We start from the raw sequence: 72,089 nt of genomic DNA, 5'->3' as shown, positions 1-72,089 counted from the left end.
TCACCACCCTCACAAGTTTCATTATAATCCATGCACAACAGCTCAATGGATTCCAAAGGCCCTTCTCAAAGTAGAGGAATATTATGGTGGCTATTGTGGCATGTTCTGGTTGCCAAAAGTTTCCATGATTGCATCACATCCATACACCACTACAACAACCATAACAAAAATAACCCATAAATCAAATCAACTAGCCACTAATACTATGCCTACTAACTAGGCCCCCATTGAACCTTCATGTAGCATTCCCACCTAGGAAAAAGATTCATCAACATCTCCCATCCCATTGGCCATTCCTTCTCTACCTATTGATACCCTAGTCAACACACCCTCTTGATCCTCTAAATTAGACATCACTATTGTTGGCACAACCTCGTTTGTCACCAACTTACCACCACAATAGGATATCCTTTCCGAGTACAAAGTGTCCCCCTATTAAGTGAGCAAGTATTGACCTTCTCCAAGCCAAATTGAAGAAACCCCATCAATGTTGGTCACTCTATAGAATGGATGAAGATTTATCCACTCAAGTAGGAAAGTCCCAATCTCAATGTTTTTTTGCAGCTTGACTCCACATTTGGCACCTTTTCCAAATTATTCACTATGATCTCAACCTTGGGCTAGCGGACATAGATATGACTCTTTGGCCTTTTGACCTCTCATAATTACTCATAAATTAGAAGCATCAGTGGCATTTACATGCACTTCTTCAATCAAACTACTCGCTTCCTAGTGCCGCTCCACTTGGTAGGAGCAAGAATATCTCTTTTGCAAAATTCTTCCCATATAGGATCACCTGGCTGAGGAGTTTCCCGAACAACAATTGTAAGCTTGGTGAATACTCCCTTATTTACTAAGGCAACACTTCTTAAGGACGTTTCCATCCACCATCTTTGCAATACGACCACTCATTTCCTCAAAAGATGGTATGCTATTTATTATGAAGTTGCTATTGCATGAAACAAGGTTGTCAACACGACCGAACAACACAAAATTGATAGTCTCCTCAAATGCAACCCAATGTACTACAAGACAACCCACATATTGCCATCACCCAAATAGCTACTTCATCATCCATTGATAGAAAAAACTAAAGAAGAGCTACATGTTGTGAGTTAATTCAACAGCCCATCACTCCTTGATGACATCATGTCTTATCTTTGTGATTTGATGATTCCACCCAACACCCTAGACAATGTAGTGGAGCTTGAGTACAACCCAAATTTCTATGATTAATGGATTTAAAACCCTTCACATCATGTACATAAATAAAGTAACTGATTATCTCTGCATATTATAGTAAAACTACTAATATATAAAAAATTTACTAGCATACATTACGACCTATTCTCCCAAATTGGGAAGCTTGATACCATTTTGCAAGAGGGGAGGAAGGCAAGTCTGAATTGCCAAGGGTAACCAAGACTAGACCAAGAGAGCAACTCCAAAAGGACTTGAAAGTCAAGCCCTTAAAATACCTTCAAATACTACAACCAAGTAACTATTAATTGTGAAATAAAGGTAAAAGGTGGGTAAGGCTCAAAGTTTTCTGGTTGTAGGGAGTAGCCCATCTTAGGTTTCGAGTTCTCCCCGACATAGAGAATCTAGTTGAAAAATACTAAATGGCCAGGGAACTCATAGCCAACTATGGTCTTGAAGGCTACATTAGAGCTACTTCCACTCATATCCACTTTTTAGCTTGTGCTGGATTGATCAAGAATTATGACCTAGCTCCTAGATCAATAGGTTTAGATACAACATAAAAACTAATGAAAACTATGATGAGTGGGTCGTCAACTTTGAGTTCTCCCTAAAACTAGTGGAAGAGACATTGGGTATTAGAATAAGATCAAGAAAGCACATAAAAACATAGAAGACCCCTCAAGTCTCTCAAAGGTGGGATGAGAATTCACTAGTTAGAATTGATGGAATTGCAATGAAAGTAGTGATCAAACAAGAAGTCCTCTTAAAATCTATATCAAAAGAAGAGTTGAGCATGATATCATCGCTTTTTCACCTCCTTACCTATAACAAACCTTGACCATCCCAACCAGGATACCTAAGTACCTCCTAGGAGACATGCTGATAGGGAACCTGGTTAAGCAAGGTTTGAATGCTTTGTGGCTAGAGCATGTCACAAAATCCTTGGCCAAGGTGCAAATGATAACTCCAAAGAATTCAAAGTTGAAGTTTAACCACATGGAGGCTAGGAATAACATCATTAACTATGGTAGTTCACTCAACCGCATCATTGCTATTGTAGTGGGAGTGTCCCTCCAAGAGATCTTACCACCATGTGTAGTATAGAGCTACCCATACTATCCAAGGATTCATTTGAGGACACTACTAAAAGAGAAAAGAGGTGAAGAGAAGAAGAAGGAAACCCTAGCCATAGTAATGACATAAGCAAAAAGAAGAAGAAGCATAGATAAGAGAAAGAAGGGAGCTCGTCTTTGGAAGACTTTGTCAAAGGGGACATTGAAGAAGAGCAATAGATCATTCGTGTTGCCAAAAGGAGATCAAGAAAGGAATGGAGAAAATTGGAAGCTAAAATGAGGCAATCACAATAAGAAGAATATGAAAATGCTATTCAAGCATCAATAGAAGAGTATATGTGTAGCAAGGACCAATCCATCGCACAACAAATAGAAAACCTTATAGCCTTAAAGGAGAAAGTAGTTCTCATAAATGGAAAGGAGAATGTGACAAAGGAACCAACTTGCTAATGTTGTGACTTTGCAACCATGAGCTGATGGCTCAACTTGGTACTATGCAAGCATAGATTAATGAGTTGGAAAAGGCATTACCCATGCTTGAAGTCATCACAACCAACCAAAAGAGAGCTCTTGCTTAGTAGATACCATGAAGAACATGCAAGACACTTCGAGGAGGTAGAATTCTTCAGGAATGATAGGAGCCCTTGAGTGGATAATCGAAGAACTCACGTTTTCTCTCTCCTCTTCCTATATTTCTCTCTCTTTCTCTCTCTTGTAATTTTTCTTTTTATTAATTTCTCCTCTTTCTTCTCTCTCACTTCTCTTCTTGAAAAGTGGTATCAGAGATTCAATCTTTGATCCATTTTCCTATTTTTCTCTTAGAAAATTGATGGTAATATAGGTGTAAGAGGTACAAACCAAGAAGTAGTGACCAACAATCCATCTATAGATAGTAGATTGGCATTCTTGAAGGGTTACATAGGAGTTTTGGGCAAATTTGGAGGAAAAATGATCAAAATGGTAGCTCGTCATCAAAATTTAGCCATTTTGAAGGGCATCTTAGACAAAATGAAGGCTACATGTCTTGGATACAATTAAAACTTTTTCTACTTTTAAGCCATAATTTCTTTTTTTCTTCTTTAATTTTTTCTCCAAGTTTTCATCAAAATATCCATTCTTGTCTCTTTTATCCTTCTACCAAAGCTTAAAGAGCTTATTGAAGAGAATTCATAGCATCATTCTCACTTAATAGAATACTTATGAGCTAGGGTTTGAAAGAATGAATCAACAACATGGTAGGTTTCTCTTCATCTTTTTTAAACTTTCTTGCAAGAGTTAATGTGTTCAACTATGGAGAGACTCCAATGGCACTCTTTAAGCATTTGGATAGCACAATAAATCATTCTTGAGCCCTATTCTTTTAGATCTTGACATTTCATCACTCTCAAAACCCTATGGAAGGCAAGACATTAGGCTTACAAGCTAATACCAACCTTAATAGACAAATGACAATTCTATATCTACCATAGTGCAATTATCTTAGCATAAGGAGAGATCAACGTCATCATCATCTTCACGACTAGCCTTTGTGGCTATATCATGAGTACCAAGTGCAGGTGTTGGTGTTCCTTTAGACAGCTCCCTTGTGTGCATGACAAGTAGACATGTGATGCTAATGCCAATATGAGATCAAATCCAAGGGCTCCAAAAAAAGCACAGTATGCTATAACATCATCCTTCGAGGATTGATACCTAGAGATGTAGCTTTGGTGATGAGGTCCTCATGGAGATGCTTGAGATTGGCAGATGAGGTCACATCAGGAGGCTCCACTATCACTCTTACTACCTAGGGGATTAGTGGATCTAGGTTTCTTGTCTAGCATTGAGCTAATATAGATCATTTAAGTATATTGAAAGATGTTTGTCTTGTAGATCTATGCAACATTTTTGAGACTTTATCCATCTTTGCAAGTACTACAATAGATTGTCTAGCTAGCATGCCCTTGCCTAAAATTTTCTTCTTGGCATAAAGACTCTATAATCTTTATGTGACAAGTCTAAAGGGTTAACCTAAGACTTCATGAGTTCATGTGTTGACTACAAAAGTGCATTCAACCTTTGCAATTATGAATGTTTGTGTAGGACTTGCCATAGAACTACTAGTTTGTTTCCTATCATAGATCTATGAGGTAATGAGAGGAGGATAGCAATGTAATTTTGACTTCTCAACTAGGGCCTCTTAACAACAAGGTTCATGATCAAAGGAGAGTTTTTACATTTGGCTTTCTACCCCCTTTCTTGATCCTATCAGCAGCTCCTAAAATGGATATTTGACTCATTGCCTTGAGAACATTTGGATGTTGTATGTGTGTAATTCATCATGATATCCAAAAGGAGATAGACTTCACACACAATTGCAAAGATATAAGAGTTACCCTCTGATGAGATTGGATCAAGTGGATGTCACATACAGAGCTAGTTTCTCCTCAATCCAGAAATTCAACAACTTGGTCAAATAAACAAGAATGAAATTCTCTTTAGACTCATGATGTAGCACTGATTGATGTTGTTATTACATTAGAAAAACATCTTTCTAGGTCTACTATTAGCAAGCTAACTAGTAGCCGAAAGCCCCAAATCCTATAAATTGAGAATACCTGGATATAAAGAACCATACTACCCAACATCATCTCCTTGCAAGTAGCTATTGAATTCAATATTTTCTTCACTAAATGAAGTTAACGACAATGTTTTTTGAAGCTGGATGATGTTAATAACCATATTTTGAGTTCAGCCCCCTTTATTTGAAGCCATAATACATCCCAATTGGATCAATCCATGAAAAGTTATGGCACATTTGGTGCAAAAAGGTTGTAGTGGATAGCATAGTCATTATCAATTAGTAGAGGTCTTAATAAATAAATTGTGACCAAGATTTTATCATTAGGGTTCAATATGGATGTATATGCATGGCATTTGATCCTTACTCTTCAATTTCTTTAGATATTCTTGAAGATGAGGATATTTTAATAAAAATTCTATCTAAACAGAGCATTTTGCCCCTTTCCACCACTTGGGCAATCATATTGATATTCTCATCTTTTATTTTTTAGGACAAAAAAATTGAGCGGGGATGGATTGAAGGAAGTAAAGTTTGGTTGGGCATTCTTGAAGATGAAGACATTTTCAAAAATTTCTATCTAAATAGAGTACTTTGCCCCTTTCTACCACTTGGGCAATCGTATTGTAATGTCTTATCTTTTATTTTTCAGGGAAAAAAATGAGTGGGAATGGATTGTAATGAAGTAAAGTTTGGCGTATACATTCAAAAATATTTTAATAATACTTATTTTCACATTGACACAAGTATAAAAGGTGTAAGAAACTATTGTACGTTCGTTCAAACATTACCAATTGGTAATAATACAAGTCTCTTCATCTTCAACTCCTTGCATATTTCCCATGGCTTCCACGGTTGTTTTCTCACTCCTCTTCTTGTCTTTCTCTCTCTTTCTCTAGTCTTTTCCTCTCTTATTCTCTTTCTTCTACAATCTTCTTTCTCCTCTTGCTTCTCTCTCAATTTCCTTATTGATAAGAGAATTCAATCAAATAGCTTTCACTTTTTACAATAATCGATTTTCTCATCTTTGTTTCTTTTTTTGTTCTTGTAGCAAGAGAGCATTTATCTTTGTTATGGATGAGGTCTACCCCCTTATTCCATCTCTGTTTGAGTGATCATTTTACTGCCATGAACCATATCCACCACCTCTACCATGGGTTGATCGCCCCCTGCCTCTAAAGCCATTAGATCCACACTGGCCCTGTGTATTTGTGCCATGCCAAGCATTCTGCTGATGCTGTTTATAAGTGTTTCGAGTGTCTCCTTGACTTGGAAAAGAGCCACGGCCTCTACCGCCTCTACCACGTTGACTAGAGTAAAGAACAGTGTCTCTGCTTTGAGACATACTAGAACCTGTATTCAGCCCAAGCTTAACGTCCTCATGCAGCAACAAAGCAATCAACTCATGCCAATCAGGGGATTCAGCTCTCACAGAAATAGATGTATCAAATGCTTTATACTCTTTGCCAAGTACATTCAATGTCATTGCAATCATATCATCCTCAAACACTGAAGATCCAATGGTGGCAAGTTGATCCACTATGTTCTTGATCTCTATAGTGTAGGCCTGAATGCTTCTACCATTCCTAGACATGTTATTGAACTGTTGCTTTAGCAGAATCTTTCTTGCATATGTTACATTTCCATAATTCTTCATGAGTATGTCCCATGCATCCTTTGGGAAACTGCATCCAGTAATCTGTATAACCATAGCATTTGATATACATAAGGAAAACCAATGTAACACCTTGCATGCTCTCTCAGTCCATAGCTTATGAGCCCTTTTCTGATCATTTGTTGGATTCCTTTCATGTATTTCAGGTTCAGCCTCATCATCTGTACATAAGTCCCAATAACCTCTGCCAACCAAAAAATTCTTCATACGAAACTTCCATAAAGAAATTTTTTTGTTGTCCATCTTTTCTCCCACAATTTGAGTGATATTGTCAGTGCCTTGAGCATTTGCCATAGTTGCAGTTGAGGTATTCAGTGATGTATACAACCTGTAAGTATCTGACTCATTTTCCTATAGTTCAGGACCAGTTTCTTGCTATTCAGGATAGTTTCCTGCAATTCAGGATAGTTTTTCTAACAATGTGCTTGCTATAAACTATATTCCAACAATGAAAAAACACAATCAACTAAGCATAAACCAAGCTCAAATCAGTTCAAAACATTCTATGGTAGTGGCAAAACATCCCAGCAACAAACTATGTCCATACAAGTGTTTGTACTGTATGCAAGTAGTAGTACCAAATACAGTCATCCCACTGTTATAACCAATAGTATTTTCTCTGTTAAACCAAGAGTATTCAGACCTCAAAACAGCCCCAAAACATCTCATTCAGTTGCCACTTTATGCAGGAGTTGATACATGTCCAACTGGTCAGAATATATTGCATGCATGTCAAGTAAAGATGATAGGTATCCTTCCTGCAGACAATAACCAGTCAATACCTTGGTATAACCAGCAACAAATTAGTCCAAACTTTGGACTTCACCACTCACAATATCCCAAAAAGCATCTACCACTCAAGTGGTATGATCCAAGCATTTGTCACTAGCAAATAAGCAATGTTTTCGTGCCTTGTTTTAATGCTTCTTTTGGTGTCATCAATTTTCTCCCACATTGAAACGTGAAGTGTCCTCACGAACCTTGTTAAAAAAGAACCACTATCTAACACAAAACACTTCCAAAATTGTTAGTAAAACAACTACGATCACAAGGCCTAGCCATGGTAGGTTATGGGGACTCCAAATCCATGACCACCAAAGTAAGGGAACTCTTGCCTCAATCATACTCCCACACTGAAAAACTTGCATGCTTGTTGAAGGATAGGGTTCTGTCTTGAATAAGAGATTACAAGCACAATGCCTCCATCCCAAGAGAGGAAGAAATAAGACTCTAGCTCCAAAGGCACTTGAAGGGATAAAACTTGGTTGCTGACACATCTTTGTGTATCTTTTGATGTAAGGGTGCATTAGCATGAATGGCTATGAGAATAAAACACTAAGAGAGGTATACCCTCATAAGGGGTTTTCATTGTAAATGTAGTGACATGATATTAGTGGTTATGAAGCTTTAGGTTATGTGTTTAGATTTTTGTTTTTTTTGGTTTATTTTTTATTTGTATTTTCTTTTAAGGACTTATCTATTGTTTGATGTTGGTGGCCACCATATAGAGGACGAAGAAGGAAGGTAGGGTAGTATAAAAGAGTATATGGTGGAAGGAGAGATTGATGGTGGTGGCATATAGAAGGTGTTGCAAGTGAAAGAACAAGGTGGCAATGCTCTCAAAGGGTTATGGAGGTGTTATCGAAGTGTTGCAGAGAGAAGGGAAAATGTTATGGTTAAGGGGATCCATTAGAAGGCAAACAAGGTTCAAGGGGAATTGAAAAAAGCTTTTATAGGAAGGGTGGTTCATTAAGTTTAGATCTTTATGTTAATATTTTTTTCTTAAATTGTTAAGCATAGGAAAAGAATGCCATATATGGAGGTCATTGGAGAACACGGTGGTGTGTGCAAGGGTGGGAGGCATAAAAAGTGGTGCATTTGTAGAGGAGAAAAGGTCCTCAAGGAGAGGTATAAGACACATGGAGAAGGGAAAAGATAGGATGCCATGGAAGCAAATGTGAGAGGATGCAATGATGGGAGGGATGGAAGAAGGGAAAGGTTCTATTGGAGTGGGTGTAGGTTTTTGTATTTGTTGCGCGACCTTGCTCCTTCATCATCCTCCACCTCTTCATACTCGTACTCCTCTTCCTCTTGTCCTTCCTCTTTAGGCGGACAGGGCAGTGATGATGGCACATGCTTGTGGTGCACAAGGCTAAAATGGCTTATTATGTGCATCGGTGCCTCCCCCTCTCCCTATGTCCATCAAAGTGTGATGTCAGATGAAGTGTGCGTCTATTTGCCTGCTTTCCGATTCTGGATGCTGCTTCTTCTTCTTCTTCTTCTTCTTCTTTTGCTTTTGCTCTTTGCCTGAGAGGGGTCACAATTGAGGATGAAGAAATGTTGTGATTGTAATAGAGAGAGGGGCAAACAAAGGACATGCACGTGCAAGGCCAGAATGGGGCACATTCCTTTCTTCTTCTTTCTTCTTTCTGCAGCAATTGGGTGAGTCAGGCATGTGGCATAGGGGCTAGCTATTGCAGGTGTAGGTATTTGGTTGGAGTTTGAAGAGGACAGATAGAAACATGTATAAGTGCAGAAAACAATCTTCTTCTTCTTGCCTGTTAATGGCCTAAATGATGGCTACCTACAACTTTGTTCCGAGATTGTTGCTTGATAATGATGATGCAATTGCTGTGTTTCTAGTTTGTTGCTTGCTCCTATGGCTCATCACAATAACTGCTTCAGGCTGGCCAATGGCATTTACTATGGGGACTCCAAGGCACATGTCTTCTTTTTTTTGTTCTTCTTCTTCTGTAATATTTCCACGCAATTAAAAGTTAGTTGGTTAGTTCAAAAGCTAGTTAGTCAATTAATAAGTTAGTAAGATTACTAACTAAAGTAAAAACTAACTAACATTAATAACTAATATTTTTAAATAAATAAATACATAAATAAATAAATATATAAAATCGAGAGTTATAACCTGACATTTTTCTCGGATTGACAAGGATTGTAGCCACCCTTCACAGAAGTTACAATGTGAACGAGAGTTATGAGCCATATTAATCACTAGTGTTAATGTGCATAGTATGGATGGGCTAAAAATATTAGATTTTGGGGTAAAATCTAGCATAGTTTAGATATTTTAGATATTAATTATTGTAACTATCCTAAAAAGATATGGAAATATCAAGAACTAGATATCATGTAAAAAATCAAGTGATTTTTTAGCTAGTTTTGGAGATTTAATACAAAAAAGAGAGATTTTGCGAAATTGCGCGTGCCGCGATCGCAGTTTACAGGCATTAAACAACACTTAGAACATGGAAAAAAAGAAGGAGCGATCTGAAAGATTTCTAAGCAAGTGTCTTGGATTTTTACCCCCCTTTCGGAGCCAATGGAACCATCAAATTTATGATTTGAGCATCAGATCACTGATTTTTCCAAGATCCCCTCCACAAAGATCTCTTCTTCTCAGCCACCACAACTCCTCTTATCTTGTTTAGCTATAAATATGAGGCATGGGGAGTAGTTAGAGAGGCACAAGGAGACCCCGAGAGAGAGAGAGAGAGAGAAAGAGAGAGAGAGAGAGAGAGAGAGAGAGAGAGAGAGAGAGAGAGAGAGAGAGAGAGAGAGAGAGAGAGAGAGAGAGAGAGAGAGAGAGAGAGAGAGAGAGAGAGAGAGAGAGAGAGAGAGAGAGAGAGAGAGAGAGAGAGAGAGAGAGAGGAGTTACCTTGAGAGGCTGCAAGGGGGAGAGAGTTAGCTCAATTCCCCCCTATCTCGGTCTTTGATTAAGCCATCTTCTCTTACGCTCTTCCATCTCAAATTCATTCCCCCTTCTTTATCTCTCAAATCCACTTGCAGATGATGGCCCCCAAGCAAAGAATGTTGCATGCGGATGGCAATCCCACAGCCAGCAACAAAGTTTCGGGTGAGGGTACCACCGCCAATACAACTACAGAACCAGATATAAATAATACATTTCTAAGTTGTTAAGCTGCTTGTTTTAGTTTCGCATGAGACACATTAGGCTCATGATATGCCGCACGAGAATGGGTTATTGAAAAGGATAAATTCATCGCAAATATTCGAAAGATGGAGTTTGCGAAGTGCATGTATCAAGGGAAGTTAATTGTACCTAGTTGCATATGGCTTATTCCTTGATAGATTAATTACAAGGAAGAATCAGTCAGGGGTTATGAATGGCATAATCGTAAAAAGAATGACATTAAGAATTGTGCATACAAGTGTTAAGTAAAATTTACATAGAACCGCTCTTTGATCCCAAGGGGGAGAGCGAATATGCGATGGAATTGTTATCGCGTCTATTCTTGTATTGTTTGGGAAAAATACAATTGGTTTTGTTGGTTGACCGAACAACACCCTAAGTGCTTTTACATTCAATCGATTATTAGATTGTGGTTTGGGTGGTTATTCCAAGTGCTTATGAATTGATGGTAAATGCATGGCAGGGGGTTGTGATAACAAGTTGCCATGGGAATAATGGAATGTTTTCTGAAAGATGATATTACGATTGATTGCCTTGATTGTGCTTGATTCTTAAATGAATTAATTAAGAAAATGATATTTTGCACAGGTGGATCATCTCCAAGATCGCACTGCGGATTAACTCGAGAAGGGCACTGCTCGATTCACGGGCCGAAGGCCGAGTGTGGTGAAAAGGCCAACCACGAAAATGATGTTTCACTCCTAGGGCGCTTGTGGGTCAGGTGGAGCTCTGGACACCCCTTGCCAGTTCGGAACAGAGTTGAAGACGACCGTGGCCCCAACATCTGTGGCATTGGAAGATCCTATTCTAGATAAAGGATGGAAATTATGGTGCCATGTGATTTGGACTGGGTACTTCTGCATGGCAGAAGGGACATATAGTTTCTCTTGTATGGGCGGGAGACAAAGATTAACTTGAAGATAAGTTAAGGAACTTGTTTGTCAAAAGGATTGCTTGCTTTGTTTTCATGTTAGTGCTATAAATTACACGAATAAACCCTATTCCCTAAAAGGTTTAATTAAGGAAGTTGATTTTAAATGTCACACATAAATGTGATAGGACCTAATTAGATAACTAAAGGACGTCTACTAAGGGAAGCGGGTGGGCGGAACCCTCGATGGGTCTGTCCTATGGCAGGGTGGTCCCAAAGAATTGGGAGGCTTCTCACAAGGTTTTACCGACGACCGACCCCTTAGAAATTGTTAGGATAGAATCCCGATTCATGTCATTTTAGGGGACTGGAGTGGGACTATGCCCTATAGGTAGAGAGGTTGAGCGGCGCATCCCTCTCGTTTCCCATTCTCTTTGAACCAAGTGCGGCATGGATCTGCTTCGGATTGGGTATCTTTGCATAAAGTAGGGTCCAGGACCCCGATGCTAGAATGTTGTCACGAGACCTTGACCACTAGGAACCCAAATTTCAGGTCGATCCTAGTGGGTTTGACCGCGAAAGTTCCGTTGCGAGGTGGACTCGAGAAACCCTAGGCGACAAACCCCGTAACATTCCATGGGAGTGCCGGGCAACGATGCTTAGATTCGTCTCTCGATGGACCGCTAAAAGGTGCATGGACAGCCGACAGGCAGGCACGTTACATCTTCTTGCTATCTGCCTTGCTTGGCCTCTTCAATTTAACCACATTCTCTCCCACAAAAAACGACCTTCTATGGAACATCCTCCTTGCACAATGGGTGCTAACTTGTAGGTAGAAGGCGCTTTTGTTTTTGTCACACATGGGAGACATAAGCATCATCTTCTCTTTTGGAAGGACCTTGGATTAGGGTTTTTTTTTTCACAAGCATTGATTCCTTGCTACATTTCATGATGATCTCCTGCAACTTTCCATCTCTCTCTCTTTTTGGCTACAGCACTCGACCAGGATGATGGCATTACAAAAGGTGTTACACTCCATCACCATTGGTGGTGAGGAGAATGAAAGTATCCTCTCTTGATGCTAGGGCATAACGAATCATTGTCCATGAGAGGAGAGGGTGAGAGGCATTGGGGAAGATGGGGGGAAGCCATACACTTGTGGAGATGAAGGAAAGGGAGCTAAGGGGAGGAAAACTCCTTCCTCTACCTTTTTCTTTCTTTCATTAATTTTATCAATGCCTCCATATTCTAATCCTAATAGAGTGTCCTCTTACTCCAAGATTGTTGGTAGCTTCATGGTGCTTACAAGTTGCTGCTGATCCAGAAATTGTGATTGGGAAAGAGAGGTATGCTTGACGGCAAGTGATCTGAATACTTATCTTCTCCCTCTTATTTTTCTCATTTATTTATTCTTCCTTGTCAAAGCTCTGCAAAGCTCTTTGGTCTCCTCTAATCAAACCAACAAACGAAGAAATCCATTCCTTCTTCAGCTCTAGTTGTTGAGATTAGCTTCTTCCCCGGTTGTGCACCAAAACAAAAGCAAGCCTCCCACAAGCATAAACAACCACAAAATCGAGGAAACAACACACAAAATCTATGTGTATGGCTCTACCATTAATCTTAAAACTAAAAAGAAACCATAAATCTCTCTCTTAATAATGAACAAATTCATCATCTTCATGCTCCATAGCTTCAACCGTTATGCACAAAAGAAAGAGTAAAAGGGAAAAAATGAAATTTTGCACAAAAGACAGAGGAGAGAGAAAGATTGGCACCATCCAAAAGGATAATGTGTGTGTCTTGGAAGAAAGGAGAGAAAGAGACACATAATCAGCCATGCACTCCACCCCATCTTTTCCCCAAAAGACATACAACCCTTCATATTTTTATTATTTCTTTGATTTTTTTGATACATTTGTATTCATAAGGCTTTAGCCTTTACATTTCAAATTTTTCTAACCTTTCGCAAATGCATGCACGTGAAGGATATGGATGTTGCCCCCCCATGTGTAAGGGTGCATTTTAGTGCTTTTGGAACAAAATTAATTTTATTTCCTTTACAAAAACTAGAAATGTGATATATGCATAAACATTTTTGTGCCTTGTTTTTATTCTTCTTTTGGTGTCATCACATCCCACTTGCTTCGACCAAAGATTCTATTGCATCATCTGCTGTAGGAACACACAGTACACTATGATGAACCAACCACACTTGGGAAGCACATGGATGTGGCATGGATACTTTTAATTTATTTTCATATTTATAGGAATTTGAAAGTTTTGCAGCATTAGAATATGGTTCACTAGAATTGAGATCTTTGAAACAATAATACATAAGTCTCTTGGCTCATGAAAGAAATGGACAAATTTGACTCCTTTTCTTGGAGGTTTTAATCATGAACATTTGTATTAATGCCACTCCCTCATTGGAAAATGTACTAAAAGTCATTGTGCATATGCAACATATGAGGAAGCCTTCAATAGTTCTCCTGAGCGACTTGAACACAAGGCTCATACTACCAGATTGCTTGCTCTTTGGCCTTAGCTAGGATTTTTGCATTATCCAATGTAACACATATGCTAATATTGAGGTCTAGCCTAAAATGAATAGTTCTTTCAAGACATCATCAAGCATAGGGCTAAAATTCATTGGCCAAAGTCTCATATAGCCATAAAAAGTAGCCATATGGTACTTAATGCTCCCAAAGGCATGCCTCTTAAGAGCTAAGAGCCTAGCACTTAATCAATGGGCAAAGTCTTTTGAGATTCGTTTAAGAATAGATCACAATCCTATTGGATTAAAGCTATGGTTCTTCTAGATAGGATTTGATACCACCTTAAAGCACCCCTCTTTATTAGGATACTAGAGAACCACAATAGGCGGTGGGTATTATCAAACCTTCTAGTGAAACATAGATCAAAATCCTTCACGTGTAGCATGCAGTCTTCTTCATGAAGAACATAGAACATAAGAGAATTTCTAAATATAGGAGGGCACTTGGATTGAATCCATGAGATGACCTCAACATCATCCAAGTCTTCATATATGGCTTGGTTTGTAATTGTATGCACCTTCATATGGGACTTATTCTTTTTATCCATTTTGGATATATGTGCAAAAATCCATTCCTTGAAATATCCATTGTTGGGTGGGAAGTGTGGCTAGCTCACATAGTGCTAAGCCTTTGTCACTTTAAGAATACATAGACTTAAGGATTGATTGTTCCAAATTCCATAGAAGGGATTTCCCTTGCACTTGCAAATTATCCAAGACTTGACACACCCTTAAAATGGTAGCATGATCTAGAATCAAGTTAGGTATTGAGAGATCATATGTAGGAGATCTAAAAGTCTCCTAGCTTGACACATCAATTGTTATGAAACTCTTTGATCATCTGTGAAAGGAAGGTGTACCTTAACCACTTTAATAGCTTGATCATCATGATACTTAAAAGGGGATTTAACTCACACTGCCTCAAATTCAATCATGAGGTCATAAGTGGGGCAAGCATTTAACAACATGGACCGTTGATCAACAACAACTCTAGTCAATCCACGAAGGATCGATAGACCATCCTTCAAACTTTTAAAACACTAGACTTGATAGTCATGATGTAATCTTAAAGCTAATGGACCATGATACTTTAGTCACCAACTAGTAGCAACTCTTGATAAATGCACCACCTGTTAAGACCTAAGTGGGCATGATAGCAACTCACTCACATTAGAGCACTATCAAGCCTCAAAACACTAACCCCCATGCCTTATGGCCATGAGTGATTGGCTAACTGATTGGACATGCTCATTGAAACAATGTGTGTTTATGTGGTCCAACCTAATTGCATAGTCCTAAACTCCAAGCAGGAGATACCCAACACACTTGGTGAATGAACACCACAATATGCCCACAAATAATACACATAATATTGTAACACATATTTAAAATTCTCATCCCCACACATAATCCACAAATAACCCCAACATATCATCTATCGCTTGAGTGTTCTCACACATATACTCAGTATTAATAAAAGTGCAATGTATTGAAGTGTGGAAAATGAAGCGTTCAATGCAAAAGTGAATGGAATGTGCTTAGAAAATGTCAAACCAATTAGTGTGATAGTGCAAAATCATTTCTTTTACTTTCCAAGAATGCATTTACATGTATTGCGGTGGTGTGACAATGGACCAAGGCACCAAGGTCTCCCATCTCATGCTGTCTTGAATGAAAAGATATCACATGAACATCTTAAAAATGCTTTAAAAGAAGAAGAAGAAATATTTTCAATCATCTATATTGTTTTGTTTAACCCATGTGCACTTACACTGTGCACTTACACCACACAATGGGATGCACCGAAACTACTTTTGTGTAGTCTCCATATATAGTTTTGAAATTTTCCCTTTTTATGATGTTTAATACATATATTTTGATGGTTTAGTTTTGACATTTTCCATGATTTTTTTGTCTAATGAATGTATTCTAATGCTTTTCATATTCAGGAACCTTACCCTAATGTTCTATAGTCTACTAAACTTTTTCATACTTGTTTAATATTTTTAAGTGTGGTTGATGGTGGTAATCTCTACTTGATGATGTGATCATGGATGGCTTCTTACTTTTGAGGTGTTGATGTATTGGGGTCATGACCTAGATTAAAGTGGCAATTGTGGCCTAAAGTAGGGTGGTGGCCTAGACTAGAGTGACAATTAGGACCTAGATGTTAGGCAGCTAGTAGGCAAGACAACTTGAGCCACTCATGGGTTGCACCTTTAGCATAATTATGGGAAAATTCACGATCACAGATAGCACTTCTAGAACAATGTGGAGGAGGTATAGGAGCTAGAATGGAAAGTAGAAAGACAAAGTACGTTTGAGCAGGAATGGTATCATTTGATGACTATTGCAAAACAAAGAAGAGCTATGAACACTTCTATGTGTGATCCAATATATGTAGCTCCTGCTTCCCTATGAGTGTTAACAACCATGCATCACTTTCCATTAGGCAAGCAACTATTATAATATCCTCTATTCAACAAACTCCTAACAAAGAAAGAGTTGCATATTGTTAGTAGAATAGGCTAAGGTAGCATAATACTCGGCATAATTGTCTACATGTCATTCCTTGCCATGATAACACATATTCTTGACATCTATGCATCTCTTCAATATAACAAAAACTTTTATGAGTGGTTTATTCCAAGGCTAAGTGATAGTATCGTATTATAAACCATCATTTTTTTGCATCATAAACGAGTAACCATTCTTTCCATTGTACATAAATAACATCTAATTTATTGTATAAAGACTTATTGCACACCAAAATTGGAAGTAATAAGAGGGGATGCAAAATAATCATTATGCATTGACAACTTTTGATTTGTAAATATGTGCTATGCTCACTATTTGATCTAGTGATTGCTGATACTATGAATACCAAACAAAATTGAAGGTAGCAAAGCTTAAAGACTTCCAAAGGAGATATAGGGGAGGTGGCGCCTTTAATCATCGATCAAAGATAGTTGGGATAAGAATATCCTAAAACTTAACAACTCAAGAAGAAAATCATGCCCATCAAGTACTCTTACCCTATCTTTTCAAGCAAAACACACCTTGACTTCTACCTTACCAATAACCAACTTCCATAACAAGAGTTGTAACCTACTTCAGCACAACTCAAGTTCTTCATCAACACTTCCTTCGGGATATTAGGTCTTCTTCAACAATAATTTCATCAAAATCAATGCCTTGTACTTCAATTATCCTAGCTCTCAATATCCATTCTAGACACTTGAGCGTATGAACCGATCTTGAGAGCTAAGCTTACTAGTTGCAATGGGTCCTTTTATTCTCTTCCACTTCCATCTCTATTCATGCTAGGTTAAAAGGCATGATATAATATGATTATATGACACACTATGTGTTTAAAATCACCAAATACTTTGAAAAGATACAAAAAGGAAAAAATATGCACCCATTGGTATTGCATAGCACCTAAGGATTCTCAAGCTAGGGATGATCACAATAACCCATGTCGATTGACTCTGCCTAATGAAAATGCCTTCTAACTAAGTATCAACCTTTATAAGCATGTGCATTCACATTATATTTGTAACATAATCTATGTAATGATTAGATTCTCAAGTATGGGGTGTATTTGTGAGGAATGAGTGAGGAAGCTTAGATGATACAAAGCTAGAATATGAGCCAATTAGGTGAGATATAGTTGTACAGGTGAGTCGAGGTCTTAAAAGAATAAGAGTCCTCTTCTATGTCTCATTCTTGAGCTCTCATTTAGCTTAACATATTGTAGGTGTGAGCTTTTGTTGTGATGATTAGGAGCCTCCCTATTACTTTTTTTGATTTGAATAAAGGTGTAGCGATATATTTTGTATTGGATGTGAGGTTGGAACCCCAATGATTTAAATTACCTAGTTTAGTGGTCTAAGTCAGTAATGATGACTACTATTATTGTACTAGTTTGCTTTAGATTTGTTGTGCATAATGTGGATCTCTATAAAAGCTTCTTTTTGCAAATGGTTCTAAACTTGTGATAGAGCTTGTTCTAAATTTTTGAAGAAAAATCATAGCACAACCTATGATGGCGCTCGTGGTGAAATCTTCAAACATAGGTATTTTGAGTGTAAAAATAGGAGACAAATATTTCACTCTAGATACATCAAAAGTAAATCTTTGGCCTATTTCATTATATTTTTCTAGTTGAAAAATACCTATCTCCTCTTTACCATAGTATGAATTCACATTCGTTCTAAAATTTTCCCATACTTTTATCTTGCTATAGACACCCTGAGTTTATCAATAGAAACACCAACATACAAGCCCTTTGATTAGATTGAAACCTCATGGCAATCGTAGTTGCAAGAACCCACCTTTAATAAACTACACATATATCTTTCTCTAGAGTTGATCATTTAGTAAACTACACACATTTTTCTCTATACTTGATAATTTAAAGAGCACTATAGCATCCATTTTCAAGGTGTTTGAAGTTCTTCAACTTAGCATTGAAATGTTCTACCCTAGATGCATGATCAACGATTTACTTTTTTACTAAAGGTAATAGATTTGTGTTTAGGTGTGCATCAACTACATGAAAAATTTTCAATGAATTAGTAGTGTAATTTTAATGATTAGGGATCATCAATTTCTCCATGGAAGGTTGTTTTTCAAAACAAAGGCATCATTTTTTGTTGTGTTACTGGTAACTCTAAAAAAGTGTGCCTTCTCAAAGAGACTTGCATATCATTTCCATTTCATTGTCATCAAGTTCTTCAAGTACATGGAAGTAATCAAGGTGATATTTTAGGACATTTTTAAGGTCTAAATGAAGGATGTTAGGAAGTAAAAGAAGAAGGCAATGTTGGCAAGAAGCTATAAGGACACTATACATCTCTATGACCAACCTTTTGAGCTCGAACTCTATTCATAGTCTAGCATTGTAACCAAACTTATGAGCTTATAAGCCTTACATGGAATATAATTGGTGTGCCTTTTGTCTTAGAAATCCTTTATATATTTTATAATCAATATTTCCATGTATTGCCTCTTTGTAATAAGGAGTTAGGGACTACTAGTTCTTAATAAAACTAATAAGATCTTTCCAATCACCATGGCAAGGTCAAGTTTGAATTTTCACATTGAAAAGCTCAATGGATAAAAAGTTTACATACTTGATTCACCCAAATCTCATTTCTTCGCATGCATAAGAAGCTTTGGCATGCCTTAACTAAATGGGCATCAAAATATGTACTCCAAAGTGCAATGAGAAGGATCAATAGGCCTAATCACTAATAGAACTACATTTAGTACTAGTCTAACACATCCCATTAATATAAGAGGTACCTCAAAACATGTTGAAGAACTTGACCCCCAAGTTCATTGACTAAGCATAAATTGATTGGGCATAAAAGAAATAGAGAGACAAATGTAAAAAGTGAGGCACCACACAAATTGGGTCCAATCTTTCCCCCATGCATTCAGAGGGCTCTCCCCAATACATGTATTTATTAACTCCTATTAATCTTGTGCCCCAAATATCATATTGTATCCATGCTTTATTCTCTTTTTGTGAATGGTTCCCCTTTATCCTAATATTTGGAATCGTATACAATATATTTGGGCTCCAAGGTAATAATAATGCCCAACCTTAGCATACAACAAAAATGTCCTAAGCTCCAAGTGCACAATTAATACATTATTATAAAAATGCCACAAAAAATTTATTTATGCTCCATCCAGTGCTTCCGTTGATGAATCATAGTTTCCATGACTTTCTCCAAATTTTTAATCTAAATATCTATCACTAACAACACAAAACAAATTAATCCTCTTAATATTCACCATGCATAATGCGATTGGTGCTACATGTTTACATGTGTAATAAGCCACGATTGTGTGGCAAATCAAAAGAAAATAAAAATCCACATAAGGTATAAACATCATGTCACTTTAAGTTAATAATTATAACATTTATCGGGGTTGGAAAAGAAACTATCCTTGATTATTGACAAGATAAAGAAATAGCATAAGTGATCAACAACATGCAAGTGCTGCCTCATGTGTCAGATCGATGCTAAGTCAACCAAGAAGTAAGAAAGAAATAACCCCCAATAAGTTAATAAAAAAGGCATGAATAAGTGTGTTGCCTCATGCAGTGAATCGACACAAAAGTAAAATAAGTGACCATGGATTGCAAACATTATATCATGTAGCAGATCAATGTTTGATTAAAGTTTTAATGTGCTTGTGCGTGGAAGGTAGGGATTAGATCATCCCAAGTTGGAGAAAGAGACATTTTCTAAATCCATTAGGATTCTTCTACTGAATGGTTCTTATATTTGACAAAGTATCAATTGTATTCATGACTAGTATGAGTAGCAGTTTTATCATGGTCAATAATGATCTCAGGTGTCAAAACTTGAGTATCCTCCTCAAGTAGTGATGGATCATCAACCATTGGAGTGAGAGGCAGATTACCCTTGAAGGGTGTTAGTAAGGTAATATGAAAAGAGTTATGGATTATCAATGTGGGGGGGTTCCTAAATGAAAATCATTATCATTAATCTTGTGAAAATTTTTAAAAGATCCATAATTCTTGGAGCAAGTTCAATTTTGGGATGTCATTTAATAGATTTCAATCATATTTTCTCAATTTGAAGCCATAGTAAATCATTTTCTTTGAATGCCATAGATTTGCACATTTTATTTTCTTGGGTAGTTTATCAAAATTGTGATTGTCAAATTTGATTAGTGGCTTCATGTACTATTTTCAGATGGTCATTGGCTCATGAATCAACTATTGCAGTTACATTAGTGGATATGGTGGACATAGGTGTAGGTAATTTCTTACCATATATGACCTCAAAAGGCGCATGACCAATAATTGAATGAGGTATATTGTTATAGACAATATAGAGGGTGATTCCAATGAGTAGGATGGTCAATAGTATAAGATCTAAGCGTATCAATGATGGTAGTATTGGTTGCTTTAGTTTGGTTGTTACTCTCAGGGTGAAAAACATATGGAAAATCCATTTTCATGCCTAGGTTTTTGAAGAGGGCAACCCAAAAATAATTGCAAAAATGGCCTTCTTCTTCATTAAGGATAGCCTTGGGAAAACCACGATGAAGAAAGATGGTGTGAAGCAAAAGGCAAAGAAAAGAGAAGCTAGAATAAAGTAAATGCTAATAAAATTCAAGCATGAGGCCACTAAAGTGATGACTAAGGGAAAACAACATGGGTAGCCAGCCATAGAGCCATTTTTAATCAATCATGATTGTTAACCCAATAATAGTTTTTTGAATCATTCAAGTAGCAATAGCAATCTTTTGTGAAATTTGAGTTCTAGGCTCTTTCTAGTTGTTTAGAGACTAATGAGATACGACAAAGGCTTAGGCCAAGAGTTAAGTGTTGTAACATGCACGAATGGGCCAAAAGGCCACTGGAGAGAAAAAGACCTATCCACTTATTGCATATAAGGCTTGAAAGAATAATGAAGGGTTAGATCTTGTGTACCAACCTAAGTATATCACTTTCTCTCTTCTACCATCATACCTTGAGCTTGAGAGTGTGTGCATTGCTTGTGTGGAGCCATTTGGTGAGTGTAAAAGTGAAGCCCTTTTTTGTTCTCTCTTCAATACTATCACCCATGTATACCTCTTGCCCATACCTCTTGCTTTTGGTGATACATAGAAGAGAGATGAAATGGACATTGGATCAAGAAAAGGTGAATGGAGTTCATGGCACATATCAAAGAACATAGAAACACATATCCATCCATCTAGACTATAGTGGTAGAGATTGAAGCATCGATAAGTTATCACATTACTTCTTTAGCTTCCTTGTAGTTTGGATGCATTCTTGGGATACAAATGGTGTGAAGAAAGAATGAGAGAGTAGGATGGTGGAGTAGCCTAAGTGAGAGGTAGGTTACTAGGAAGTGTGTGGAAGCCCTTGAAGCAATAGGCTCCACTTTGTCATATGAGTTGAGCTTGAGTCACTTCGCAATTTCAAGCCTAATTTTAAAGAAGGTGTGGCAATTTATGCATTTTTGTATTCTATAATAATATCTACAATCATAACCTAGTTATTAGGAAGAGTCATATACATACCTCTAAGGGTCAAGAAGGATATGCATAATTGAAGTGTGTATGCATTTGCATCCTTACAACTTGGCTACTACCTTCTGGCTTCTTGTATCTATTCATTTTGCCATCCAATCAGAGTGTGTGTGCCAGAAGCTTAAAGAAAGGATGTCGCCTTTTTATTTGAACATTGATGCCAAGATGTCTAGGATGGGGAATGTTTGTGCATGTGTTGTTTTTTGTTAAATTGCAATGAATATAAAAAGTTTTATCCAGACTTTCTACCTTGAAATTTGAATTTCATGTTGAAACTAACATGCCATTGCTTTTATCACAATCATAATAAAGAACCTACTTGCATGCTATAAAAAGGACCCACACACATGAATTTTAGAAATAAATATAATCTCAATGGATTGAGAGCTATCAAAAAGCCATTCCTTAGAGTTCATAGGAAGTGAAAATTGGCATGGATGATAGGCTTTGTCATATAATCCCAAGATGCTTGAAGGTGTATACACAATTCCAAGTTTTGAGCCCTTATGGATCCTTGCACTCACCATTCCATGATGATAAAGGCAAATTAATGTAGTGCAAGACTTTGTACCAATATTTTTATTTATATCTAGACCACCTCACATCTCCTCCTTTATCTAGTATTTTTGGAGGTGGTTACAAATAATCACACCCATTGCATGTGCACATGCACATGCATGCGTGCGTGTGTGCGTGCACACACACACACACACACACACACACACACACACACACACACACACACACACACACACACACACACACACACACACACACACACACACACACACACACACACACACACACACACACACACACACACACACACACACACACACACACACACACACACACACACACACACACACACACACACACACACACACACACACACACACACACACACACACACACACACACAAAATGAGGTAGGGCATCTGTTCCCTACCTTACCCACTCCATCCCATCTCTCTTTTCACTCTTCTCTTTCTTTGAGAAATGGTGCTTATATCTTAGTAATGTATCTTTTTCACCAATATTTGAGACTAGATAGAGTATCCTCCCCCGACAACAAACCAACACACACCCATCCATATTCCATAATTCAATATCCTCTTCACTTTTTTTTCTCTCAATATTTATAAAATTTTCCATGCATATGCACATGATCTATTCCAAATTTTTATGCTCGTCTTGAAAGATATCCTCATATGACATATACTTTTAGAACCCTCATGATGCTCCAAAACCATTTTCATAAAAAATATTATGATGCTCGACTTTAAATATAACCTATATTTAAATATTAAGTGCACATCATATGGGTTACCCTTTTGACAAACTTTACTTAATGCAGAATATAAATTGGCTTAATTGATTACATTGCTTTACAAAATTGGCTTTCAAATGTGTGACCATTAAGTTACTTTAAAAGGGATACAACACCCTAGTTAAGAAGTTGAATAAAAGTTGCTCTCTCCTTTGCTTTCTCCTACAACTCATATGATTTTGCTATCTTTCACTTGAGCATACATAAGGCTGCCAAAAGTACTCAGAACTTATTAATATACTCACACTCCAAATTTAAAAAGGAATCATGTGAACAACTATCACAAGAAGTTTTTTTGGGTATGAACCAAGAAAGGCAACTTAGTCCCCCCTCACACAATGCTTCTCCAATAGCATGCTACCCTATAGAGGAATGAAGTTCAAGTAAATGTAAATGCAACTAGCAATATATTCAGTAAAACAAACAAGTTTAGTTTGTTTCAAAGTTGTTAATCTAGCATGAAAGAAAAACCTTGGGCTCAAAGTTATATTCCATTCTCAAAATATCTATAGAGATCTATGGGTTTATATTGTAGTAGAGAAATGTGGGCTTTAGAAGATACAATTCCTCTTTCAAACATCCACCTTTCTTATGGATGCATTTTATTGGTGCAATACATGATATATGGTTAGCTCATCAAATTGGGTAGTTTCAAGTTCTTTTGTAAGAGCACATGACATACACAACCTTTAGTGAAGGGAACCTCCCCATTATACCTTGTTACAAAAGGCACCACCAACTCCTCCTAGAAGTTATGTCACCTTCCATGATTGGTCACATTGTGATTGGGTGGGTATCTTTCAACAAGCTTTTAAGCCCTTCTCCCTTGTAGCCACGGTCCCCTCCCTTGTAAGAAGATGAAAGAGCCCCACTTACTTGTGGTTCTTTATTGTGAGTGGAAGTGCACTTTAACTCATGAAAGCCTCTTTCCCACGTCACTTGAATGGACTCTTGTGGCTAGAGCTAAGGCATGTATGATGTTGTATGGAAGCATTATAGCAAAAACTTTTTAGGGTTAAGAAGTTCCAAAGCTTCAACTATAAAACATGAAAAGGTAGCCCTTGGAATTGGAGGAAGCGGTGCAAACAATTTCTACTTCTTCATGTTGGTAGCATTCCTTTTTGTGTTGGGCAAACCCCAAATGCACCATAAGCTCGAAGGCTAGCTCCCCTTGGAATTGGAGGAAGTGGTGCAAACAACTTCTACTTCTTCATGTTGGTAGCATTCCTTTTTGTGTTGGGCAAACCCCAAATGCACCATAAGCTCGAAGGCTCAGAAGGTACATGCTTCTTGAAGACATGAGGCTCTCAAGGGTTATGTTAGGGTGTGACCCCAGCCCGAAACTTTGTATTGTAGCTAATAACCCATCTCTTCGCAAAATTTAAGGGTTTTATTCTTTGCGAATTTAACACTTCGACTGACACTAAGCCTTAGTTTTTAGCGAACATTGGGTGAACACACTTTGAAGGATCTAAGATTCTTGGGATCACAGGCAAGTGTGAGTCAACAAAACAAAGGCTAAAGGTACATTTTTTCTCTCTTGTGTGTCACAAACTTCTGGGGCAGACGTACACAAAACTTACACATTGGTAAGGTTAAATTCGTTTGTCTGGTTGATGGTTTTCTTCTTTTGTTCTTGATAAATAAATGGGGAAGGAGGGGGGAACTGAGGGAGTGGCAGTCTGTTTGCTGGCAGTTTTTGTGAAATGTGACAGGAAGGGCCTAAACACTTTTCAATGGGATTTGGGGTGATTACTTGGTACGTTATATTATAGAACTCTCTCTCTATCATATCATATCACATACAAAATGTATGCTATATAAGCGCTGCATCAGATACAGCCTGTTTGGCAACTTTTGCTCATCTCATCACATAGAAAATTGGCGCCTGCTGCTCTGCATAGGACGCTGGTCCTATCATCTCTCACTGATTCTCTCTCTCTCTCTCTATAGAATCCTACTGAACCCACTTTTGATAGCCTCTTTCTACAGTACTGCAGACTCTCGCACCCATCCTTCGACAGCTTGCCATAGTGCTGCATCCTTCTGCTTGACACCACCTCCTTCCTCACATGATCCTCAGACAGCCTGCCCTACCGGTGAATCGTCGATAACTCCTCCCCTTCCCCTTCCCCTTCCCCCCATCACCATGATCATCATGGCCTCTCTGGCTGACCTCCACCCTTCCTCTCACAAGAGACTGCATTTGCTGCTTCTCTACTGCTTGCTTGCCATACAATCTGGATACATTCTCATTGACTTCCTGGCCTATCATCAAGAGAATGCCCCCAGGAGTGTCCTAACCTGCATGTGCAATTACCCTTCATCTCGCCCTGCAGATGCCCCTTCTGTAGACGAGAGGCATCAATCATGGGTGCAAGACAGCCACATGTCCAGATTCTGCAGCAACAGAAATGCACATTACAGCCCTGAATCCACCCCAAGCAAGAAGGAAGACCCATGGCAGCAGATGAAGTGGGTTGGTCGGCCTGCCCCTTGCCCTGTAAAGGGCCTCCTCATAGAGAAGCTGGATGATGAGTTCAACTTCAGGAGGGGCTTTGCTCTCAAGTTCGTCGACGATGTCGAGGACAAGACCCATCTCCTGCCATGGCTGCTCGGCTCGAAGGTAGACCTCAATCGCCGCGGCCGCCGCGTGTATCTGGACCTTGGGGCCAACAGGTTCACCACCAGTGTCAGATGGTTCCTGAGGATGTATCCCTGCGATTTCACGGAGGTGCATGCATTTGAGGCCAATTCGCGGTCATGGCGGCCGCCGAAGCAGGCCTTTGATGAGAGGGGCAATCTCCTAGCAGAGAAGGACATGTCCAACAGATCAGTGAGGGTGAGGCAGACCCCAGGCATCCCGCAATGGATGCTGGACAGGGTACATGTATATTACAAGTATGTTGCAGATGAGGATGATGAGGGCAAGAGGTTCTTGAACATAACCAAGTTCATAAAGGAGGAGCTTCAGCTCAAGAGCTCAGACACAGTGGTGGTGAAGATGGACATAGAAGGGAGTGAATGGCCCATCTTGAAGAGATGGATGGCCGATGCCGACATGCCGCGCATAATCGACGAGCTCTTCCTGGAGTTGCATTATGCTCATCCAAGCATGAGTGCTTTTGGATGGGACAGTTTCTCTCCCATCACCAGACAGGATGCCAAGAGGTTACTTGCAGACTTGAGGTATGCAGGCTTCTATGCCCATGCCTGGCCTTAAGACACAAAACACATGAAGCTGTAGGCAGCTTATACCTATTCTTTTTGTTATAGTACATGAAACTGGAACATATTCTTGGAAATTCATCATGTCATATATGATACAGAGTTTATAGCTGAGAGGATCCTTGTGAAGTGAGAGACTTTACTACTTAGTAGTAGCCAGCTGTATATATAACTGCATAACGATTGCCAGTTTGCAGGATGGCTGTTCCTATTGCTTCTTTGACGTTTGGTAGTGTTGCCTTGACAATGAGTTGAGTCAGATGGTTCACATGCACACATGCACGCCCGCGCATGTGCACACACACACACACACACACACACACACACTCACTCACTCACTCACTCACTCTCTCTAAAGTAATAGCTAAAACTTAACCTCAAAGGTATCCAATATGATAGGCTTCTACTTCTTTGCAAATGGTCTTCACATGGTCACATCCATGTGCATATTGTCGTGTCAAATTTGAATGTCTTACACATACATTGCAATATTTCTCAATGTCTTAGTGGCTACTTCACTCTATTGTGCTTTTGCCGTGCTAAATATAACATGATTAGCTCATGATTTATAACATGACCGGATTGGATTCCAATCTTTGCACGGAGGCTAGTTTGGCATATCATATTTTTTGAGCTACATATTAAATGGCTCTACCCCAAAGAATGAATGGCATGGTTAAATTTGTAAAAGTGATTCAACAACCAAAATTGGTGACTATTGCCAAGCAAGGCTACTGGTTATAAATGATCTTTTGTGTCCTTATTTTAACTTCAACCGTTACCATTTTGGTGAAGTCCAAGTTTATTTGTATTTTTGGTTTACTTTCTACCAATATTGCCTTGGTTGGTCTCTAATATGGGCAAGTTACAAGTTTGTTATGTAGCAAGAAGTTTTACTTTACTTTTTGTCCCTAGTAGGGAGAAGGTTTGAGGATTAAAGGGCGTATGTAATTTGTTAGGTTACTTTTAGGAGCTTTTAAATGTTAACCTATCTAGATGGACTCGTTGACTTGCAGATTCGTCTCTCTTGTTTTGAGGGCAAGGGACCTCATTTTTTGGGCCCGTTATACGGTCACCATAAAGGCATTAAAATAGCAGTTAGGGCAATAAATGTTCATTGAGAGCAATGCCTACCACAATGACACATGGCAGCAGCCCATGCAACACCTAGCCCTTAGGAAGAGGTTAGTCGAGGATGGTGTCGATGTTGAGATGTTGAAGAGCAAGTATGCTAAGAACGATGACACAAAGTTTATTGCATGTAGCCTCTATTTTTACTTCATGGGGAAGATATCAAGAGAAGATGAGTTTGCTAGGTGGTTCATGGAAACCTACCATGGGAGGGCAATTCTCAATTAATACAAGTTTAGTGGCCCTAGATTCTATTTTGCATTGGTCAATACATACAAGGAGAGTGACTAGATCATTGCATTCGTTGTTGGGTTTAGGGATAATTTTGTCTATGCTCTTTCATGGAATCCACACTTCAACCCTGATGACCAATCAAGAATGTGCAGATCTCCTCAAAGATACATAAAAGATAATAATTGGGCTTCATGAGAGATTAACTCATCAATAAATCTATCAAACATTGCTTTGAGTAAATTTGTAAACCACATGTTCTACCACCCCATCCTCTGGCGGTTCTAAATGGAAGACATTAGTGGGGCTGTAGGATGAATAGAAAGAGTAGCAACTTTCTAGTTAAGTTCTTCATTAAACTTCTTCTACGACCCTACAGTTTCTTGGGAATGCTGCAACTAGCCTTCATATATACCAAGCTTACGAGTTGATTCTATCACTTCCTCAAGCGCTGTATATTTCTCCCTAGTTAATGATACATTCTCTTGCTCTAAAGAAGTGGTAACCTTAGCTTCTAACTCCTTAATCATGACTTTCCGTGAGTTTATCAAAGCTGTAGATGTAGTCATTTGTGTATGGATATCACTCAAAGCAGTCTTCTCAGAAGTTAAATCCTCTAGAGCTTTGCTAAGCTGACTGGTTAAAGAGTCCACCTTATCTTGCAATGAGATGTACACTCCTGTATAGATTGTCTGAAGATAGGAGGTCTCCAAAGCAGACTGAACACCAAAAACTAGCTTCGAAAGCATAGATCCAGAAAGCACTGTTTGCAAGGAAGGAGGAATCTACGGAAATAGTTGTCCTTTCCGTTGCGCTACAAAGAGGTTGGTACAAGACAAGAATGAGGGAAGGGAGCTACTAGACACCTCAGGTATCAAAATCTGTACCACAGGGGTTGGAATAAGGAGAGAATCAGAAGGACCCTACATGCGGCGCTTCTTTCGAATGATTCTGACAAGAGCTGCATCTGCTAAATTTGAATTGGTTTCCATAGGAGGAGACTGTTGTGGTAGTGGAACAAGATCAATCACATGAATGCTAGCTGGGGGAGGTTTCGATTGAATGATCTTCTATAGGAAAACCCCATAGGAAACAGTATTGAGCTAACCTTTCGTGACACGCTGAAAATGTTGATCCATTTTAGGCAACAAAAAGGTTGTCCATTTAAGCTTAACCCCCTCTAGGATTCTAACAGATGCTGTGAAGAGTTCTCAGGACAAACACTTTGATGCAGGCTTGCTCGACATAAAGTGATCCTAGAGGAATTGGCATAATTGCTTTCATAAGGGAGAGGAAATATGTGCCACTGATACTCTTGAACTAGCGATAACATTTTGTGCTACCAAAGGAGTAGAGGCCTCCTTCTGCAACAAGGCAAGGATCTCTATAGTGGATAATAAATGAGTACTACTAGGCATTGGGGAAGCTGCAAAAGGCAGGAACAAAGCCTCATTGATAGTAGTAGGGGATAAATAGAACCAACGACCATAAACCAAGCCCAAAAGCTTCTTATAAGTCTCCAGAAAAGAGTAACAGAGCTTCGCATCCATTGAAGGGAATTTCAAGGCCACAAAGAGATGAAGACCAACCTTACGAATACAATCAACATCCAAAAGAAGAGAATAATCATGGACTGGTAATGGTACATGTTGAATCATAAGTGGAGATGTGGAAGAAGATACCATTTTGACCACACTAGATCACCCACAACACACATATAAAAGTAGGAAAAGAAGAAAGTATTCCTTCAAAATCCACACATACCACTTGAGACATATAGTAGGGAAACAAAAATAAAAGCAAAAATTGACTGGACTAGACTAGACCTCCCCAAACAGTCCAAAACCTATGAAAAATTCAACTTGACCTATGCACATATGTGACCGAAAGCTTCATGCTATGCATATATACACGCACCCAAAAATCCTGTAATCAAATAGTCAAAAGAAAGAAAATTACATGCATGATGTATCCCAGATATAATACGGAAATCAAGACTAAACCATAAACTCGGAGCATCAAAATAAATATAGACGGACAAGACCGGTGTCTTTGATCAAGAAAAGCCCCAATCCCCATAAGCGTATGGCATATACTTATGGTGCAGTGAAGTGGGTGAATGAAAACTATACGACTCATTTTTATTAGATGACCAATTAATCATAGCTCATTATTAAATATCTTGTTAATGCATGGTGAGTGGTATTTGCATCTCAACCTCTACTTAGACTGACTTGACTAGATTGGACTAGGGGTCTCTACAAATGCAATTCATTTTTAAAAATTAGACGATCTATGGCACAATGTGCATGTATGTGTGACTTCGAAGGGTTCACTATTATTTACAAGTTAAATGTATGTATAACACGTGTGTGTGTGTGTGTGTGTGTGTGCATTGTGAATGGATTTTATTTTTACAGAATTAAGTGGGTTATGGTGCTATGTGCTTGTGCAATGGTGGGGTTCCTTTTATAAATTAATGGCCACTTTCTTTTAATTAACAATTTATGAAGTGTATTCTGTTTATTTGGTGGATGTAATGGTTGATTGATTTTTAATTATAATTATAAGTGTGTTATGGTACATGTGAAGGAAGGAAAATGAAAAAGAACCCGGTGATGTGTGGACACTCGCAAGGTCTGATGCGCAAAATCCCACTTTTAAACAAGCCGTAAAACAGAAAAGTCCTCGTACGAAAACAACAGGTCGATTAGGTGATAGTCCGCCTTCTGTAAGGTACAAAAAATCAATACCATGGGAAAAAAAATAGAAAAGAAGGAAGACAAAGAAGGGTTTGTCACGTGGGTAATCATGTGTTTGGTTTTTTTAAAAATGTTTTCAATTTGGGGTTTTTTAAAAATTTGTGTTGGTGTTTTGCTATTTTTCAATTTTATTTTGTGTGGTGTTTGAATTCTAAGAACTTTGGAAATTCGGTATTGGCTATGTTCTTGAAACATGTTGATTGGTTTGTTTGACGATTTATTTTCCATTATTTTTTTGTTTTTGGTTTTTTGTTATAAAAAAAAGAATTCGAGTAATCAAACGGCTACACATACATTGGGAATGTGAATTAGAATTTTATAAGAATCTTTAGGAATTTGAACAACCATTTATTTATTTTTTCTCTAATGTTCTAAGCATTTTTGCATTGTTTAAGTTGTTTTTTTCAAATAAATGTTTTTGAATGTATTTGTTTAATTTTTATATATTTTTGGCTCTTCATAATCATGATGGAAATTTGTTTTGATTTTTAAATACTTTTTTCTATTTATAAAAATTTTATGAAATTTTCAAGGTTTTTCAATTGTTAATGATTTTTCATTTGTTTAAATGTAGAGGATTAAAATAATCAAAATCGAAATAGTACGGTACCCAATGGCAGCTGTGTGTGAACAGCAACTCTGTTGGCATGGAAAAAACGAGACGCGCATCCTCGCGCATAAACGGGATCGTACCATAGACGGATGAACGAACACATGAAAGCACAAACACGCACATTCCTGCATGCGAACAATAGCAAATCATGAGCAAGATCACCCGTGCATGTCAAGGGGACTTTCAGAAAGGCGGTCACACGGGTATTAAAACCCAAAGCTCGATCAACAGCCAAAACACATCAGCACGAAGGGGGCGTTTGAGAGGTGGAGAGGGCATTTGGATGGAGGGTAAGGAGAAGGGTGGTGGGGTAAAATGAATGGGGGGGCAGGAGGTAAGGGTTAAGGGTGGGGGGAATTAAGGTTGGGGAGGTAGGAAATAAGGGAAGGGAGGGGAATGGGTGGTCAGGCGAGGGAATGGGGGGTAGGTAATGGGTGGGCGGCAGTGGACGACAGGTGGGAGCAAGCGTGGGAAGGGGGGATAGCGGTGGTGTAGCCCGGGGGGGGGGGGGGGGGGGGGGGATGGTAGTTGAGAGGCGAGAGACAGTAGTTGGCAAGGTTGAGGGTGAAGGACTGGAGGCAGGAGGCAATGAAGGGGAGGGAGGAGGCAAAGGGGAGGGGAGGCGACGGTTGGAGGTAGCGCGGGAGGCGGCGGGCGAAGGAGGCAAGAGAGGTGGGTGAGGCCGCAAGGGAGGCAAGTGACATGAGTTTTCAATTTTATTTTGTACGGTGTTTGAATTCTGAGAACTTTGAAAATTGGGTATGGGCTATGTTCTAACTTGAAACATGTTGATTGGTTTGTTTGACGATTTATTTTTCATTAGTTTTTTTTTGTTTTTTTAAATGAATTTGGGTAATCAAACGGCTACACAAACATTGGGAATGTGAAAAAGAATTTTATAAGAATATTTAATAATTTAAACATCTATTTATTTATTTTTTCTCTAAATTTCCAAGCATTTTCTCATTGTTTAAGTTTATTTTTCAAATAAATAATTTTCAATGTGTTTTTTATTTTTTATATATTTTTGGCTGTTCATAAAATTTGTTTGGATTTTTTTTTGTCTTTTTGTTTTTTTCGATATTTTATTCAATTTTTATGAAATTTTCAAGGTTTTCAAAATTTAATGATTTTTTCATTTGTCTAAATGTGAAGGATTAAAATAATCAAAATCGAAATATTGGGGATCCAATGGCAGCTGTGTTTGTGTGAACGGCAACTTTGTGGCATGGACGAAACAAGACGTGCGTCCTCATGCATGAACGGAGGCGTACCATCATGCATGAACGAACGAACACACAAACTCACAGACACACATGTTCCCGCACGCAAATAGTAGCAAATCACGAGCAATACCACTTGTGCATGACAGGGGGCTTACAGAAAGGTGGTCACATGGGTATTAAAACCCGAAGCTCGATCAATGGCCACAACACATCGGCACAAAGGGGGCGTTTGCGTGGTGGAGAGGGCGTTCGCATGGAGGGTAAGGAGAAGGGTGGTGGGGTAAAATGAATTTTTTTTGGGGGGGGGGGGGGGGGGGTAGTAAGGGTTAAGGGTGGGGGGAATTAAGGTTGGGGGGGTTTAGGAAATATGGGAGGGGAGGGGAAAGGTGGGGAGAGAAGGAGGAGGGAGGAGGAGAGATGGTGGGAGGAAGGAGAACACGGAGAGAGAGAGAGAGAGAGAGAGAGAGAGAGAGAGAGAGAGAGAGAGAGAGAGAGAGAGAGAGGAGGGGAGGGAGAAGAACATGGTTGGAAGGCTGGGAATTTTTTATTTTTATTTGTTTTTAAATGGTTATTGTTTTTTATTTATTTTAAATTAAAAAAATAAAAGTGGGTCCCCTCAGTTCCCGTGATGCAAAAATGTAGGCGAGGGGTAAAAAAATTTGTGTTGATAGAAACGCCCGGGGGTAGTGAGAACTCAGGCGATTGGATACCACACAGTAAAAGCCAAGCACGTATATCGTGGCAAAAACCAGTCGTTTAGGAGACATACGGGGAGCAAAAATTCAAAAATGGAACGAAAAAATTAATTTGGAGAGATCCGGGCATCAAATGAAGATGTTGTAAAAGAAAAAATGGGTAGGGCGATGGGAGGAATAGCATGGACAACACGTATGGCGCGTTTGCTAGCAAATAGGGGGTTCACATGGAAAAGATACAAATCGACTACGAAAAATCACACAAAAATTAACTCTGCAAAATCCATCAGTTGGAACGAAATGCAAAAATAAGAAATATTATCTCTAATGAGGAGTCGGGCATGCCTATCACATGGGAGCATAGTTTCAACAAGAATAGAATCTGTTTGCATAGAAAAAATAAAAAAATAAAACCTGAAAACAGAATAAAAAATTAATAACAAAAAATTGAAAAGTTGAAATGGAATGCAACAAGGAGGAAAAATGTGTAGAGTGACAAATGGATAGGGCTATCTAGTTGAGACATGGTTCTGATGGCAAATAGCAAGGTTCGCATGGAAAAAATTGTAAAAATACACTTGAAAATTTGAACAAAAATTAATTTCAAACAATTTGTTAGTCGGAACAAGGGGCAACAAAAAGGAAAAATATCCAAGGAATTGTGAAAAATAGGGTTGTCAAGTCAAAATGCGATTCCGGGGCAAGAAATGCGCATTCACATGGTAAAAAAGAAAAAATTTGCGTAAAAATAAACCTACAAACACACAAAAATAAATAATGACCAATTTGTGCATTGGAAAGAGGGACTGTAAAAAGAAAAAGCATTCGAGAAAAGGGGAGGATCGGGGCTATCATATCAAGTTGCAGTTTCGATGCAAAAAAGGTACGTTCTCATGTAAACACATTCTAAGAGCATAAAATTATTCAAAAATTAATGTCATGAATCATTGCTTGGAACTAAGGGTCATAAAAAGGAAAAGTTGTTAGTTCAAAGGGATGAATAGGATTGTAGGATCAGATTGCAATGTTGGTGAACGTAGGGTGTGTTCACATGGAGGATCAACTAAATGATAAAACCACCAAAAGGGTTAAAGATGACCGCGGACACGAGGTAAAAGAGAGCGGGTGGGTGAGGAAGGGACCTCAACAGGGCAAAAGGAAGATGAGGTATCGTGTAAGGATCAATTAACAAGATACTCACAAATGTATGCAACCAAGACGCGTAGGGACGTGTCGCCACTTAAGACATGAGTAGATCGGGTTGACTAATCAACAAGGGCCGAACATTTGATCATGACCCAGGCCTATACATCCCCACACTTAAAATATATCATACACATAAATGAACGTAAGAGGTATAGTGTTAGAAACTCTTGGCCCATTCAATTGGTTGATATAGATCGTCGTTGACATACACTGGGGAGTCGAAGTCACCCACAAGAGGTACCAAGGCTCACCATAGCCTGCTTTGGACATGGTAGGGACCATGTAGTAGCACCCATGGGAGGTAATGTTGTCGATAAAGAGCTGGTTAAGTCACCACTCTCGACAGTTACTCATGTTGGAATAATAAATCAGTCACTCGCACGCCATAACTCACATCACTCGAAGAGAATGATGGAAACCCGTAGCTCACATCCAATTTAGAAATCAACAAGAGGGATGGTTTAGAAGGAGTATGCCAGCATGCACAATTGATGGTGCATCAATGTGTCCCAACCCATTTGGCATAGGTGCAAGAAGGAAAGCCAGAGAGCTTTTATCGTGTAGTGCACCAAACAAAGCGAGGTGTGTATTGATGATGGAGGCCCATCCCTTGTGTGTATAGGGAAATGAGAAACATACTTGACTCCAATTCTCGTAACGGCCCTCGATCCTTGCATCTTAGTTTATAAAAGGGAAATCAATCACTCTTTACCCCCCCTCTATCTCACGCTCTATTGGTAGATACAGGAGGGCCACCCGATTTCTAACATCCATTGATGTAATCCTCACTACCACTTGTGCGAAGGTTGTATGTCTTGTGTGCAATTGATGGTGCAGTAGTGCATTTTTCCATGTTCCGGCATATGTGCAAGAAGAAAGGCCAAGGAGCCTTATAGTGCCATGCACAGGAATAGATTGTGCTTTGTGTATTGAGAGGCCTAGCCCATGCGTGCAACACTCCATTCACACATCTTACTTCACTATTGGATTAACATGGCAAAGACTGGTTACTAACCCCACCCTTTGTCTCACACGCTTCTAATAAATACAGAGGGTAGCCCATACTTACATCCCCATCTAGTTAGGATGAAAGCTCACATCACTCAAAGGATTATCAATGAAGATTGTCTTTGTTTGTTTGATGATGTCAACTTGTATCAGTTGATGAAGATGTGTACACAGGGAGGTAGCCAACATCTCGGAGCTTTGATTGTAGGTGAAAGATGTCATTTGTTATAAGAGTCAAATGCACTGATGGAGTTATAGGCTACAATGCACCAAGGGAGGCGACTTCGAGACTGCATCCTGGAAGGGTTATCTGAAGAATCAACTAATCTATGTTGTGAGATGTTGCCACCTTTTCCACAACTAGCTTCTCGTCCAAGGGTAGTTACCACCTTTTCTTGGAATAGGGCATCTTATGATAGGGAATTTCTTCATTTTCTCCCATAACAACTTTTAATTTGTTTTTCTTTTCTTTTTTTCTCTTTTTCTCTACTCCCGAGGGGTGTTTCTACCTTTTCTCGAAGAATAGGTTGGTATGATAGGGACCAAAGTCCTTTTCTCCCATGACCAATATATATTTATGTGTTTTTTCTTTTCAAAGAGGAGAATGGCAGAAACACCATGTATCATAAACATCCTCACCACCTCTGCTGGATAAGATGGAAAGGGAGTAAAGGAGGGGTGGGATGTTGCTGTAAAAGGCTAGAAGAACGAGGCCACCTCATCAGGATAAGTAGGAGGACTATTAAGAGCAATAGGTAAAGCCTTACCAATCAACACACAGGGGATGAAGGGGCTATCAGTGGTGACACATCAGGATCCCCATGGAGGGGGATACTTCTTTAGATGATAGACGATAGCCATTAATTAGGAAGGGATCATCAGAGGCATCCACCCACAGCCTCTATATCTGAAAAGATCCATTACAGTTAATAAAAATTACCTTGTAAGGGTCTCATGTTGGTTGGATCTTTCTCGAGAACTTGCCAAATCTCGAGTCATAGGCCAGGACTAAGTCACCTTCCTTGAATTACTTATGCTTGATGAAGCTGTCATGATAGGCCTTCCATTGAGCTTGTGTGGCTTCTGTACACTGCATGGCCATCCTAGGAGTCTCATCCAAACATTCCAAGTGTAGGAGACAGCACTGCAAGGGTTCATGATCACCTAGGCATTCTTTAATAGCCAAACACAAAGAGGGTAGCTCTAATTCAGTGAGAAGATTAACCGTCACGAGAAAGAAGAGTTAGAGTTGATGTAGATCCCTCTTTAGTAGTCTAAAGTGAATCCAAGGAAATCTTAAGAGCAGATGAATATGTATGTTGATGATAAGAGATGGCGTATGGAGTTTCAACTTAAAGGAGGTTGAAGGATGGCTCAAGCAATAAGCTTGCTCATAGGTTTTATAGGCCATACAAGATTCTTAAGCACATAGGAGACTTGGCTTACAGATTGAAACTTTTCTCTTCTACTCACACTGTATTTCATGTTAGTCAACTCAAACCTTTCCCTGTACTCACACCAACACACTAGACGAGTTACCTCCCATTGATGAAGAAGATCTTATATAGTATGTCCCTCAAGAGATCATAGGATAGTGTAAAAAGAAGCTTCGCGCCAAGTCCATTATTGGGTATTTGATTAAGTGGAGAGGATTACCACTTGAAAAAGCTTCTCAGAATCTATCGTGGATGAGTTCCTTATATTCTCGATACTTTATTAGTTGAAGCATAATCATAGTTGGGCTAGATTTGTTGTAGACAACATCCAAGTAGTGGTTTGTTTTAGACTACATTTTACTGTATCTAACTTTTAGCGAAGTGTTGCTTATATAGGGTAAAATTACTCTTTCAGAGCTTTGTATTGATGTGTGGCATGTCCATTTGAAGCAACCCTTGAAGAGTTATGGAAATTTTTGTCAAGTAGGGTTTGATATTATAGCAAACTCTCTACTAACTACTGCAAACATATTTTCATGAAGATTTTATGGTTCAAAATCTTTCTTGAAGACGTATAGATGTTGTATAGTACAAAGGCTTCTATCCTAGCCTTCATTTCAACTGCCAAAGACTTCATTTTTCTCATATATTTTATAACATTTATAAGGCTATAAAATAGAGGAGTATGCTATCATATCCATCTTTTTGGCCATTGTAATAGCTTCCCAAAAAAAAAAATGTGGGCAAAAACCTCAGGGTCGGGATGGAATGTAAGAAACTGGAAAGAGTTATATTTTTAGTGTCTTTGAGAAACAATGCCATGTCACACTGACATAGGTATTAAGATGTAAGAGACTTGTAAAATTTTCATTATTTAGTAATACGCATCTTCACCTCTCCTTCTCCAAGCTTTCATGGCTTCTCTCTCATTTTTCCTCTCATTCTAGTCTTTCTCTCTCCTCATTAGTCTTTCTATTTCCTCTTTTCTCCTTGTTATGCACTTTTATCTCTCTTCTCTAGTCTCCTTCTTGACATAAATACATATAGAATGGAGGTGAATACTCATGTATGGAGAGACATTATACGCATTCTCTTGTTGGGCACTTTTCTCTTGTTTTCTCTGTTGTTTAAGATTAAGGGGCTAAAATGATTATTTTAGTTTAGATATATCCCTACTTTCTTTATTAGCCATTTGTACTACCATAAGCTATGAGATTTGGGCAATGAACTTGTCCAATGGAACCTTTGTAGAAGTAGTGAACTTATCCTATGAATCTTTGGTAAAATGAGCCATTTTATCCATTTCTTCCCTGTTGTAACCTGTAAATGCCATGTTTTAGTGTTCTAACCACTTGTAGGTCTAAAGTAAGGTGCCTAAACCTTGTAACAACCTCTATATAACTTGTGGGGCTTGAGAGCAAACTATAACAACATGTAATAAACTCTATATTCCCTATAATACCCTATAGCACCTGTAAATGTATAGGAATCACCCCTAAAATAGCATGTAGTTTCCTATTTCACCTCTAAATTCTTACAACCTATTCTTGAATGTCAAAATAACCCATAAATCCTATGGGCTCTAATCACTAAACACCATGTTTCTAGCACTTCACCTTGAATCTTCAATGTTGCACTCATAATACATGTGTGAGGGATAAAGTGGTATGATAGACTCCCTACACATTCTCTGAATCATCGAGAGGTGGGCAAAGTTCCCCTTGGCTCGGTTGGTTGCACCCATTTGGGATCTTCTATAATGAGGGAGAGCCACATGTCTTTTGTCCCACTATCTCTAATGGCATTCACCTTTTTCCTCGACGGGAGTGTTGTACATAGCAAGAGCATACTAATCTAAGAAAACAAGGATGATATGCATTTTTGGAAATAAAGCTTTCATCCTTAAATGAAGTGCAAGGATCAAGTGAGAAAAATAATAATTAAAATGAAAGATGGGACGAGAATCTTAAAGTTATAATTTATTGATTGCATTAGCTTACCCTTTACAATATATTTTGGGCCAACAAAAATTCAAACAAAAAGTAGGGTTATTCAATGAAAGCATGAGAAAATTGAGATATTATTACAATTCAATTGGATTTAATGTTGAGAATTGAGCAACAAGATTGTATCAGTATAAGAGGTATCTCTCTATGATTTATGTTGAATTGGAGGCTTATAAATACTATAATCTCCCATCAACAAGTGGATAAATCTTCAACAATTGGATTAATAGATATTTGAGAGATTAGATGAGTAGGTTATCTCTTTCAAAGATTGAAGAAGATTGATGAATCAATAGAATCAAAGATTTGGCCAAAGCTTCAGCCACACCATCAAAGTAAAATGAAAGCCCCGAATTGCTCCATAATGCTCCATAGCCTCAATGCCCATTGATCTGTTCATTCCAATGCTTCTTAAGTATAAAAGCCTTGCAATGGAAAAGTCTTCAATCCTTTTGAAAGCTCAATGATAAGAAGTTTGAGCTTAATACATGAAACCCCCAAAATGTTGGCCCATAATACCGTTTAATGCTTGAATCCTCTTCAATGTGTGTATTCTTGGCCCATTCTTAGAGTAGAACCATAGTAGAGAATTGTTGATGGTTGGGAAATGGTAAATGTTGATAAAGATGAGAGCTTGAAGTTGTTGGCTATGGTTGCCCTGTTGTGTATTAGGGTTTTTTGAAGAGAAGAAGAGAAAGGAAGCCAAATCTAGAGTAAGATCACTTGGATGATGAAGAAAACTTGACGTCAATGAAGCATGTGAAGTATGGTAGAGAGAGTTACTGAGAGTCACTATAGAGTAGGGTATTCATCAGTGCAAATCATGGCATAAAAATCAAGGCTATCTCTACTACTCATGATTGGCACAAATCTTAACCATGGTTGAAGGCATGCTTATGAAGCTACAATGAATATTTTTCCCAAAGTTTTAGGGAGAGAACATGCTTCAATTGAGCAAGAAGTGAGATTCAATGGTTGTCCACCATGAGAGCTTGGAAGAAAGCTCACAAGGAGAAGAAAAGAAAGCCTATTTCAAAAAGTAATTGGGACTTAAGCCATGACTAACTCTAGTAACCTCTTTTTTAACCAAAATACCTTCTTATATCTTGATGATGACCTGCTAATTTGTCTGCCTTGCCGCCAGCTTTGCCTCCATATCTTGAAATAGGCTCCAACTAAGATGTCTTCTTCACTTGAAGGACCTTTGGTCTTTGCACTTGTCTCCTTCAAGAGTTGTACCACCTGTACCTATGTGACCTTCAATTGATTGTCTAAATAGAACAATATTGGTTAGGATGTCACTAAATGGGACCAACTACCAAAGCTCTGATACCACTTGTCAAGGAGGAGACTAGAGAGGAGAGTGCAAAAGAGAGAGAAAGGAGGAAAGAAAAAGATCGATGAGGAGAGAGACAGACTAGAATGAGAGGAAAGAGGTGAGAGAAGCATGAAAACTTGGAGATATGAAGAGATTGTTTTGTGTATTACTGATGAATAACAAAAATTTTACAAGTCTCTTACATCTTAATACCTATGTTAGTGTGACATGGCATTATTTCTCAAACACACTAAAAATATAACTCTTCACACTTTCTTACAATTTATTGATTTGTATTTTTTTCTTTTTGTGCTCAAAAATCACAAAAGACATTCTTTTGGGCTTTTTATTATTTTATTTTGAAGGACTTGATTTTACTAATAATTTCTAAGGCTTATCTAATTATGATTAAGGCCTAAACTATAATTTTGACCTTGCAAAAAACTATTTCTTTCCATAGAGCCATATTATAAAGTATATAAGAATAATAAGCAATCTTGCATATAATCACACAAATAATCCATGCATCTATGGTGCCCAAAAAAATAAGCATATATACCAAAGGTGCTTCACTAGTAAAAACCAAAATTGTTTCCTTTGCATTACTCTAAGAACTAAAAATATGCTCACAACAAGATCAAACACATTAATTTTCTACTTATTCACCTAGCACAATGTGACCAATGCTACATGCATAGACATGCAACAAGTCAGTATCATGCAATGAATGTAAAATTATAATGAAAATTCAAAAAATAAGTAACAATATCCAATTATCATTGTAATAAATTTAAATAAGAGAACAATAACATAAGGTTAAATTGGTCATGAAAGTTTCATGCCAAAAAATAATAATATGCAACATGAAAAAATAGATCAAGAATGAGAACATGCATGGTTTTTCTAAGCTAACATCATGTTGCAGTAATAATGTACCAAAATGGATTGGTAGTATAACTTGATCATGGGCCTTGAAATCTTACAATGGATAATTTAAAGTCACGGGTCTTAATATGTTGGAAGTTAATTTCGGTCTCAACTAAATTTATTATTAAAGTTAAATTATTATTGATGACTTTTGTGATATAATCATATCCCATAACTTTAGTTCTTTTCCTTTTTTTGGAAATCAAATTAAGAATCTACCTTCTTGGGACAAGTACTCTTTTTAGTTTCTTAATACGAGATCCAAACTTGCTATCCCCCTCTTGTTATTTGTAGTAAATGTACATGATGGTTAATGATAATTCTAGTAGCCATTGTTTGCTTATGTTGTCTTGTGATTAATGATTGGCATTAACCCTAGTGCAAGAAAGCAAAAAGAAAATTAAAAAGACGCAGCGCAAAGTGGAAAAAGGTAGCCTAATTGAAGAAATAGGAGGGGAAAAGGCCAAAAGCACAAGGGAAACCTTAAAAGTTGAGGGCAATTTGTAAATGTAGACAGGCATGGGTGAAGGCACAATGCAAATAGGAAGGGAATAGGAAAAGAGGACCTAGGCTAAAATGGCCGGGCATGTAAAAAAGGTATGGATGCATAAAGGGGATTAGGGTTTTATATAAAAAGGCACAAAGTGAATGAAGAAGCTAATTCTTATGTATTGTCAAAACTAGCTCTCCTCTTCTTCTTCTTCTTTTTGCTTGCTTGCTTGAGCTTGTGCTTGAGAGAGAGAGTGAGAGAGTGAGTGTGTGAGGGTGAGGGACCATGATGGAGAAGCTCTCCATCTTCTCCTCTCTTCTTCTTCTCTTCTCTTCTCTTGTGCACGGAAAATGGAGCATGGAGCTTGGAGCTTGAGGATTGAGCTTGCACCTTGGATCCTAGAGCTACCGAAGTGTTTGAGGGAGGAGGTAACTCAATCGAGCATGGAGGCAAGCTCACTACACTCATAGGTGTAATAGTGTGTATGGCTATATGAGAGGTAGCCATTGCACTTAGCTTGAAACGCTTGAAACAATAAGCGATCTGTGAGTCTTGGCGATCGAGCGAGAAGCTCCCACATTTTGGTTCCATTGCTGAGACCAATGGATTCAAGCTTTGAGTGCATGTGTGCTTCGAATCGAGCATTGAAGTAGGATTTTCCCTGAACCAGTGCTTGAGATAGGTAGGAAGTGAGGGAGTTGAAAAGGTATCGATCTCCTTTGCAAGTAAGTTTTTTTGGTTTTTTGGATCTAGGTGAGTAGATTGGATTAATGTAAGTGGTTGCTTCTGATTTGGATGCATTTAGGTAAGTAAAAAATAAGGAAACTAGAGAAAACACAGTAGGGTTTCTACTGTAACAGCAAGTCCAAAATAGGGAAAAAATAGGAAAAAAAGAGCTTGAAGGAATTAGGATAGCAAAGAGAGAGAAGGAGAAAGTAACATGGCAAGAGAGAAAGGGTTTAAGAAGCCAAGAGAACAAGGGGAGAGCTCATTTGTCATTTTTGAGTTGAGGGAGAGAGCTTGACAAAGAGAGAGAGCTACAAGGCTAGAAGTAATTTCGTGCCTTGGCAATCTTCACTATCGAGCCTCGCAGGTAAGCTCTGAGTGTGCCTTTGTGTTTGATGATTGCTCCCACGATCATAGATGGAAGATTGATCTAGGCACATGTGAGATTCGGCAAGATTTTCATCATTTTGGACCCCTGGCCACCGCACTCGGATGAATTCCACAGTCATCCAATTCCTGTTACTACACTGGGACAGTCTGACAACCAAAAACCATCCGAGTTCAAGACCCAGACCTAGACCCTAGACCTAATTTGGCCTCAAATGGCTAAATACAAATGCCGCAAAATCGTCCACTCAGATGCTCACATATTTGGCATCGGACAAAAGAGTGTCCATTCATTAGGACCACTCGGACTTGGATAGTCCAAGTTATGCAACTTGGACACAAGCACTCGAATAGTCCATTCGGACTTGAACAGTCCACTCAGACCTGACTTAGATGTCCGAGTAGTCTGAAATTTGGATGCTCCAACTTGGACATCGTCACTCAGATGAGTTGTGCAAAATCCATATTCTAGCAAATTGGACCCACTCTAGGGCATGCAAAGGCTAAACCCAATCTAGATCACCCTCATAGGCCTCCAAATGCGTAGAACTGCTCATGAGACCACCAAACTCACAAATCGTGATCTAATGGGCTGAGAAAATGACCAAGCACTGATCCTCAACCTCGTGTCCCGATAGAGACCCGAACTCATTGACCAAATCTACTCTCCCTCAGACCACATGTCTAGGATGCTGTAGAGACTAGAATAAACTAGCTAGAGTGGTCGTTAAATGCACGAAAGAATTAGGAAAACTGTATATTGCACGTTGTTGTTTCCATTGAATTTGCACACACTATATCAATTAAACACTTGACATGCACATAAAAACTAATAGCCTAATTTCGCACATCGCACTTTGAGGAGCACACTACTAGCATCTGAGTAACCGTAACATTGAGAATCATTTTAAATAATGAGGAATTCATGCAAGATAAGATAAGTTGAACGAACCCACCACTAGTAGGAGGAAACACCTAGACATTGAATAGTGAGCAAGGATCCCAATCACCAAACACTAAGAGACTTGAATCGTCGAGCCACTTAGGGAGCAACAACAATAGGCATGATTAGGAATGCAACTCTACTCGGCTTGATCAATCTAATCGACACCGTAGTTGCTCAAGAAGTCAACAACATGCCAGGAACCAATGCCAACCTGGAAAATGACGAGCTTGACTTGGGAGAATTTCCAGTCGACATCCAACAATTGATGACTATGTATGACCTACAAACTAAAATGGAGCATCACGATAGACTAGTCAAGGACATCATAGCCGATCTAGAGTGTTGGCAAGGAAAGTGCTGCTAAGCATAGCCAGCTATCACCAAGAGCAACGAGCTCAAAATTTGACAAAGACATAGGTATGTGTTGAGTCCAATGCGTCTCTTAGCACTTGCCAACCAAAATAGGATGCGACCAAACACTGAGAGGGAGAGAGGCTGAGAGGCTAATGATCTTATGCTAAGCGAGTTTCTCACAAAGAGACTCTTAGACAACGCAACTGCGGAGCAAAGCAAAGTAGCTTTAGGGACTACATTGTTAGTAGGACTAGGAATCACCTCGAATTCTAGGAGCTAGACCAAGATTCTTGTGGTTGCTAAGAAACTCAACAAGTATACAAGGCTAACTGCCTTTCAAACCTTGCTCAACGCACACAAGCTTTCAGACTTTGCCTAGGAGAAAAAGGATGAATGTGGTACACTAGCCGAACACAATGACTTTAATAACCTCAAGAGTCTCTTCATCAAGAATTCTCTGAGGCGGGATACTCTGATAACCTCATCGTTAGATTGATGAACGTCAGTCAAAAGGACAAGGAGGATATCCGAGATTACATCACCCATGTGTGGAGTTTCTTTAAGGGAATCCCAGCCGGTGCAGAGCGACCTAGCAAACGAGCAGTCTCCATGGTGTTCATAAGCGGGAGTTTCTTTAAGGGAATCCCAGCCGGTGCAGAGCGACCTAGCAAACGAGCAGTCTCCATGGTGTTCATAAGCGGGATTTGAAGCAAAGAGCTTTATAAGGCATTGGTGAGCAGCTCAACCTTGCAAAGGGATGTGCTAGCTAGGGTCTTTGAAGAAGCCATATGAATGGATGACTTACTCAAGGAGAGAAGCTCAAGACCCACAACCTAAGATAGCAATGCCTCTAGAATCTCAGAAATAGCTGCGGCCGTTAGTGAAAGATCTAACTAGAGCATCCAAGACAAGGGAACTAATGTCGACCAAAGCCCAAGAGTTGACGGACATGAAGTTAGAGTTGGCTAGGCTGCAAGAAATGATGAGAAGGCCCACACCACCTCACATGCAATGTGTGCATTGTTGCGGAGGAAACCACCTTTTGACCTAGTGTATGGATCCAAGATCTAGACCCTATGCCAATTGCAATAGGTTTGGCCATGATGCAATGCATTGCCAATTACCGAGGTGATTGCCATACTCACAGCCATATAATCAACCTTACTACCTAGGGAATAGATTGTAACCTTTCGGAAGGGGGGCTCCACTACCTCTCCCATCACAATGATTCAAAGTCAATTGTCTTAAGGATCGATATCAACCCCACAAGGATACCTAGACCACCTGAACCCATTGTGACCCATCAACTAAGCGATGCTCTGATACATTACGTAAAGGAGCCAAACGAGGAGGAAGCATATTGGTGATAGTGTTGGGGGCAGGGGAAGAGGTAGAGGTAATAGAGGATAGAACCAAGAACCCATCACACTTGCAGTCACCCAGGACACATCTCATCTCGATGCCCCAAAAAGGAGCAAGCCAATTGAGAGAAGGCTGACCTGAGATGCCCTGAGTGTGGGATCACACACTTGTATGCCAAGTGCCCTAGGGGAAAACCTTCCACTAGTTCGGCTATCGTGCCACCTATACCGTTGAAACACTTGATGGCAAAGCCACGCTAATTTCACTGAATATCATGATCTGAGCATAGATAAAGCAAGCCAGTATTTCTTTACCCGGACCTAGCAACCTTGATGTAACTTCAATAGGGAAGGGAATCCGTAAAAGAAGGAAAAAGTGGGCTGAGACAATCTAAATGTAGGTATTGATAGTTGTACAATGGCCCATCTAATGATGAGGGCCGTGCTCCTGGCTTCTTTTTGCATGGCCATCCTAGAATAGATGAATGATAGCCACTTCACTAGATGCAGCCACCCCTTCCTATCAACGACACATCTAAATGTATGCGTGAACATAAAAGAATACTTGCAGAGTAGCTCCTTCCTTACCAAGTCCCTTAGGCCCCATCAAAATGTAACTAATGATGAAGAGCATGAAGATGATGTCTAGCATGCTCCCTCCCAATGTATCCCAAAAGAAAAGGAAAGAAAAAGAAAAAGAAAAAGAAAAGAGAAAACAAAGAAAAGAACCACACAAAGCAAAAGATAAAAAACAATGAGCTTTCCCATGTAATATCAGAGTGCCACAAACATTGCACCTAGGGGTTCTCAAGTTAGATGTGTCCGATGGCCTCGGTCGACTTGCTCCATGCCTAACACGTTGGCCCTCCATGTCCCCCCACTTCACATTAGGGCACATCAAGGGTAGGACACACCTAGGGAGTTTGTGCTCACATGTCTCCCTAAGTCACACCCATAGCACCTCCCATCTACACAAACTAGGTCCACACATATGGGACAACACCACAGACTTCCCTATAGTTTGCGACCCAACTCCCAGTTTCACTCACACAAACACCATGCAAAGCACTACACGTGGAGGTAGACACACCCCCAAGTAGTGTACTTCCTCTTTCCTTTTCAAGTACACTCAACAACCGCGATCAACCACCAACATTGGAGGCCCCCATTATCCACTCAAATCTATCCTCAACCTCCACAATCTCTCATCCAATTTTGTGATACATCTTCTCCCCCTCCAATCTCCACGAAGCCCCATCATTGATCCACACATAACAACCCTTCAACCACCCAACCCCTCATCATCAACAAGTGCCAGCAAAGTGCCATGGGGCTAGCACTCGTCGGCTAGGAGGGGGTAATGTTAATCCTAGTGCAAGAAAGCAAAAAGAAAATTAAAAAGACGTAGGGCAAAGTGAAAAAATATGTCTTGACTGAAGAAATAGGAGAAAAAAAGGCCAAAAGTGCAAGGGCAACCTTAAAAGTTCAAGGCAAGCATAAAAGAGGAATAACACATTTTAAATATAAAAGCACACTCTAAATCCATGTAAAAGAGGGCGAGGATCCCTCCTTTGCAATTTGTAAATGCGAGGATCCCTCATTTGCAATGTGTAAATGTAGATGGGCATGGGTGAAGACACAATGTAAATAAGAAGGGAATAGGAAAAGAGGACCTAGGCTAAAAGGGCCATGCATGTAAAAAAGGGATGAGTGCCCAAAGGGGATTAGGGTTTTGTATAAAAAGGCTCATTCTTGTGTGTGGCCAAAACTAGCTCTCATCTTCTTTTTCTTACTTGCTTGCTTGAGCTTGTGCTTGGAGAGAGGGAGTGAGTGCGTGAGGGTGAGGGACCATGGTGGAGAAGCTCTCCATCTTCTTCTTCTCTTCTCTTCTCTTCTCTTATCTCCTGCACGGCAAGCATGGCGCTTGGAGCTTGAGGATTGAGCTTGCTTGAGCTTGTGCCTTGGATCATGGAGCTATCGAAGTGCTTGAGGGAGGAGGCAAATCGATCAAGCATGAAGGTAAGCTCACTACACTTGTAAGTGTGAGAGCATGTATGGCTGTGTGAGAGGTAGCCATTGCACTTGGCTGGAAATGCTTGAAACAATAAGCAGTCCGTGGGTCTTGGCAATTGAGTGATAATCTCCCAGATTTTAGTTCCATTGCCGAGACCAACGGATTCAAGCTTTGAGTGCTTGTGCGCTCCAAATTGAGCATTGAAGTAGGGTTTGCCCCAAACCAATGCATGAGATAGGTAGAATGCGAGGGAATTAAAGAGGTATTTGATCTCCTTTTTACAATTTTTTTTTTTTTTGGATTCAAGTAAGTAGATCAGATTAGTGTTAGTGGTTGCTTCTGATTTGGGTACATTTAGGTAAGGAAAAAATAAGGAAAACATAGAAAAACATAGTAGGGTTTTTGTTGTAACAGTAAGCCCAAAACAGAGAAAATAGAGCTTCAAGGCATTAGGACAGCAAAGAGAGAGAAGGGGGAAGCAACATGGAAAGAGAAAAAGGGTCTAAGAAGCCAAGAGGGCAAGGGGAGAGCTCATTTGTTATTTCTAAGTTGACAAAGAGAGAGAGAGCTACAGGGCTGGAAGACATTTTGTGCTTAGCAATCTTTACCACTGGGCCTTCAAGCCCCGCAAGTAAGCTCTGAGTGTGCCTTTGTGTTGAATGATTGCTCTTAGGATCATAGATGGAAGATTGTTCCCAGTACCTTGGATCATGGAGCTATCGGAGTGCTTAAGGGAGGAGACAACTCAATTGAGAATGGAGGTAAGCTCACTACACTCGTAGGTATGAGAGCACGTACAACAACTATGTGAGAGGTAGCCATCGCACTTGGCTTGAAACGATTAAAACAATAAGCAGTCCGTGGGTCTTGGTGGTTGAGTGAGAAGCTCCCACTAGACTACTCTCAATGGCTCCCCATGCCTCTTATTTATAGCTAAATTAGAGAAGAAGGGTTGTAGCTAGGAAGAAGAGCTCTTTATGGAGGGAATCTTGGAAAAATCAACAATCTAAAGCTTCCAAGATGCAATCTGATGCTCAGACCATAATCTGATGGTTCTATTGGCTCCAAAAGGGAGGTAAAATTCGAGGACACCTAATTAGAATTCTCCTAGATCACTCCTTCTTCTTCTCCCTATTCGGAGTGATGTTTGGTACCTGTAAACTATGATCGCGTCACGTACAATTTTGCCAATCCTTCTTTTTGCATAAAATCTTTAAAACTAGCTAAAAAAGCCACTTGCCTTTTTATATGACATCTTGTTCTAAAAATTTTCATAGATTTTTAAGATATTTACAATAAATAATATTAAAAATATCATAAATATGTTAGTTTTATCCAAAAATCTAGTATTTTTGGACCATGCATACTATGGACACTGACACTAATGACTAATATGGCTCATAACTCTTGTTTACGCATTAACTTCTGTAATGACGAGTTGCTACAGTCCTTGGTCAATCTGGGAAAATGTCGGGTTACGATCCTCGGGTCTTTTTGCTCGAGATCTTCTCTATTTAATAATTTTAGAGTTCTTTAAGTCCATTTTGCGAGAAGATTTTAAATCAAAGTCGGGATATCACACTACTAAAGATGTCGAACTTCTCCTTAGTCTCCCAGACCAAGGGCTAACTATAGATGCAGTACCAAATGATGTTTCTAGTTCACTAAGGCTTCGTGATTCTTGCTTTTCTTTCTACACATAACTATCAAGATCATCATCATCATCAAGCGCATCACCACTAGATACTTACCAAAATGCTCATCTCATAAAAAATAATATCCCTACTCACTCTCAACTCACATGTGATAGGTTATAACAATGATACCCTTTTTTCTCTAAAGATTATCTAATAAAAATATATTTTTCAACCTTTGGATCGAGCTTCTTTTGCAACTCATCTAGCACGTGAACATATACAATACAACCAAACACTTACAACTGTGATACATTAGGCTTCTTGCCTGTAAAGCATTCTTCAGGAATCATTCCATGAATTGCAATTGTGGAAGTTATGTTCCTAGTATAGATAACAATATGAATAGCTTCAAACCAAAAATATATTGATAAATTCTTTTCAGCCATCAATGTCCGTGCAACTTCTGCAATATAACTATTTTTTCTTTTGCAACCCCATTTTGCTATGGGATATATCCTACAAGTAAACTATCTTTTTATCCCATGAGATCTCAAAAAGTCATTGAACTTGTTAGAAAGGTACTCTCCTCATTCATTTGATCTTCACGACTATTTCTATTTTAATAGTAGCCTTAAAAGTTTTAAGATGCTTAAATGCATCATTATTTTCCTTCATGAAATATATCCATAGCTTTCCTGAACAATCATTAATAAATGTGACAAAATGTGTGTTGTCACCAAGAGATATATTTTGTGTAGGTCTCCAAATATTTGTATATATAGCATCAAGTATATTCTTGCTCACATCTCTATTATGTAAAAAAGGTTATCTTGTATGCTTACAAAAGTGACATGCTTCACACACTTTATAAAACTTTACAACTCTAAAAAGTAGGAAACCATGTAACTAATCCTTTGGATTGTATTAATTTTAGTATTTACACATTTGCATGTCCAATACATTTATGCCATATTTTAATATGTTCATTTATTCCTTTGCCTTTAGCACACATAGCAACATTCATAGCAAGAATTTCAACATCTAAAGTAAACATGCAACCAACTCTACTTCCTCTCGTGACCAACTTGCATTTATCATTAAAATCTTCCACAAAGCAACATTTTGTGTTAAATCAAACCTGCAACCCTTATTCTACCATTTGACCAATAGATACTAAATTCTTTATGATAGATGACACATGTAATACATTTGATAGCCTCTTTGTCTAGCCATCACATAAAAACAAGGGAACTTATTCAATGTGTGAGATTGAGTGTCATGAATCATCACCTATCTGTACATAACCTGGATTTTGTAAATCCTACATCTTCTTCAAACCTAGCAACATGATTGGTCATATGATTAGATGTACTTGAATCAACATAACATACGTCATCATGTGTCCCCTTTCTTGTAATAGCATTCATCATATGCTATATAATAAATATATACTCATTTTTATCTTCATTCTATCGTGAAGATGATGCATAGTCTTCTTGCTATAATCTACCATTACGAATGTCATCCTTCTTAGCATAACAATGGACTGCAATATGACTTATTTTACCACAATAATGATAAACAATACCAAAATTGCTAAAACCTCTGTTATGCCATCCACCTCATCCTTTACTGCTCCTCCTATCTCTAAAGTTTTCACAGTCTCCTAAAACCTATATTTCATCGAATTGTTGGTTTAACTTGTTTTGTTGGTTATCACCAACACATTCCATACCATGGCCTCTTGAGGAGGATATGTTGCACCCTCTTTTTAAACATGAACAAAATGCTTGGACCTATTTACCACTTCTTTCAGATGATTCACCTTGCATGTTGATCTTCTTAGTGATTAAGAGAAAGACCAATTCATCAAAAACTAAAAACAACTTCCATACATATACAAAATTGATAAATGATTTTGAGGCCTTCTCATTATTGAGGCCACTCAAAGTAGATGAAACCAAATCATCATCAGGCATTGTATCAATAGCTGCCAAGGCATCTGCAATGCTTCTCACTTTCAAAACATACTCATTTACAGACATTTTTCCTTACATATGAAGTTTATGCATTTGTGATATATTCTAGTATAATATTATTAATGACTACTGATAGCCAAGATATCACATTTTTGTCTTTTGCATTCCATTCTTTCCATGCCTTTAATTCTTCTATAGTTGTAAAATTACTTAGATCTTGCTCATTTTCTTCACTTGAAACAAACTTATAAAAGCCTTTTCTAATAAGAAATTTCATCACACAAAACTTCCATGATGTATAATTATTCTTGTCTAGCTTCTTAATGATGGGGTTTTCACTCTTCTATGTCATTTTCACAAAATTGATACAAAATAGCAAGCAATTATTCTACAATCTTTTAGGACAAGTGCACAGAAACACAACAAACAGTCTCTTTTATTGATTGCTCAATACTGCATGTGATCTACAACTTCTTTGTAGATAAAACGTATATTTACTTCCTAGCAAAAATATCAGATCTTATAGATTTCAAATTTATAACATGTGCATCCACTCTCAATCAACATAGTCAAAATCACAGTATATCTTAAAACTCTATCTTACGAGTCTAAAACATGGCCTCAAATAGCCAAAAAAGCACCAAATTTCACATCCAAAATCTCACATCAATCTAAGATTTTTGCTATGCCTTGTTATCGATGCCTCCACATGCTTATACAAGAGAAAGAGTGGGGGAATGTGAGAGATTATTACATATTTCTTGCTTGCTCAAATCCTTGCTTCTTCTCCTTCACTTTATCCTTCAAAACCAGTCTCTCTTACTAGCACTGCTCAGATACCATATCACCAAATTGCATGATAGAGGGACTTGCTTAAGCTACTATAACAAACACACACCATATACACAAGAGGAAGCTCGCTCAAAAACACAAGAAGAGAGATGGAGGCCAAAATATTTTCTTGCTAGTTTTTTCTTCCTTTTGTATACACAATATAATGTACACAAAGCATAAATAAGATACAACATAAAGAAAAGTGTCCTACTAAGTCAAAGAGTGCATAACCGATAAGGATCTCGAGTAATGTTGTATAAGTCTCACACACCTAACTCATAAAACACACACTTAAAACTTAGACCAAGCTAACATAGCATGTTTAAGGTCTCCAAGTCTAATTGTTGCTACACAACCAAGGAGCAAGCCAACACAATAAAATTAGGTGACCTGAATGATATTGAGGATCCCATTCCATGTTGGATTGTTCTTATATACCTAACACAATGCAATTAGGAGTTCCCAACACTCACACATATACTATAATGTTGGTCCTTTTGCTATAGCAAAGTTACACATAGCATGCCTAGAGCCAACATAATATAATTGTGTCTTCGCAATGGTGTCAAATGGTCCATGTCTCATTGTATTGGCCTAAAAAGTAAAGAATTTCTTGAAAATAAAAACCTTGCATCAAGCTAGTGCAATGCAATAGTGCATCTCAAAAGGATTGAAGAAGGTTTTATTGTGTTATGCCAGCTACATGGCGTCAATTAGTACAATGCATCTCAAATAGAGTCAAGAAACTCTTATTGCATTAAGATGGTCAAATAAGAGGACAAGTAAGAGGACCCACTATTGTGCAATATATTGGTGTGAACATGACGCTCATACTCTCCTCTTGGCCAAATGAAATAATTTTGATTTTTGGTATCTCACAATGTAAAGTCTTATAAGTGATGATGTCAACAAGCTAAATCATGTTAGATCATGTCATGTTACATCATGCCACATGTTTGCTTGATTACTTCACATGTATATGTCACATGTACATATTGATGCTTCAAATGCAATCACGCATGCACACAACTCTCAGTTGCACATCTTCTCTTCTTTTTTTCTTGTAACTCCTCAACTTAATTGCATAGTCGAAGATGTTGGTGTGCTCCATTTCATTGTCATTTAGATTGTTTTTTATATGACATATGTATCAAAACACAAACAAACCCATCAATCCAACACAATGCAAGAGCAAACCATGTGAATGATGTGAATTCTCTTAATGTTATGATGGCTTAGGCCGAGGTCAATAAATTTCTCATCACAACTTGGATGAACACACAACAAGGCAATTAGGAGCCATAGGGATGTTCCAAACTCCCTTAATATTTTGTGTTGATCAAATCTTGGATTGCTTCAAAACATGATTAGGGTCTAATCACCATGTGTTATGCTAGATCAATTGGTCTCCTAATAGCCAAGACCTACACACTATGACTAGGGGCAATGGGGAACATCCCACAATCCCTCATCATAAGCATAGTACCCTTTAATACTCATTTTAGTGCTTCTTGGCACTTGTGTTTCTTGACATATCCAAGAACAACTCATTTGCTAGTTTTACTTCAGTTCTTGCAATGACAAACATAAAGATTTTAATATGGAATGCCCAATTGATTGAATCCCTTGTGAGCCTCAATATCATTATAAAAGGATAGACATTGCCCGAGTATACTCGCGGTAAGACCTCCTTCAAAATGTCTGAACTTGAGAAAATGGCCAAATTCAATGGTTAAGGCTTTCACACCTGGAAAGAAAAGACAATGTACCATCTCATGAGGAAATACCTCTAGGATCTATTTGAGGATGGTGCAGGAGATGCAAAGATGGCAAGAAGGAAGATGATGAAGACGGGTTTGTTGAAGAAGTCTAGCCCAAGACAAAAGAGTGGAAAAACATGAACAACAAGGCTCTACGCATCTCCTAGGGACTATCTAATGATGTATTGCACCATATCTCTAGCATCAAATATGCAAAAAAGGCATGGGATGAGTTTGACAATATTTTTGGAACTCAAGCCAAAAACTCAAAAGTAAATTTACTCACGTAATTCTATAAGCTAGATGTAAAGGATAGTTCTTCTATGACCATGCACATTAACGAGTTTAAGAGCCTAAAAACTCAACTTGCAACTTTAAAGAAGAACATAGATGAGGATGAAGCCATAGCAATGCTACTAGCAAGTGTAAATCAAGAACCATATGAAAACCTTGTGTTTACCCTAAGTAATGTTCCTAATCACTCACTCAAAGAAATTGAGCATTCTCTACTTGATGGAGAAAGTCAACTTAAAAGAAATCATCTCAAAGGACAAACTCTTATACACCAAGGTAACTTATGAAGCAAAAGGACGTGGACTCAACACCAACACCAAGGATTGGGTTACATGTCATTAGTGTGGTAAGATTGGTGGGCACATGGCTTGTGAATGTTTCCACAAGAAAAGAGCACAACAAGTGCAAAATGGTAACCATCAAAATCAGTTCATGAATGAAGAAGATGCTTCCGCTATATCGACAACTCTGATAGATTGTTTTGAAGAAATTTACATTGTATCTTTCCCATAGTGGATTTTTTTCCCCTTACTGGATGTTGTTTTGTAAAAACCCTTGCCAAAGAAGTATAGTTTCAAGCTTTAACTTGACTAGGCTACCTATGGGCTTGTATCCTGGGCCATATCATCATGTAGGGGGGGCAAAAGCCAGCAAGTGCAGGAGCTCATCATTTGAGGGAGGTGTTGAAAGATATTACAAATGATGTATGCTCTAAGAAGAGATGCTTTGTATCCTATAAGCATAGTGAAGAGAGTGGAACAACCCAAAGGCTACATAAGCATGTACTTGGTTCTTATTTCAATGCAATGTCATTGTAATTTTTGTCCCTTCAGTCAGTGTCATTGTCTACACACACAAGATTGTGTTTATGAGTCCAAGCTTCCATCTTAGAACCTAATTCACTTGTGTGACAACCAACATAATCTTGAGATACCTTTGAGATATATGCTTAATATCCTATCTCAAGTTGTGTAAATTACTACAATAGAAATAGCTCCTTGTGATATGATAGTATTTGAGGATAGTTTATCCTTAATTGGGACTAAGTAATGATTTTCATATCTAAGGATGAGTCAAGCATCAGCATCTTTCCTCACACAATGTTTTAATAGTATTTCTTAACTTTATATAATAGTTATGAGTGATAGCATTCTAAGGCCATTATGATTAACTTTTACTTTTGTCATCTTTTACTTCCTTGATCTAGCTCATGTTTGTGAGATTTATGTGTATTAGATTATTGTCTACATTCTTACCCAATAGGGGTTATGTAGTCATAAACTCCTACCACAATTGGTTGATGAACTAACTTAAAGCCTCCCTAAAAAATGGCTAGAGGAATCAATAGATGATGTTATGCCATTATGTCCTAAGCTAGTAATTATTGGATTAGGCAAAATATATATAAAGAAAGCTATTGCATGTTTTATAAGTATTAAATCTTGTTTTGGGCTACCACCAATTTAGACATAATCCTAATAATTATATATTGCTAAATTCTCAGTTCTTCTAGATATGATAGCATTTTGGTGATAATTGATCTGTAATTTGACCTAAATGCTCACATGGATTTTCAAATGGTGGTTGTTGAAGAGTTGATATTCTGGATATGATAGTATTGTAACGATAAGTGATCCTTAATTGGGCCTTAACAAAGAGGTTGTAGTGACTAATAAACGTACAAATTTTAACAAAAGCATGATTTTTTTCTATCTTTTATGCACACATGTCCCTACAAGTGAATATGAGCTCAAGCATCTATTGTTTAGACTTAAATCTATAAGGATAAATGCTCGAACACCACGAAATATTTAGCAAAATTTCTTTTGTACAAGTATTTGAAAGGTCTCGAGTACTATCAAATGGTCTTATCATAACCAAAGACATTACAATCTGAATGAGAATGTGATATCGTGATTATGATTGAGATTGAGATAGCTCACAAGATGATCAAGTGATTTGAGATCTATAGCTCTTGGAATTATCTAAGAAACTTCAAACTTAGATTGTAATTTTCTTATGTTTTTAGGGTATGGGAAATCTTCAACAATTGTGTTTCATAATGATTTTTGCAAAGGATGGGAGATTAATGCCCATTCAAAAGGTGTCTTTGGTATCATCGTGTATATCAATTAGGTTTAAGTCATTTTCTCTTCTTGATTACTTTAAATTGTCTGTTTGTTTAGTTTTCTTTGGATTTGACCTAATGAGTTTGGCACATTATATCCCTACATCAAAATTCAAGCTTTTGTACACTTCTAGCTTAATTATTAAAAGTTCATATCTTACAACTTCTTATCACAAAGTTTCAAACTTCATACCTGTACATGGCATATGGACTACAAAAATAGGAGCTTGCCACCTTGAAATTTCCTTAGCTTATTTTTTTGTGCTCATTTTATATGGGATTTATGGTTTATCTAAGGTCAAAACCCTATAATTATTCAAAACAATGTGAATCTTGTGAGCCTAAGACTTCATTTTCTTCCTCTTTTTCTTCTTTGCATGGATTCTAGTCTCTTAAGATCAATGATGCTATAAGGATTTAAAGCAATACGAAGCTTTTCCACCTCAAAATTTCTCTACTTCTTTTTGAAGTATTGTGCTTTTAGAGGAAGCCCTTAGAAACTATGTGTAATCATTGATAGACTTGCCTTAGAAACCATGTGTAGTCATCAACAAACATTCCTTATTTGTACAAGACAATCCCACAAGACCTTTACATTTATCTTGAAATGAACAAGCAACAAAAGAACTGACTTGTATCCCTTTTACAATGGACTTATTTGTAGAGCATGATTCCCCAACACCCTTAAATTTATCTTTAAATGAACAAGAAAGAAATGAAGTACACCAGTTTTACAAAGCACCTTCAAAAGACTAGGGAAATGTTGTGATATTTGAAAGTTGTGTATAAGATACATCCTTAGATTTACAATAAAAGGGAGAAAACTTCACCATTTTTAGAGTTTTACACATCATGATAGCATATGAGGAATGATAATTTTATTTTATCTATCATATTCCAATTTTGTCAAGGGTCCTCCAACTATGACAGCTTTTTCCACAATAAATTGTGTAAATTATTTTTACATAGTCAACTAGATACCTTTTTTATTCTTTTCTTTCTAAACATCATGCTAGCATATGGGCTATCATAATTTCTTTGTAATGTTCTACTATTATAGGTCCTCCAAGTACTATAATAATTCAATCAAAAGTAACATGTGTGACAACTATAGTGCAAGAGTTGGTTGCTAGCAAGGTCATAGGGAGTTTGAACATGGTAGTACATACTCGTGCTTATATACCTTAAGAATCACTTGCTAGCCACAAGTCAAATAGGTAGTCTAAACAGGCTAGTACATACTCTTACCTATATAATTGAACAAGCAACGATGAAAGTGGGTCTAATCCACAACACAAGGGTGAAAATCAATTATACATAACTAATGTGCATGTAGGGGATTTTTGAACATGGACTCAAGTTATTATTTTGGAGATGGAATTGAATAAACCTTTCATCACTTTCATTGAAGACCATATTGGAGTGATCCCTAAATTTTAGAGCCACTAATTTTAGCTCAAATAGGCCAAAAATGAACATCCTTGAAAATTTTACCATTTGTAGTTTGAATTAAAGTATGTCTCTCCTCTTAACTTGCTAAAGTTTGGAACAAAAACCATTAGACTAGGGGCAACTTCCAAGGATATGCAAAAAGAGACCAAGGATAGTATTAATCAGATAGGACAAAGAGAACCAAGTCAAACGTAATGGGAAAATTTATAACTACAAGAAAAGACAATGAGACTCCAATATGATTTTGTTGAAGAAACCAGGGCACTTCAAGAGACAGTGCCCAAAGCTTGGCCCAAACAAATAATAGGGCTAGTTTAAAGGACAGAACCAAGCTACCAGGGACAAAGTTGCTAGAGTAACCCTAAAAGAAATCAGTGATGATAAAGATCCTACAATGGAAACTAACATGGAAAGAGCAAGAGTACATGCACTCTCAATAAGAAGGGTCCAAATTGTCAATTCTTAGTGATCCAAACACCAGCAATTTATCAAGGTAAAACCTTTCAAATTTTAATTGACTGTGAAAGTACCCACTCTTTCATATCACCAAGATGTGTACAAAATTTAGGCATAAACACTATTCCTGCACCTAGATTGCTTGTGGAGTTAGAAAATGGTAAAAAAATTCTTTCAACACATTAGACTAGCAAGGTAGAATTTAGTTTGGGTGGCAATTCTTCCAAAATGAGATTTCGTATTATGAACCTTGGGGCTTATGAATGCTTGCTAGGTATGGATTGATTAATTCCAAACAATGCCATATCCATTGCGGAAAGGGTCAAATTACATTTCAAAACTTAGAAGGAGAACAAGTAACCACTCAAGGAGAAGTAGGAAAACCTAAGGTTCAACTGACCAAAGCTTCACAAATAGTGAAAGAACTGAAGAACGGATTACCTATGTATCTAATTAAGCTTAACAAGGCTGAACTAGATAGTGAAGCCAAGGACCAACCATCTTGGCTAAAAGATTATGCAAATGTTTTTCCAAAAGACCTGATAGAGCTTCCACTGACAAGAGAGGTAGATCACGAGATCCAAGTCATTCTAGGTGAGCGCTACTCTCGTAGCCAAGCAATCCTACCGAATATCAATTCCTAAAGCCATTGAGCTAAAAGAAAAACTCAAATAGCTATTAGACCAAGGATATATCCAGCCAAGTCATTCACCATGGGGAGCCCTTGTACTATTTCAGAAAAAGAAATATGGAACGCTTCGCCTTTGTATTGATTACCATGGATTGAACCAAGTGATAGTGAAAAATAAATCCAATCCCTAGGATAGACAAGTTGCTTGATTGACTCCAAGGAGCAAAGATCTTTTCAAAGATCAACCTTAGATCAAGCTATTGTCAAATAAAAATCAAGGAGGAAGACATCCCTAAGACTGCCTTTAACATAAGGTACAATCATTATGAATCTATTGTGATGTCATTCGAATTAATGAATGCTCCTACCACCTTCAACAAGTTGATGCAAGACATTTTCAAACCCTATCTTGACAATTTCATCCTTGTCTTCTTCAATGATATCTTAACATATTCCAAGAGTGAAGAATACCATGAACCACAACTACAAATAGTTCTTGAAACAATGAGAACCCACAAGCTATAGACAAAAAAGAAAAAAAGATCTTTCTTCAAAAAGCATGTTGAATATCTAGGGTTCATAGTGTCAGCAGATGGCATTTCAATGGATCCAACCAAGGTCAAAGACGTACAAGATTGGCCACCCCCAACAATGATCAAATGAGTGCAAAGCTTTTTAGGGCTAACAAGTTGCTATAGAGTCTTCATTAAATACTATGCCTCGATCATTGCACCTCTCACTAACCTACTCAAGACGCAAGTCTCCTTTATATGGACATCCACTGAACAATCCAGCTTTGAAAAGCTTAAGCATAGTTTGGTAATCGCCCCTATTTTAGGATTACCTGACCTAAGCAAAGATTTTGAAGTCATAATTGACGTAAGCTCTCTTGCATTGGGATGTCTGCTTATGCAAGAAGAACATCTAGCAGCCTATGCTTTGAGGAAATTAAAGATCCATAAAAGGGACTATGCCACGGATGATCTAGAATTACTTGTTGTAATTCATGCCTTCAAATTATAAAGGCATTACCTACTAGGTAACAAGTTTTCCTTAGTCCACTAATCACAAAAACCTAAAATGGATTTTCATTCAGCTAGACCTCAACATAAGGCAACGCCGATAGATCAAGTTTTTGTAGGAATTTGATTTTGAAATCAAGTATAGACTAGGCAAAGAGAATGTGGTTGCAAATGCCTTAAGCTGAAAATCATTTGTTAATACTCTAATCCCTCAACCATCTGCAAGTGATACCCCTATGGATGCTACTCTAAGAGATACCACTCCTACAAGTATGCCAGACAGACAAGGATCTATCGATAATGCCTAGGAGCATGGCCATAGATAGGATAGGAAACCGATGCCATGATCATGAATGCCGAGGGGAGGAGGGTGATGGATGAGGGAGTTGTGCCAAAAAGTATTTAGGCACAACATTCTAGACCACTAGAAAAACATACCAGAGGGAGGCAAGGAGTATGTGGTTGCATCCTTAGAGGAGGAGTTCTTGGTAACGGTTGTTGCTGATCGATTTTCCACTACATGGATGATGGACTGTATGCATGCACATATGTCACATAGATGGTCACATGTATGCAAACCAATCAAGAGTAGTGCTTCAAAGCCTAAATGGTTGGATGTAGAGGATTGGTAGAGAGTCTAGGAGGAGATTGCAAACTCTCCAAGATGATGGTGCTAGCAGGGAGGCAATGAGGGCACAATTAGAGGCAGGGGTCGTGCATCATCTTGGAATTGGTAAATATAAACAAATGGAAGAGTTGAATCTCTCTCTAGCTTGCCAAGCAAAAGAAACTTTTGCTCTTGGATATTTTATCTCATTCCATTTATCTTCATTAAGGCCAAAAATGCTTCAAAAAATGCACTTTTGTTAATCATGGGATTAAAAAAAGGTCCAACAAGAGTTTGCCACATGTGCAAGAATATGATATTCTTGTCTCCTCTTTTTTGGAGAAAGTAGAGTCCACTTCATGATTTTCTCTCCCTTTTTGGCAAAAATCTCTAAAGTTTGACATATTTCGGTAGTGCCAAAGTCCTTATTTACTTATAAAATCTGACAAAGGATATGATAAGATGTTGTGAAGTTAATAATGACTTTTTTGAAAATTGAGAGCTTTCAATGTTCTTTTTGGCACCCACTATATTTTCATTAGTCTTCTTAATATTCATTTTTAGTTCATTCACCTTTCTCACTCAGCTTCTTTCTCTACGAATTCATTCTTTGTATGGCATTCACACAAGGCCCTCTTCTCGTTTAGTAAACTCTTGCATCAAGGAGTTGACGAAAATTAGGAGCCCAAAACCTTTAGCATAAACAATTGGGTTACTATGTTGCCCTCTTATAAGGGTTCTCATAAGGTGAAAAGAAAAAATGAGAGGATATAATACACCACTGGAAGGGATATATCATTGCTTTCAAAATTATGCTTGAACGGTGGTTTGTCAAAGTGCAACATGTTTACATGGCCAAGTATGTGCACTTCTCCAAACAAACATGTTTCCCAGCAAACACATTGTAAATCTTTAGTTGATAACGTATGTGATATTTTTTTTTCAATTAAGCAAGTGCTAATAATGAATTCTTGATTGTAGATATATTTTAGTCAACAAGTACTAAATGGCAACCTATGGAAAGCTTAAGTGGAACCTTTCATGTGATTCATAAGGTGTTCATAGACATTATCTATGCTTATCAAATCGTGGGTTCTTTTAGTGAGGGTAGGGTTTTTATATATTGTGCACAGTATGTGGTTTCCTATAGAGTAGATACATATGGTCATATCAAGGATTTTCCATTGCCAAGTCTTTCATCTCTAAATTGGGAGATTCCTGATAAGGCAACAATATATAATTTTAAATTCAAAATATATCAAGATATTCAAAAGTCCATGACGGCGGCTGGAAGGATCTCAAGAAGAATAAGTCTATCATGGTTTATACCCTTCTATATCTTTGTAGCATGCTTCAAAATAGCACATTTACAAAGGACAAATGTATCTTGGCTAAGTAGAAATTTTTCAAAAGAGAAACATGACAACATTATAGGAAGGCTTTGGAAATCTAGAGAGTATGACCATGAGGGCGGGCGATATCATGAGGTGTACTTTATGCCCTCAATCCTTGGCTTTGTCTTACAACATCGCTCAATAAACTCTTACTTTGGGATTTGATTATAGGAGATACAAACGTAAACTAGGCATTTGGATTCCCTTGTATTATAATACAAATTGCATGCTTTTTAAACTTAAGGTGCAAGTTATAGCACATGAAGAAGAAAGTGAGATAAATGTTACTTCCAATTGGAGTCCAAAGGATGTAAGGCATACCTTGGAGCTGCTAAACAATACATACACCCTAGATATAAGTTCAAATTCAATGGTAAAACAATTGGAAAAAGAATTGAATGCTCTTTCTCTTGTATGAGTTGTTTGTCTCCCACCACAATTATAAGTTTTGAGCCATATATATGAAAACTTTGTAGTATCTCATCTTGTTAGGTGTCATTGTTAAAAAGATATCATTCAATACAAATGTATAAGCCATTATGAAGCAAGTTGCCTTTCGAATCTATAAAAATATACTTATTTTATTTACATAGGATAAAAAGCTTTTTATCACATCACGAGTTACAAAATTGAAGTGAAAATATACAAGGATGCAAAATAATAAAGCATCCTTCAAGTATATGTTTGCATCTATGTTTCTTTTATATTCAGTATCTTCTCATTCTTTGGTATTGTAACTTCTTCGTCACTTTTTGCAAATATCTCTAGTCTTCTCACATGGGCTTTTTTATTTGGTTGCTAGAAGAATTTGACTTTGAAAAATATTCTATTCTCTTCAAGCTTAAGAGGAGATGGATCAAACTTGATAAGAGAAAGCATTGGCATTCTTTTCTTTATGAAGTTTGCCTTACTAGTATTTACAGATGACTTGCCCTTACTATTGCCATTTCCCTTGCTCTTAGTTGAAGATTTATATGAAGAGGAGTTAAGATCGATTGGTGTGATTTCCCTATCCAAAATCAACTCATTACATCACTCCCTTGTCCACCACATATATGAGTTGGGGTAATCCCGACACTACAAGAATAAATGTACTTGGTAAACTCATAAGGGTCCCTAAAAAACAAACAATATGAAAGAGACTTACATGCACCCCATCTATCTTGAGTATCTTTGAATCTATTATCTTACAAACATTTGAAATCACTCTCCATCCACGAGTATGTGCATCACTTTGCAATGGTACTTCTTATTAAAGAAAGTTATATGGTTTTCCAAGATCACAATATCCTCATATGTAGTGTCCAAGAAGATAGTCACAAGCCTGCCAGTACTATAAATGGAAAATAAACAATTAACCAAAAAGCAAGCAACATTCGATTCAACACACATTTTTGCTTGGGCATGAATATCACTTAGAGAGTTCATGAGGATAATTTCTTTGGTAAGTATGTTGATATATATAAGATTCCAATGTCCTCTACAAAGCAAAATGTTAGTAAGAAATAAAAACAACAACAAAGAAGTATATGTTCACCCTTTTGGAAAATTGCATACCTTTCAATGTAAGGAAAAAAGATATGGTAGTTTGTGATGGAATCAAAAGATTTGAAAAACGTTGCTATGTTTAAACCAAATCTCGAAAACAATTCCATTGATAACATTGAATCAACAATAAATATATTTGGAAAGTAGTCCACCACCACAAAGATGATTATGTAACCATCAACTCAAGTAGCTCCACTAGGGCATCCTACTTATCACATCCCATGGGCAATGTAGTTGGTGTAATCTTGTCGACTTAGTTCTTGGTGCTTTAACCATTTGGCATGTTAGGCATGACTTGACACGGTTGACTACCTCATCATGTAGGGTCAAAGAAAGGATTCCCAAGTTCTTCCATATTGGTGCTTCATCCCTTGTGGTCTCCCATATTTCCATCATGAACTTCATAAATTACAATTTTCTCTATCCCAAGTAGGTAGGAATGTAGACTCATTTTCTCACATAAAGTATCATTCATTCAACTTTATATATCCCTTGTTATTTTGAAAGGTTGCTCCTTCTTTGATGAGCATCTCCATCTCCTTGTCATTTTCTAAGGCATCCTTCACCATCGCATGGAAGCTGCTATTGAGCACAATAAGTGCCAATAGATTTACTTTGTGATCGAGTGCACATGTTATCTTCTTTGTGGAGTTAATATTATGGCTTATCTCAATGTCAAACTCCACAAGAAACTGCAACCATAGAGCCTACTTAGCAAATAGAGTGAACTATTAGTCAACTCAAAGTCCATGCAGTTCATGTGGTAGGGGGGCTTTGCTAGTGATTCGAACCCCACAATGATCTCAATCTTCTATTCCACATCTCTCTTTGTTGGTATCCTTTTGGTAGGGCCACAAATATGACATTGCCATATTCCTATAGTAGAGCTTCAAATTCTTATCCTCCACTTTATCTTTAGTTTTTGTTGTTGTGGACTAAGTGGGCCTAATCGCACATGGATACACTATGTCACCTTGTTTTTTACTACTCTTTCCACATGCTTGGCACGGCAAGGCCTAATGTGAGGCCCATAGGAGACTAGTTGCTTGATGCAACCTTCTTTGTATCTCCCTTCATCTCACTTCAAGTCAGGTCCTTATGTTACTTGGTTCTACTTTGGTTTCTTGGGAAATGACCACATCTACCTTAGTCCTTTCACTAATCTCCTTGCACTTCTCTCCTTTCCCTTGCGTTTGGGTAGCCTAATCAACAACTAGAATCTTTCCCATAGGAAGCAAACTTCATCTCCTTGGATTTCCAAGAGCATATTTTTTTCATGTATAGATTGTGATTTAAAGTTGTACCAAGGGTGATGGATTATATTTGATGCCTAGCGATGGTGGATGTAAACATTCTGTTACAAAGTATTTCTATCACATGATTTTTCAAAGAACTCATAGCCTAAAAAAACTTCAAAGTCATCCATAGGTGCCAATAAGAAGTTTAGTCTACCTTCCAATTTCATGCTTCCACCAACACAACAAATGCTTGATTGATTTCTCTTGTTTGTCCTTGCAGGAAAGTCACAAATTGACCCCCTTCAAGTGTCTTAACTTCAATCCATGCTTTGTCACAAATTCTTAAGTGGTAAAATTATAGGTGGGTTGTACTATAGCCACTCAAGCTACCATCCATGAGGTTTGATGCTCACTATGCCCACCTTTGTTGAAACCGTGCTTCCACTATGAATCTTCATGATTCATGGGGTTTGAGGTTCATCTCCTCCATATGTAGCTATAGCTACCACCCTTGAACTACTTTTGAGACATTATATTAGTAACAAGGGTCTCAAGCTCACAAGGATATTGACCCCAAGGAGATTTTGTACTCTCCTCAATGACAATGAACCTGTTGACCCCTAGGATGAACTTAGGTTGGTGAATAATTGCTGCCCCATCTTCCATAAGACTCCCATGGCCCCAAGTTTGCTTGATCGGAGGTGGTGGTACCATCAAAGTTTCACTTCACTTCAGGAGTTACTGCTCTCAAAGTGCTTAGCCTTGCATCTATGCATTAACACTAGGGGTTGCTTCGTATCCTCTACCTTGGCTCCCCTGCACAATCTCCTTCCTTCCAAGTCCATTAGTCTTTTGACTATCCTCATGGCTTCGGGTATATTTTCATGTTGTAGTCTTTCTACATTCCTTCTTACCATTCTGCAATGATCAACAATAACATGTGCAATTTGGTAATTTGGATCCATGTTGAAGGGCTAGAGAAGCAATTGCAAGCACTTGTGGACGAATTCTTTCATCTTGCATTGGGTTTGCTTTGAGATTCCCCCACTCATCCCTAACTTTGAATTTTTCCGTCTTTGGGATGAAATGCTCCAACTCATATTGGATGCCTTCCCATGAGGAGACAATTTTGCTTCTTTCTTGCTCCAACCTTAGCTAGCTCACTATATCCTTAACTTTGGTTTCCCATTTCTTCAACTTGAGCCTATTTGAGTCTCCCTTGTACTTGGTAAGCTACAATATCTTGAATCACCCATAGTTGTCCTGAAAGCTGGAATCTTCTTCATCTTCAGCCTTAGTTGGTCCTTGGAACTCTATACTTTTTCCTTCACTTTCTTCTTCTTTGCGTCTTCTTCTCCTTCTTGGCAATTTCTTATTTCTTTTTCCTCATGTTGGTCAACCAAGAAAGAGGGCATGCCTTTGAGTTGATGTTCAATGGTGTTGGTTGGCTTCTACTAGTTCTCCTTCTATGTGCAATCTTATGGGCTCTTGTTTCTTCTACGCTCCTCATTCATGTCTCCCATATTGCTAGTTTTGGGATTCTCACCTCCACTTTATGTATAGATATTAGGAGCATTGCCTCAACTTCAAGTTGTGGGATATTCTCTCATGCTTCCATGAGCATGCTATGGCTTCAAGAGTCACTTCAATACCAAGTGTTATGCACTTGCACTCAATTCAACACATACGCAAAAAAGAAAGGAAGTAGAGCACACCATATGAGAAACAAAAGGGTAGTACTCTTATATTGTTTGAAGAAAAGCAAGATACACAAGCATGCCTCTATACTATACTTTCATGTTGTAGCACACATTTGAGGGTTCACCGGGGACTATGGAGTTTACACATGCAAAGCCTCACTTAATCACACTACCACCACAGACGGTTTTTTGACTCCAACACAAAGGAACAGCTACAAAACTCAAATATGGGGAAGAAGAGGAAACCTCGAAGGGGAATCAACAAGGTGGGGAGGGAGGGGTGCTTACCATTTTCAATCTTCACTCCAAATTTTTTTTCTCAAACTTGTGTAATGCTACACTACACTGTTTGTCATATAACTCTTCTATCCTAGAAGCTTAAAGCTTGTGCAGACTCTCCTCTCATGCCTTGGCACACGTGTAATTAAAGTCAAAATTTTCAATCATGCACTAACAATAGGCATTTACATGTATACTAGATTCCAAACATTTTGTATCATTTATCAACATATACCATCCTGAAATGTTTTTTGTTCACTAATGTATATAATACAACGTGTTACTTGCATCTTCTCTTTGGAAGACCTATCTCAAAACCTTGACCACACCTAAAAGTGCTTCTGTCAGGATGCAAGGGACAAAATACAACATCAAGAATCAATTGCTTCTTAAACGTGCTAATGCTCCATCATTGTATCTCCACAGCACATGGGTTACAACAGCATGGATTCAAACTTTTAAAAATGGTAAACACTGGTATAGCAGTCAAATGTTTAATAGCTCACTTGTAAGGAAATGTTGACAATATCGCATCTAATGAAGTGTTCTTCAATGGACCCTTTGTAGAAGTGTAAGTCTTTAATTAGATGCAATATTGAAGTCAGAGGTCAGCAAAACTAGCAATATGATAAACTCACCTCAATCTTGTCATAATGCCAACTTTGAAATATGAGACATTTTCTGAGACAATGAACTCAAGACTAAAATTTAGGCAAAATTGCTCGTATATGCATAATTAGCAGCAGCAGCAGCAACAGACTAAGAAGCTATGAAATTACAATAGTAAAGCCTTAACGCACTATAAAAAGTTTGAAGAGACTGTTAGCCCAAGCATAGCCTGCATTCTCTTTACACACATAGCCACAGGAAATAAAACTCTTCCCAACTCATTCAACTTTGATAAACACAGTGTTGTCAGGCCAGCAGAACCATTTTTCCTGACATTAACATGTAAAGAGATGGAGTCAGTTCCACACCAAGTATTACTGAATGTACACAATCAATTACTTCTGAGTGACATTTGCTTCCAATCACAGTCTAGTAACTTGCATCTCAGACCATGGTAAGCACTCCATCTCTCAAATCCAACATGCATAATTGGGCTTATGTTGGATCACTGAGCATACTAAGGGCAACCTCAAGCTCTCAAATCCAACATGTATAATTGGGCTTACATTGGATCACTGAGCATACTAAGGGTAACCTAAACACAGTATCAACCTTTAAGTAACCACCATTGCCTAAAAACCTGCTACACAAAACCACGACTCTGGGCAGTTCCAATAAGTGCTGCCCACCAAGGAAATGGTCTATTGAGAGGGTGCAGCCTGAGGTGTAGGTGGTTGGGGGCTCGCAAGACGAGGGTTGGCAGGGAATCTGATTATGCTTGCATTTTCTTCCACATGCATGACTCTCCTCATCCCTACAAAAGCAGTCATTACGCCAGGAGTTGTTCGTACAAACTGAAGAGCAGATTGAGCATCTGTTCTTTGCTCCCCAAGCTCAGGACAGGAGTTGCGGATATCAGGATTAAGATTCTTGCAAGAATTTCCTTGATTCAAGCTGGCTGCTGTAACAACTGAAAGTCCAAGATGATGGGCAGCATGAAGTAAGGGCATGCGGCGCCCACGGACACTCTGTGATGGAAATTTGGCTGCTTCTTGATGGAAACCATTGTAAGGAACCTGTATGATCTTAAGATTGTGATTTTCTCCTCCAACATCTTTCGCGCAAGACACTACCTCCTCCATAGAAAGATGCAGCTTGCCAGTGGAGTTAAGACGAAAACCATTCCATGTAGCCACACCATACATTGTGATCTTACCCTGTTGAACACATTCCTCCATGGCTTCCATTGCAGCTTTGATGCGGGACATAACCGTTGTGCGTGAAGCTGCATTCAACTGCGTCTCAGGGTTGTGGATGAAATACACATCAATGGTCTCGAGCCCCATGTTCCGCCTGCTCAGTTCCAACTGATTCTTCAGATATGCAGGTGTAATGCAGTGGCAGCCATTGACAAAATCCTCCCGCTCAAAGAGCTTAGTCTTGATGTATGTGTCATCTATGTAGGTGTAAGGGTCGATCGACTCCCGAAAGTCGAAGGCAAGAAACCCTGCCTTGGAACAGACAACCACTTCGTCCCTGCTCACAATGCCCTGCTTAAAGGCAGAGGCTAGACACTGGCCAATGAGAACCTCGCTTCGCATGCTGCGAAAGTTCGCAGCACAGTCAATAAAATTGATCCCCATGGTCAAGCTCCTGGTGATGGATTCCATGTACTCGCGATCGACACCATCATTATCCGGTCCCATGTACGTGCCAATACCGATCGAGGAGACGATGAGGTCGCCTGTCTGGCCGCCGACACGCAGGCTGCGGAAGTGGCCAGGGCCAGCGTTCGGACCAATCTTCTGCGCATAGCGAGTGGTGCCGGCGGCGGTGGCACGCCCAGGGATGTAGTTGGTGCTGGAGGCGGGGGAGGCAGCGGCAGCTGCAGCGGTGGAGAATGGGTGCGAGGGAGGGTGCAGGGCATCCTGAGGAGTCGTGACCGAGCCGCGGACGGCAGAGCTCAGGGCTCTGCAGGCGAGGGAGGAAGAAGATCGAGCCCGGGCTACAGCCTGGATGGCCATGGATCTGCTGCTAGATGCAGACACACAGCAAGGGTTTTGCCCCCAGCGTGCCAGAACCCTCGCAATCAAAAGGGCAAAACCCTCGGGAGAAGTTGGGACCTTAGACTTGATCCATTTCCTTGCACTTGAACTCTAATTATTGGTTCGATCCATTCTTAAACAACTTCCCTTTCAACCTTAGGTTCAACCTTAGGTTGAATCCATTCTTCTTGACAGCTTCCCTTGTAGTGCTGCACCGTTTCTCTTTTTCAATGCAAAGAAAACTTCTGGCTCTCCTAGGGGAACCCTTAGCATTCATTTGTCAATTGGAGATTGAAGAGTTTAAGTTAAGGAAATTAATCTTAGAAAACCCAAAGAATTAGCTATATGTCTCGGGACTCACATGTTTATTCTTATGGATGTATTTTTATAATGCATGATTGTATTAAACTAATAACATATTTGCATCAGTCCCCCAACCAAGCGTTCACTAGCGCTTTTGAAAAGTTCAATATAGCTTTTATCAATCACTTTCTCCACATTACTGCATTTGGTCACCATCACATCTTTGAAGACACAAGGACTAAACACACCATCACTTGCATTGTCTTTCAATACCAGCCTCATAGGTTTGGTTAGCCCCTATTAGAAGTGTTCATCCTAATAGATTTAGGTATTCCATCACGTAGTATCATTCGCTAACATAATTCATTCTACTTTCATATTGGGATTGGTTCTTCCTTGCATATCTCTATTCCACCTTATACCAAACACTGATTTTGTAGCTACCACACAATTGCTCGTTTATATAGGAGCTATAAATGTTTTGATTTTATTTGATGTAATGCTTACTGGTAGAACAATAGGATCCAACTCTTATCCAACCAAAGAGTATGGTATTACCCTGGTGGTAGCTTGCACAACTCTTTTTGTATCACCAACTCTAAGACACAGAATGGTCTTATGGTTACTTTTCCATTGATTAATAAAAATTAATTGAAGAGTTGGTTTTAAAAAGTGGTATTAAACACATCAACTATGAATTATTAACAAAATTCTAAATTTTCTTTTGAACTTCTTTCTATAATTATTTTAGTTGCTTCAATAGGAGCTATCACCGTGGCCTGTGAGGAACAAATGGACAAAGGAGTTGTTACGCCTCCACCTTCCTCCCATCATAAAGCCTCATTGTGTCAATCAATGATAATTAGTTCAAAATTCTACTAATACTTGAATGATCATTTTTTTTAAATACATCACGTTAGAGCATGAATTAATGTTAGGCACCTATCCATTCCATGTTGGTTTCTTCTTATTAATCATGAATACAAATATAGTGCGAGCACTCATGTGCATTGAGTTGATTTTCAATGTGGTTAATATGAATTTTATAGCATTTTCCAACTCTTTTGAAAGTCCACAATGAGAGGGAGAAATCTTTTCTCTATTGATAATAGCTATAGCAACCCCGCCACTGAAGCTGCCATTGGATTATCTATTGCTCTAGTAATTTATTGAAATATAATAATATGAATTTTTACACCATTTTCCAACTCTTTTGAAAGTCCACGATTAGAGTGAGAAATCTTTTCCCTATTCATAATAGTTGGGGCAATTGCCAAAGCTGCCATTGGATTATCTATTGCTCTAGTAATTTATCAGAATATAGAGGATTAATATGTATTGAAATGGTGATGAATCAATAGATATATTAAAAGAAATTACTAGCTTAATTCTAGATTTTTTGTTTCACTTGATTGAGAGGTCTTTGTCAAACCCTGTATCAGTGAATTGATTCTTCTATTTATAAGATTCTGACGCATCTGTCTCAATCTCCATTAATTAATCTTGTTAAGCATCCCCATGCTGGCAATACCATAAGTCACAATCGTACTTATCTAAAGCTAACACTTCTCTCTAGCACTCACCTTTAAGTTTCATTCAATCTACAAACACACCCAAATTAATAAGGAATCCACCTGCCTTCACACCGTATAAAGAATAAGTTTTCTTATTAAGAAGACTAGAACTAAACGATTATTAGAAATGAACTAGTATAGCCTCATAGGTCTATTTAGCCCATACCCTAAAATGAGAATAAGAAATGGTCTAGTTAGTCCCTTTATTAGCTCTTCAATTACATAAAGCATTTCAACCTTGAGTTGTTATTTCCTAGTTTTTGTGTTGTAAGGTTTGTAGCACTAAAAGTTGGACTTGCAAAGCCAAAAGTTGGATTGGCAACACTAAAAGTTGGACTTACAAAGCCAAAAGTTGAATTAGCAATGTTAAGATTAAGAGTTTTAAGTTAATCTTGTTAGCTAGCCTTGTATCAAGGATCCCTTTAATGGCTAATATTCACCGATTGGCTAAAATTACATATATCAACACTTTTTTTTAAAGTTGAGTAGGCTGAGTTGTATATTTGAGATTTTTTATTTGCCCATATTTCTAAGGTATATCGAGGTTACAAAGGCTCTTTCACCATTCATGTAAAAGAAAATTTTTAAAAAAAGTTGAATTCGCCCCAATTTTTATAAGTTTTGAGATATATATGTAATGATTTGCCACATTGTCCTATACTTAAGTGGGGAGGAGGGGGGCTGGGGCTGGGGCTGGGGGGGAGAGGTAGAATAGGAGGATGGTGAGGATGGATGTGAAAAAAAGAGAGGGTGGGATGGATTCTGAATAGTGAGCCCATAATAGTGTCTCAGGAAATTCACCATGGACAATGTTGGGCCAACAAGATGGAAGCTTCATGGTCCCAAACATCCATTATCAGTAGTAGCAGATTCCTTTTTTTTGGCAGGCAAAGGCTATCCTTAGCATTGTGGCTAGCTATAGTGCCACACCATCGTAATAGGGGTAAGGTGACATCCAAAGATTAAGGAATAGTGAGGGGTGGTGACTTGGAGCCTCAACAAAAGAAGGCTAATAGGATTGCATTCTCTTTGCTAAAATAAATCCAAGAAGGTTAGCCAAGGAGCATCATTGTCACATGCTAGATTGCAAAAGCTAAGGTCTATGGTAAGGATTGGATAAATGCCAAATCGAGTAATGTTCTCTTATCTAGCTCTGACAAGATAGTTATCAAGCAGTCAGCCAGGCAGCCCAACAACTCTGGCCAATTCACATAATTTCATTAAAGATAAA

General features: G+C 38.3%; 2 protein-coding genes across 2 annotated transcripts; one reads left to right on the top strand and one right to left on the bottom strand.

Moving 5' to 3' along the window:
- The first annotated feature begins 24,694 nt into the window (after positions 1–24,694).
- LOC148025476 (uncharacterized) lies at positions 24,695–26,730 on the top strand. Its single transcript, XM_087692625.1, has one exon. The coding sequence runs from the start codon at positions 25,117–25,119 to the stop codon at positions 26,524–26,526; it is 1,410 nt and encodes a 469-aa protein (XP_087548751.1). The 5' UTR covers positions 24,695–25,116; the 3' UTR covers positions 26,527–26,730.
- Positions 26,731–67,099: 40,369 nt separating this feature from the next.
- On the bottom strand, positions 67,100–69,096 carry LOC148025475 (uncharacterized). The gene has a single exon (XM_087692624.1). The coding sequence runs from the start codon at positions 68,958–68,960 to the stop codon at positions 67,638–67,640; it is 1,323 nt and encodes a 440-aa protein (XP_087548750.1). The 5' UTR covers positions 68,961–69,096; the 3' UTR covers positions 67,100–67,637.
- Positions 69,097–72,089: the final 2,993 nt, after the last annotated feature.

This window comes from Lygodium microphyllum, chromosome 14 (assembly GCF_053477565.2).
Source record: "Lygodium microphyllum isolate KBCC chromosome 14, Lygodium_microphyllum_v1.1.10, whole genome shotgun sequence".
In the NCBI taxonomy this organism is placed as follows: domain Eukaryota; kingdom Viridiplantae; phylum Streptophyta; class Polypodiopsida; order Schizaeales; family Lygodiaceae; genus Lygodium; species Lygodium microphyllum.
The sequence above is the reverse complement of the archived record's forward strand: the minus strand, read 5'-3'. Positions and strand labels throughout refer to the sequence as shown.

Bases quoted from the DNA above. Each gene is read 5' to 3' on its own strand.
- LOC148025476 (XM_087692625.1), top strand. From the start codon at position 25,117: ATGCTATATAAGCGCTGCATCAGATACAGCCTGTTTGGCAACTTTTGC.
- LOC148025475 (XM_087692624.1), bottom strand. From the start codon at position 68,960: ATGGCCATCCAGGCTGTAGCCCGGGCTCGATCTTCTTCCTCCCTCGCC.